This window comes from Physcomitrium patens, chromosome 13 (genome assembly GCF_059467195.1).
Source record: "Physcomitrium patens ecotype Gransden chromosome 13, ASM5946719v1, whole genome shotgun sequence".
Taxonomy (NCBI): domain Eukaryota; kingdom Viridiplantae; phylum Streptophyta; class Bryopsida; order Funariales; family Funariaceae; genus Physcomitrium; species Physcomitrium patens.
This window is the reverse complement of record NC_143422.1, coordinates 10,985,082-11,057,170: the sequence shown is the minus strand read 5'-3', so window position 1 is coordinate 11,057,170 and position 72,089 is coordinate 10,985,082. Positions and strand designations below refer to the sequence as shown.

Sequence of the window (72,089 nt, the reverse complement as noted above, 5' to 3'; positions counted from 1 at the left end):
CCTTCCAAATGCATGCAAAGAGTAGCAGGGAAATAGTCTCTGTGGTCACGGACACTAACCAGCCACCAACCTACATTGGCAAGGATGATGTTCCTACATTCATTCCCAGTGAAAACCGGGACAGAACGGTGGAGGAGAAGAATGGATATGTAGCAGATCCACAAAATTTTGTGCGGAGAGGCGTGAGCCCCATGTCGCGGAAGGGATTAAATGGGAGACAGCATGTGGAGCGTAGCAGTTGGAAGAGCCCACATGATCTGCCCCAAAGAACGTCAGAATTACATGTTCATGATTTCCAGCCGTTATCGCCGTCCCTATTCTTGGATTGCAATTCTTTCGACAGAACATTTGACGGAACATATGATAATCTCTTGGGTATGGGCTTTCAGTCTCTTTCTAGATTTCTCTGTTTGGAGACGACTGTTTTGCCAGACCATACGATAATTTTCTTACTAAATTCTTCTTTCTTCTTTATACATTTAGCAAGTCCATGGACATAGATTCAGCCGATTGAAAACATGAATTTGTATTGAACGTTTTTCTTACTGAAAAACACCGATTTTAATCTGTTGATGTTTTCATGCAGCACCTATGACTGATCTGGATTCGGCTTTTATGAGCATCGGTGATCGAAGAGAGACACGTGCAATATGATAAAAGCTTTGAACCAGCCACGGCTGCTCGAATCCAACTTGCTGCTATTTTCACTGCCACTGTAGTCCATTTATATCCCATTCGCGACTTTTGTCTGGGTTGATCAAAATTTCTGAAAATGGACGAGTGCAGAATGAAGACTGCGGTTCTGGAATGGCAAGGAACTAAAAATTTACTGCTAGTAGCTTTGCAACCTGGTAAGCATGTGTGAGCTTCATCGATCGATATATTGCCTCGAATGCGGTCATATCTTTAATTGGATTGCATTGTAGCAGACCGTTCTTATCACAGTCTTCGCAAGTAATGATAATCCAAGTTTCCTGGGTCGCATGGAAGCTTGTCACGCATGTAAGGATCCGCTTCATTGATGCCGAGGGACCATTGTGAAAACGAGGGATGGTGATTTCCTCTCATCACCAGTTAAAACCACTTCCATAATTATGGAGTGGTCAATATTAAGTGATCTCCACTTGTAAGCTATGCGATGCCCTTGTATTGTAAAATGACTACGTCCCAGACGCCACAGATGTTAGTATCTAAGATGTAGTGATCGAGATTTGATTACAGTTGCTGCCACCCAGCGCTTAGAATGAAAATGTAGTCCTTCACGACTTGAGAATGACTTGGTACATACAGAAATGAATATTCCACATGGTGCTTCGAAATAACATTACTCATGTGTACTTTACTGGAATATTTATCATATTAAGTTGTGTATGGGGTCATCAAATATGTAATTAAACTTGAGAGTTACTACTAATTTGGCTCTTTCATTGTATGAAAAGTTGCCCTTACAAGATTGAGAATAATTCAGTTGCCATGACGACGGTAGCTATCTCCAATTTCTGAAAAGATTAAATTCCTCTTAATTATTGCAAATGCTCTTATCCTGAATTAGGTAGGAAATTGAAGAATTAAGTATGAAACAAAAATAAATAAAAAGTGCTGGATAAATAAATTTAGTTATAGGTTGAAAATGTCTGAATATGATAATTGTACAGGTCGTAAGCTTGTTTGCATGTGCGGATTATTTCTTTTACTCATTGTGATTCAATTTTATGTAACTTTATTCAACACAATATTGGTTACAGAATATTGGAAATGGCGTTCTAATAAACATTATAAATAGACATATTATATATATTTCCGTAAATAACATCCTTTTACTAGAGAATTAATGTATTTTGAATTTAATGTTTTTACATGGGCTGTATACTATATGTTATTTGTAAATTCTTAAATGAAGTAATCCTCACATATTATGATTCAAAGTCTGATTGACATACAAGTTTATATCAAAATCAATGCTATTAGACTTTATTTTGTTACATATGTATAAAATTCAATACCTTTAAATGTAGACTTTTAAGATACTTCCTACACAAGTTTGATTTTTAAAACTCTATTGTATTATCTATAGGGCACAAATGTTTTGGTACTCTCTATGATTAAATCAATGATCTAATTAGAGTTCCTACAAGCACTCACATTAGGTTCTCTATACCAACACAATTCTTGCACTACACTTGCCCAACACCTATTGCAAACTCTTATTTTACTTGGTCAAACAAGCAAAAGAAGACACTCTTATGAAATGCAAATGAAGTGAGGATAAGTGAGAAATAAGCAAGGTTGAAATGTTGTGAGGTTATAATGTAACAAAGCAATGTACTTGTTGGTAAGGTGGTGAGGTTGTGGAAGTTCTAATAAAGTCATCAACTTGATTGAGAGGGGGGGTACCAAAATATCTGTGCCCCATTTATATTGTGTTTTTGTAGAATCTAAGAATTTAAAACATATTTTAAATTTTAATCTAACCATTAAATCATACTTTATTATGGTCCTTATTATGTAAAAAATAAATTATATAGATTTAAAATATTGTAAAATTGTACAAAACATATAAAATGAGCATCCATTTATTCATGTAAAGTATTGCCATGTTCCTCAATATAACAAATATTACAGTATATTACCTCAATAATATGCATGTACAATGTCAATTAGTAAATTTTTAATGTAATAAGATTTATGTTTTTACTTTTGATAACCATAACACTATTAGTAATTTATTGGCCTATCTGTAAAATAACAATTATATAGAAACTATAAAAAAAATAAAAATAAAATAATAGCATTATTACACATATGTTATAAAAATTTCTATTATAAAATATTGTAAGTTTTTAAAAAGTTGTATATATATATATATATATATATATATATATATGTAACAACATTTTTTAAAATAACAACATATTTAAAGTAACAACATTTTTAAAGTAACAACATTTTTTATTACAGATATTTGTATTTGAATAATTCCTAAAATAAACCTTTATTTAATAAAACACAAAAACTATTTATGTTACATGACTATTAATAATATGCTCTTGAAACATTAGTATAAAAAATACCATTTTTCTAGAAAAGTGCACTAATATGCCAATGTCATAGGTCTAATTAATGTATGTGCAAATGTCATAGATGATGTTATCTTAATATTTTAAATTTATATACATAATACATCCAGGCGAAAAAGAAAGAAAATGCATAATGTTTTATACATGATTAAATAACTTTTTGCATTAGGTGTTCTTACATTCAAGGCTCTCCTTCATCAATACAAACACACACCACTTCAGCAAATCACAATAGACAATACAAAATCTTTCACTAAACCACAATCTCACGCTCCATATATTTGCCATAATGAATCAAGCAACACAACTAAGTGAACATAACTTCAGAAACAAAGCGCAGGCACCTGAATTTAGGCTATGAAAAAATAAAAAAAATAAAATAAAAAAAATAAAAAACTCATTAGATGAACAATAATTGAAGTATACATCCCCGATATGAGCTCACCAAATATCCTGTGCAAGTAGAAATAACAAAGATTAAGAACAATGCCGCACAGAGTTTAAAATAAAAAAAAAAGAACAAACGTAGGACAAAGATGAGGGGTGGTCGACGAGGAGTTAACATTTATCCAGCTTTCGGGTATTTCGACTACGAAGGTCCGAAACTCTGTGGTGCGGGCCTCTTACACAAAATATAGATCGTCGTCATGGAGTTCTGGCTATGGCGTTTTATGGTTTCGAGCAATCACGAGATGATTCGGAATAAAAAGAGGGGGAGTAGAAAATTTCCAGGAGTTGCTCACGGTTGGTCGTGTGAGCGTGTTTGAGAATCGATGGGCTCGTTAGAGGAAAACGCGCCCGCGGGGCGGGGAAAGGGAGTGAAGACTGTAGGTGGAGCTTTTCGTGAGATCCCAATTGCGAACAATTTGCCGCAGGCTGCGGCTGCGATGGACAATTCGCAGCAGCAGCAAAATAACGCGGGCAATCATCACGAAGTGTATGTCGCGGCAGCAGCTATGAACGGTTTCAAGAAGCGCAGAACGATACAGCTGCCGCTGGAAGTGGGCACGAGGGTTCTATGTCGATGACGGGATGGGAAATTGCATTCGGTGAAGGTCATAGAGCGTCGCAAGCTTAGCAGCACGAGCTCAGATAATTATCAGTATTATGTGCACTACAACGAGTTCAACAGGCGTCTGGACGAGTGGGTTACGTTGAACCAGCTCGAGCTTGAGTCCGTGGTTGCGGATGCCGACGAAGTGGGAACTCCTGAACGTCCCCTTTCAGATCTTGGGCTGCTTAGTTATCGAGGCTATTGGACATGGATACTTTTGGACATTCTAACGAAACGTCGAGGCAATGTGTCCATTTAGGTAAACGAACTACATTCTACCTGCCTAAACCAGAGTTGGAACAAAATATGCCTGGCTGCACAGATACTCTTTATTCGAAATATGAGCAGTTTCATTGGTTGTTCCATGCTTGTGAATTTTTCCTTCAAATCATGCTTTTTCAAAACATTAGAGTAAAAGTCGCATTTTGAGTTTACAAGATTCAGTGGGTCAGCAGAGCTTGTATAACATATACTACTTCCGTCTTTCATCTTAAGCTGGGATCAGGGGCTGAATGAATACAGAATGGGTAATGAATCCTTGGTGTACTTGTAGGAGTTAAGTGACATGACGGCAATTAAGACTGAGGACATTATCACCACCCTTCAGTCTCTTGAGCTTATCCAGTACCGCAAAGGCCAGCATGTTATATGTGCCGATCCAAAGTTATTAGACTAGAATTTGAAAGCTGCAGGAAGTGGCGGCCTGAAACTAGATTCCTCCAAATTAATTTGGACCCCTTACAAGAAACAAGGAGGATAAGGAGCTTCAATGTTGGCATCTAACCTGCATGGAAGCGAACGATACTCACGCAAGCTTTTACAGTGCACATTTGTTGACATATATCAAGTGTTTGCCTCAGGATGCTAGGAATTTAATGGAGGGTACAAATCAGCAGCGAATTATTTGATCGTGTGTAAACGTCGAGGTGGATGAAGATATGCTTGATTAGCTGCCACTGTAAGAATTTGGTGGCATTAGTACCCTTCTCTGCATGTATATCTCTGTATCATTCGTCACACTTGAAAGTTATATTTGATAGAACCACGAGGTGCAATGCTTTATATAGAAATTTATCATTTGTGAAGGATGGAAAGTTCCTCATTGTAATGTATTCAAATAGTACAATCATTTTTTTAGTTATTTGGTTCTTTCCAGGTGATGGTATTATTCCCTTCTTTTTATTGCAGTGTGTCAAACCCGTTAATAATGGAAATGGATAGAATTTACTCAACGACCTTGTTGTCATAGCTGGAGGGTTTGTGTCGATAATTATGGTGAGATTGCCGAAGGCCATCAACTATTTTCAAAGCTTAAATAACTGGGTTCTATCACAGTGGTTGTTACAAGAACTGTCATGGATATAAAATTGGGTACAAACCAAAACACTTGAGGTGGGGAGAAGTTTAAAAAAAAACTATACTGCAGCTTAGTTCAGATTGAAAAAAAAAAAAAAAAAAAAAAAACCATTTACATAGTTAACTGGACATTTCGCATCCTGGACATTGAAATAATTCAGATTATTCGTTAATAAGAAGTGAGAAGTGCATGCCTAAATTAACTTGAATGATAGAACTTCCTCTTTATAAACATTAGTTACAAAAGACTGTAAAGTAGTCATTGTTTAAACTTACAGAAGCAATTGATGCTTGGAAATAGTTCAACATTACCTACAGACATACTTGCACGATACAAATAAATCAAAAAAAATCAGGAGTGGTTGTGTAACAACATGCACTTTTAAAAACATCTATTTGTATTTCCTTGAGGCAAATTAACCCTTCATTTTCATCAATTTTAATCTAATGGATCATGGCAATTCAAATTGTAAACATGTATTGCACCAATATAATTATTTTAAAATTTTCATTATTAATTTTTAAAAGAAGACAATGTTTAAATTGTTATATATATATATATATATAAACATACACACATATATAGGGAGTTATTAAAGCCAAGTTATTATACCCTAAACCCTAAATCCTAAACCTGGTACGGATTTAAAAGAGGTGATATAATAAGAATAGAAAGAGATTACTGCAATGAAGTTTACTACAAAATAGTAATATAAAAAAGTAAAAAATATTAATGTAGAAAGGTACTTTTTACACTGGTGTTATTTTTTTATACTTATCAAGAGACATGGATTCTTATATGATAAAAGAGGTAACCTTAGTCTGGCACATTAGCGATACAGATGGAAATACACTTTTTGATACTATATGTGTATCCGAAGATGTTCTTCTTGTCGAGAGACATGTTGGTGACTATCAATGGTACAAGCATTTCTATCCTGCAATGGAAGTCGACAACACATTCAAAGGTAAAGATACACTTCTTATTACGTTCATGATTCCAGCCCTTAAAGATGATAATAAGAGGACACCTATAAAAGCACACTTTGACTTTAGCTCAGGTGTAATGAAGATAAGACATGTATCATCATATGCTATATCTGTTGCTAAACTTGTTAGCATGATTGGTACTATGATCTGTATTGATATACAACAAGATGTCGAAGTGATAAACATAAAGTTATCTGCTAATATAACAGAAGAAAAGCCAGATCTGGAGCTACTATGTGATGTTGTAATGAACGAGCCTAGACTATGTGAGAACTTTTCATTAAGAGAAAAAACTCTTCCAATATCCATGAAAGTCAAGTATTCTTTGTATGCTAAACTTGGAATAATAACATTCAAAAGAGGAGAAAGCAAGACTATCACAATATCAAATATTAAGAACGAAGACATATAGATGACATTATAAACCAGATCCTCTTCTTACTTAGTATCTACAATGAGGTAAAAGATGAGTTTAACAAGTTATATAACTTCATAGTTGAAGAAGAGAAGGTATCTAAACATCGTACACAAACATTTGCTTTAAAAGAAGAAGTTCCAGAGTTGTTTGTATCTGGATATGCAAGAGAGTACTCTATTAAACCAATAATAATTACAGAACTAGAAGAGAAAAAATATAAGTCTGAAGGAAGATCAACTATGAGATATCCCAAGGATGGTCCATACTCAAGAGTATATGCTTGTGACATAGGACTATTCCTAGGACTTAGAAGAAATGGATTACCTAATAAAGATATGTTCGAGTTCCTTCCTTGCTGTTACACAACAGACCATCTTAAGAGACCACAATCTAACTATTACAAATACATGCATGATGTATTTGATGAAAAGAGAAGTCATAAGAAGATAATGCGATTTAAGCCACTATATTCTTTAGAGAACGGCATAGTTGGTAAGGCTTCAAAGGAGCTTCAGGAGATGATGTGTTCAAAGATTTAACAAGAGTAGATGTTAAGAAAGATAAGTCTTCTATACTGTATTGTATGCCATACTATATTCTAAGAGAGAGTCTAAGCTTTTCTCCTCATATATGTCTTCAGGAGCTATGGTACTTAACAGAGGAAGAAATACTTCTCAATGCTAGAGATAGAGATATATTTCTTGATCCAATACTCTACTGTAGAGCATTAGAATATATCTTTACAATAAACATATATGTTCTTGATGTCTTTGATGATACAAGCATAAGAATGTCTATACTATGTACTAAAGGATTATATATCTAGGAACATGAGTATAATCAATCTATTATTGTTTTGTGCTATAGAAACGTCTCTCTATACCCTCAATGCGAACTAGTAACAGGTCATTGGAAAGATACATTGAAGCAATTTAAGATGCAAATAACTATTTGTAAGAATGCACTAAAGCCCAAACGGTTTATAAAATAAAAGATAAATAGAAATGGAAAATATATATCTGTATTAACTAAGAGCGGATGGACTCGATGTCTTTGGAGACCATTGAGTATAGAAAAAGTAGAAGCAGATGAGGTATCACAATCTACTCTAGTATATGCTCAAAGACTTAGAGCCTACTTTGTACATGACTTATATCTTATGTGTAAGCAGTGGAATGTAATTAACATTACAATTGTTAGAGATGATGTCTTCTTTGTTCCCAAAATAATGAAAGAGACGTTTTCTATAGCTACTAAGTTTGTGGAGTATTACTCATCTAGGTATCCTTTGTTGTTTAGTGGTGGTATTCTTAGAGTTACTCGAGAGACATACAATAAGTTAAAGAGATGTTATGAACGTTCGAAAATACTTCCTTTAGTGGTATCTTCGAACAAATTTACTAGAAGAAGGAACAACATGATTAGTATCATACGTGCTATGAATGATGAACAAATAAAGATTGGTATCGGCGATTGAGTTGGAAGAAGGTGGAGCTAGTTAGGCATCATCATTGTATCAACATAGTACTGGACTCTATTTGTAAACAATGGAGGTATCATGTATGATGTACGATTAGAGAGTTGGAGCAGATGATGAGAAGATTGTACTATATGGATTTGGAAATCTTATAACTAGAGAATTTGTAACTATTAGGATACATTATTTCCTTTTGTACTGCTATGTACTTGTGTCTACTATAGGAATAGAAGTACGTAAGAAGATGAATAAGATATCTGAGCTAGTTGGTCATAACAACATTGCTAAGACTGTAATGTGCACTAGATAGCTACTAAGATCATACCTTGAAGGTGACAAGAAGTTTATTAAGTATTACTTCTATAAGAGAAGTACGCTTAATTACTTCTCTAATCTGATGAAAAAGATGGATATAAGAGTTTACGAAGATGATATGAAGACAGAAGAAATGTTCATCACTGCTACAAACAGAAGCTATTCCGGATGGATAAAGGCACTATGTGCAGGTGTAGACTACAACACACGATTATGTTCTACAGATCTAGAGTATACATGTAGCTGGAATGCAATATAAGTTATAGATCAAATAGATGTTCCAAGACCATTAATAATGTGTATGGATATAGAAGTGTACTCATCTAATGCAAGTGCTATGCCAGATCCTTGCATAAAAAAAGATAGATTGTTTATGATATCCGTAGTATCTCAAAGGTACCTTATGCCTAACACATCTAAAAATTATATATTATATACTGGACAGTGCAATATAGATGTTGATGAGACGGACACAAGAGCATTCTCAACAGAAAGGAATTTAATAGAAGCGTATTTCCTTCTTATCAAAGAAATAAATCTAGATGTTATAATAGGATATAATATATTCATGTTTGATTTTAAATATATCGATACTAGACTACGAAGAAAGCTTATTAACTTACCTTCAAGCTCCAAAGTGCAAGGTATTGGTATTGAAAGAATTGATATTAACTGGAGCAATTCAACCTACAGCTTTAATGACTATGTAGTCATCGACTTACCAAGGCATACTGTTATAGACGTCTACCAATACGTTATGAAGGAGTATAAGCTACAAAGCTATAGCTTGTCTTTTGTGTCAGAGAAATTCACTGGGAATAAGAAAGTAGATCTACCGTACAAAGAAGTATTCAACTTATACGAGAAAGGGGATAAAGAGTCTATTGAGACTATTGCAAGGTATTGTATAGTAGATTCATTGCTGACTATTACATTGTTTGATAATATGAACATATGGGTCAGCGTGACAAAGATGTCAACTGTTACAAGAACAAGGATTAGAGGTTTCTATACTAGAGGTCAACAAATAAGAGTAAAGTCCCAACTGTACAAAGAATGTTATGACAAAGGTGTTGTATTTGACAAAACAGATTCTCTACTTGAAGAGTTTGAGTAAGAAGGAGCTATAGTATCAAATCCTACTCTTGGACTCTATAAATGGTGTTCTTTACTTGACTTCTCAAGTTTATATCCCTCTGTTATAATAAGTCATAATATATGCTACTCAACGTTTATTAGAAGGAATTCTAATCAACCTTGCTTTATTGTGCAAGTATCTGACAAGAAGTCTTATATGTTTACTAAAGAGCCTTTGGAATTAGTACCATCTCTAATAAAGACATTAATACTAAAGAGAAAGAAAGTTAAGATACAATCTAGTACAACTATAGGAATAGAAAAGGTAGTTCTTCAAAAGAGACAACTTGCTCTAAAGATATCAGCTAATTATGTATATGGTTCATATGGGACTTGCAATTCTTCATACTTACAGTTTATACAAGGCGCAGAGTACACAACAGTAATAGGTAGATCCATGCTCATGCACGCATCAAGCACCATATCATCCAGATATCTAGTACAGCTGGTGTATGGCGATATCGACTCGTGTATGTTTACATCTGATGCTGCTCAGAGTTATGAATCTTGTAAAGTATTAGCTATATGTATATCCAACGAAGTATCAAAAGAATTTCCTGTACCTGTAAAGCTTGAGTTCGAAGCTGTGTTTGAAACGTTTCTTTTAATAACAAAGAAGAGATATGTAAGACTTATAGCTGGTGAATATAAGATGATATACAAGGGAGTTGTTGTTTCTAGAAGAGATAGTTGCATATTTCTGAAACATATGTATTCGTCAGTAGTAGAGATGATTATGAACTCATCATCGCATAAATACATAATGGAGTTTGTTAGAGCTGAGCTGTTGTCTCTAGTAAGAGGTCATATCCCTTTGGAAAGCTTAGTAATTACAAAGACATTAGGAAAGGATATTCTAGTGCTAGTACACCTTTGCTAGTGTATAGCAATAGATTGAAAGACCTAGGTATTGAAGCAAAGCCTGGTGATAAACTTGATTTCGTATTTGTTAAGACCAAAGAAGGATTTAAGCTGCAAGGGTACAAAATGTGTCCACCTCACTTAGTATTGCCTCACAATCTAGAAATAGATTACTTATACTATATTGAAACTCATATATCTAATCCTATTGATCAAATCCTACAGCTGTTAGGACAGAAGTCTTTAGTGAAGGAATTTGCTGGTGCTATTAGGAGCTTAGCTATGGCAGGAATTAATTCTTACTAAAAAAAATATATTTTTTTTTAATATAAGGATTATAATATCTTGATTGAACATTCTAACATATCAAACTCTTCATTAGCTTTAATCGAGAACCATCTTACTTTGTGCTTTAAGTATGTACAGTTATATATTTGCCTTAGTCTGTTGATGCTAAGTTCTTTTTTGTTGTAGTACTTAGTGTTCTCTAGCTTTCCATGGCTTTGTATCTTAGCAAGAGCTGTCTTGGACCCTACCCTGCTGATCTTCTTATTATAGTCCATATCCATTAGAATGAATATGTCTATTGCTTGGAAGTGGTCTATGTTGAAATGATTGTAAATACTTTGTAGTATCATAACATCTACATATCTTTCTACCATATCGATGTCCTTTATTAGATAATGACATCCAAATAGCAAGCTATCATAGTGACTACTTAGTACAACATCTACTTCTCCGCTTTGGCATATATGAGCACATGTAATGTCTTCTTCATATTTTCCTACTGCACATACATCAAGAGATGTAGGGACTTCTGATATACTTAGATCTGTACATTCAAAGAGTGCATCATAGTACTGCTTTGTATTTGCTTCGTTTGATGTATCATACTAGAATATTCTTCTCTTTGTTGCTAATGTTTCTTTCGCTCCCATATGTTTCCTTGATCGTCTTTGCATCTTTAATTGTTTCTCAGGAAATGTCTTTCAATCAAATACAAAGACACAATAGAATTCATCTCTTAGGATTTCCATTGCCTTCATTATTGTGTCAATACAGTATGAACTATACTCTGCCTTTTCAAACTCCTCATGATGTAGTACATCATAAGCTTTCCTTGAAGAGAATTTCTTTTTATACGATGATGTATAGCATACTTGGATATAATGAACATCAAGGCATTAACATCAACAGCAATCTTCATGCGTTCTATCTTGTATAAGGGCACACTTTGTATCAAAAGAGATAACAACATTGAAATACCAAGTGGAGACATGATAGTTTTAGTATTATAATATCTTACCAATGTAGTGGGCTGAAATGTCTTTATGCTTATTATAGACAATAATGATATTGTATCAATATAAACATAACAGTGAGATTATTACGTATGCCAAAATGGCAAAATTAATTGCAAGAAATGCTGTAAAAGAATATTTCGAGATCAACACTGGACTATCAAGTAAGGACCTTGAAAAGGGTGTTAATATCATTCTAGTTTATTTGAAACTAGATATGATCAAGACAAATGATGTGTAATTTGAAAATGACAAAATAAAGATTATACGAAAGATATGTGTCAAAGACATCAATGTGCTTCTTGCAGATAAGAAAGGATCATCTTCGCCCCCTTTCACTACAGCATCAACTACTATAAGAGTAGAAACTCCACTAGAGAAATTGAAAAGATTATTGGAGCTATGATGGTCTAGTCACATGTTCCTATGCTCATATGTCTATAGTTTATATAATATATAGAATATTATTGTTTCGTTGTTTTGTTTAACGTACATACTATTGCTTTAAAGTTCTTTAGCTCCTTCTAGGTCAAGGCCGATGCTTTGAATAAAGGTGCAACAAGATGGGCGGATGATGTAGGGGAGGATCACCATCCCCTATCACAGGCCTTTATGCATAGTGGTATCCAACTACATAAGCGTGAAGTATCTTCTAACGAGGACGATGTAGAACCACCAAGGATGAGGTTTGATACAATGCCATTCAAGCCAAGTAGCAAAGTGTACTCACAAAATTCATCATCTGTATTTGCTAATAGACCTATAGGTGCCCTCTTATGATCTAATAATCAGAAGGATGTGTAAGCTTTTGCGCTTAAGTTTAGCACTTTTAGTGTCAGACTTAAAGCACCAGAGCAGCAACCACCTTCTTAGGACATGTCAGCTATCCTTACAAATTTGTCTTCGATGGAGAACAAAATAATGTCTTTTGTAGAAAATAAGATATCTTTATTAGAAAAGAAAGTAGATGCCTCTGAGAGACATGCTCTAGCAACAGCAAAGGCCATAGATAGTATTGATACTATTGTCGAGAACCACATTGCTAATGGTCTTAAGGTAACTCGTGATGACCTAGAGTATGTTATGTTCTTATCAACGAATGTAGAAAAAAAAGTGGTAGTTTTGTGTTTACACTGATAGAAAAAATATGCGAGAAGATTGTCAACATCAATAACTACACTGTATCCGACAACATCATCGAAGATGTACAAATAAATAGCAATGAGGTTGTTGTGATTGCAGCTAATTACCCTCACGATACCATACATAGGACAAGTGCTGAGGAGCTAATGTCCATCATAGAAGGACATACTATATATGTATGCTCTTTACTTGATGAGCTTAAGCGTGACATGAGATTGGTACGTGAAGCAGATATTGTAGAGGAGCAAGACATCACGATTGACAATGCTTGAGTGCTTTAGTATCTTGGAGGAGGTAAAGCATATATAGTATAAAAAAATGTTTATTTTTTAATTTGAAACAAACAATGATTTATACGAGAGTCGTTGTGAACAAATCAAATGATATTTCATAACTGATATATTATGATATGTATATGTGATAATTACATGTTGTCGTAGGTGTTGTAGATATAGGTGTCTTAGGTCCTATAGCATAACAGAGTCATGTCGAACGTTCAAGCAATTAAAGATGCAGTAATGTAGGAGATCCAAGACGGTCTTATAGAAGTCTTGCTTCACATGAAGCAACAGATCTTTGATGAACTAGTCGAGTACTTTAGTGGGACTAGCAAGAGTCTTCAAAATATTGGAGCTCCAAAAGCACCTCCATCTGATTCTAAATGTGAAGCGACACTTGCTACTGGACCAAACAAAGGTAGAAAGTGTCCAAACAAAGCAAAGGACAACACTTCCTTTTGCGGTCGACACAAGAGAGCAATCGTGGTTGATAAAGATGGTGTTGTACAAAAGCCAAAATATTGTAAAGTAATAATTCACAACTACACACTACAAAAGAGATAATGTGAACATCTTGCAAAACCAAGCTCATCGTTTCGTGGTGTTCATAGAAACTATCGCCCTAATGGTTTAAATGCAGTTCCATAAGCATTTGATACCTTGCATGATAGAGATGAGTCTATAAGAAAGCTTCATGAAGCTCAACCTTATCTTGACAGATTAAAAGAGAAAGTAGTAAAGATACCTATACCTGATGATTGTGTAGCAGTGCCATCGACTCATCCAGATAGGTTCGAATAAGGTAGAGAGAACCTATCTAGAGGAATAAAACAGGATGTTGCAGAATTGAGAGTAGCTATAAAGATGAAAGAAGAAGAAGAGAAGGAGATAGAAGCAATTCTTGATCAACCTCCTACAAAAGAACAAATAAAAGAAGCTGAAGAGTCAGGAATGATTCCTTACCAATATCGAGATAAATGGAACCTATAGTGCAAGATGGTCAATGAGAGAATGTATCCCATACTACCAAGCGGCTGTGTTGAAGAAACATGGGATAATATATGAGCGATGACAATACAAGAAGAGTACGACTCAGTCAAGGAGCTCCAAGTTAAGCATCCTCATATTCATGAGTAGATAAGAATAATGAACGTTGGTGAGTATTGTGAAAGAAGAGAAGAATATAGAGCTACACTTGATCATAAGTACGATGAAAGATTTGAGTTGACTATAAATGGAAGAGTACCATTGACGGATAAACAAAAACTAGATCATATTGGACTCAGTATGAGAGTATACGAGGAAGAAATGAAGGAAAAAGGTATTCCATTTGTACCAACAGGCATTGCAGCTAAGTTGCCTAATGAGAGATTAGAAGAGAGTATGACAAGAAGTAGAAGAAAACCAGAGGAATTCTTTAATCCAGCTGATCATCCTTATTATGAAACAAATATGATAACTAAAACAATATACGTACATAAGAAATGGCACTCCCATGATGATAAGATACTTGAAAGACTTAAGAATGGACAAAGGATCAGAAAGTCTACATTTAGTAACAATCTAGTAATAAAGGACAAGGATAATCCTTATGAAGGTAATAATGAAGAATATGACTCTGATTGCTCTAAAGGATCTGTTGCTAGGGATTATTTTCCAAGATTCATTGAGTGTCTTATACCTAGGTCTAAGAAATTTGAGATGTGGACTAGTAGGCAAAGATTTTGATAGATGTTGTAAGAATAATACTGCTATTTGTATTGGCGCCAAAGTTGAAGCGTTCTAAGATTCAAACTTATGACGTACGAAGGAAGTGCCTCTTGCATCTTGAGCATATGGACTTTCAGATGTGCTGTTTCTTATTATATGTCCCAGCTTTATTAGATGCTTTTCTTCAAGAATGTAAGCTCAATGACTCTCTACATTAGAAGCAATATCATCGGGATGTAGGATGACAATTATAGATAAGGTATTTGCTAGGTACAATGTAGATGACATATGTATTAATGCCTTCGCTCAAGAGATAGCATGGCCTCTGCGTTGAACTTAGGAATTATCTTCGATGATATTTTTTCTTTGATGAAGAATTCAGAGTTTATTTCTCTGACTGTAACAGTATTACTACCTTTTACTGAATACAGTGTCTCCTCTGTGGTGATTATATTATTGACTTTTAGAAGTCCTGTAAATTCCTTCTCTATTACATCTTTCAGTCTGATCTCAATTTCATATTCGTACCCTTCAGGAGACTTAGCAATCAAGTCTTTTTTGGACTTTATAAACTTTGTTAAGAAATCCATGATGTATGTGCTTACAGAGTACAATTGAACGTCCCGACAAGCACCTATGTTAGCTAGTTCATTTATAACAACACCATGGAAGAGTTCATTCCATCATACCCTATTGTATCAGATAATAACTTTGTCGATAATTTATGGAAGAAAAAAGAATTTTATGAAACAAGAAAAATAAACAAATCAAGATTGTATCCTCATCAGGAGTTTGTGAGGAGATTTATGTCACCTCAGACACCATACAATAACCTATTGTTATTTCACAACGTTGGATCAGAAAAGACATTTACATCTATAGTAGTTGTTGTGTCTCATAATTCATGCAAAGGGAGAGCACTCGTACTCGTAAGAGGTAGAACATCTGCTGACAACTTTAAAGATCAGATTTGTAAGTGGCCAAGTAGAGAAATAAAAGACTATGAAATAAAAAAGTATATCTCTTTTGTAAATAAGCTAAGGAGATTAGACAACAATCAAGTAATGTCAAGCTTCAGTAATAGGATAATGATAATAGATGAAATTCATAATTTAAAGCATTCTATGTCAGACCTTGATGCGTAGACTGTATATGGTCAAATGTGGAGATTATCTCACCTTGCTAGGAACTGTAAGATACTTCTTTTAAGTGTAACTCCTATGATAGATAAAGCTGAAGAGATCCTATCTATTCTTAACTTAATACTTGATGTTAATCATCAATTTGATACATCATTCTTTCTTATCGAAGATGACTTTAGAAGAAGCATAATGGGTAGAATATCATATCTCAACAGTAACCAATACAGGGCAAAAGTAATAGAAGAAGGAGTAACTCTAGAAGGTTGTTCAGTCAAGGTTGTTCCATCTTATATGGATGGATATCAGCTTGAAGCATATAAGAAAATAGATATTAACAATCTCGATGACAGTGTGTACAGAAACTCCATATACTACTCTTTAATGACCTTTTGGGATGGAACATATGGTGTTGAAGCATTTACAAAGATTGTGAGAATCAAACAAGATAATAAGATAAAATATACACTCAATGAAGAAGTCGTATAGAGATTAAGAAGAGACAATTTATACTTGTACTTTTACAAGTACTCAAAAATGCTAGACATAATAGAAAGTAACAAAGACATGCTAGCATTTATATTTTGTGAGGAAGTTAAAGGGATTGGATTGATCATGATGAGTTGTATATTTGAATTCTTTGGATACAAATTATACGATGGTAAAAACATTGATGAGATCAAGAAAGATTTGTGATACGCGTTGTATACAGGAGATACGGTTGCTTGCTCCAACCCAAAAAAGAGACTAGATGGGTTTAGATTCCCAAAGAACAAGTATGGAAAGTATGTTAAGATATTACTTGGTAGCATAATCAGTGGAGAGAGTGTAAGCTTAATTAATATGAGACAAGTACATATTATTACTCCTCATTGGAATAAGTCAACAATAATACAAGCGATTGGAAGAGCAGTAAGGAGTCGATCACATGACCTTTTGAAGGCTGAAGAAATGTCAATACATGTTTATAGACATGTGTCTCTCGCAGGTAAGAGTAACAAGTGTGTACCATCTGTAAGCATAGACATGTACAAGTACTTGATCTCGGAAGAGAAATCAAGGCGTATAAAAGATGTAGAGAACGTTATAAGAAGCTACTGCGTTGATTATTATTTGAATGTTGATACTACAATGATAAGAAGTGGATTTGGTGATGATATATCAACATATCTCTTATGGTACTATAATGATATAGAAGCTTCTATACAAGAGATTATCACTAGATCAACGGATGTTCTTTCAATAGGCACTATAAGTGCATTGTTAAACACCAAGAAAAGTGTAGTGAAAGCTTTAATTGGAAAAGGTATTAGTCTCGACAATGGAACAAGAATTAAAGAGATAAAAGATATGATATACTTGGACTCTATTACTACTTCGAATAGAAATATACACCTATCAAGTTTCAAACAACGTATCAGTGTAAATATTAATTACTTTACAAAGGTAATATATGAAGACAAGAGAGATCTTATATATGTTGTATCATCAATGACGATGTCGCAGAAGGTACATCTACTTGAATCAGCAATACTAAGTGGTAACAGGAATGTTAGTTTGTTCTTTGAGAATTCCTTCAATTGTATCAATGACAAGTACTATCACATATTGTCATATAGAACAGTGGAAGATAATTACTCATCCTCTTTATCTTTGGAGTCTTTCAAAATATGTATAAAAACAAGGGTGTTAGATGGTATTTGGACAACAGTAAGTGCGGAAGATGAGCTTGACATAATACAAAAGATAATATCAAAGTCAAAGCACTCTAGAGAGATAATAGAAACAAAGCATAAGATATATGCTATATTTTCTAATGGAGATAATAGGTTTAGAATATGTAACTCTTTATCTGAGAATAAAAAAAGGTTGCTTAAGGATCTAAAAAGCATCAATAGAGGTAGATGCATAGATTCACATAGCGGAGCTATGATGATGGACATATTTTTGTACTTGCTTATATATGAAACTAAGCAAGAAAGCATTATGGATATTGTAGGACCTACATTCTATAATTTTTCAGATCAAGAAAATCTCATAAGTATGAAGAAGACACATGCTATAAAAGCATTTACAGATTCAAAGTATGATAGTCTGCTACTACTTCTTCACAATGTAAAGCAGAAATTATATGGATGGATAATTACAAGAACCAAAAAAGAACTTGCAAATATCATGATCAAGATCTTAACAGAGAATGATATGTATATAGTCAACTGATAAATAGTACGACCTTATAGTATATATTATCAACATCAATCAATCATGGCCTCTAAAAGGAGAGTTATATATAATTTGAACCCCTTGAATATAATATTCATACCTGTAACAGATACATTCCAATCTTCTGGGTCAAAAGGAAAGACTACAATTCCATCTGCCAAAAAGAGAGTTGGTATATCATACAAAGCAGAGAATGGAATAGAATATCCTTTGATACTAGTACCAAAAGGATGTATATTCTACTCGTTTGGAATACAAGATGATTCCTTTTCAGGATCTAATAGCAAAGGAGGCAAGAGTATGTGCATTAGTATAAGTGTAGAAGATAATAAAGATACTAATGAGAATATATTTTGTGCCAATGTCCATGCAATATACGATCGCTATAAAGAATATATCATAAAGCATTCCAAGGATGTTGGTATCAAAGTGTCAAAGGATACAATAGATGATATGTTCAAGCATTCGTTGAAAGAGTTTATAAAGGATGGTATCACAATAATGCGAATGTATGTAAAACTTATTGTAAGTAACAAAGATTCAAAGGTATGGACTACCTTCTATGATACAAAATAGAACAAGGTGGACTCTAAGTCTCTAGAAGGAACTCATTGTCGAATATATCTTGCTTTACTCTTTGACTCTTTGTACTTCTGGTCTGGTAGTAGGGCTTACCTACAGTGTAAGCTTTCAGAAGCTGTAGTAGAGTTAGTAGACAGAGCTACTCCATCACTGGATATGAGCTTATTAAAGATAAAAGATGAGAAAGATAATATGTAAAAAATTATATTTTTATTTTCATTAAGTATGTTTAGCATACTAGTATTTTTTACTATATAGAGAAAAAGAATATACAAAAAGTACGCACAATTGTTATGTTTACAGATGACTAATACAGAACAAAGAAAATTGCTTGATTATGCCAAGATAATAATTGAAAGTTTATAAATAGTATTCTTTTCATTCTGAATAAATTTTCAAATAATATAGTACCTTTGTTGTACAGAATAAGCTATTACAAATATGGAAAAAATCATATTGTTTGGTCTAACCGGGTCTGAAAAATCAACACTGGGTAACATGTTGCTATTCGGTCAACCTGATCATTCAAGCGGGTTTCCAGTAGGAGACGGGTTCAGAGAAGTGACATGCAATGTAAGTATAAAGGTACATGACGGATGGGTGGTGACTGATACCATTGGCTTCGGAGAACCAGTGACAGGTAACGTGCCCACTAAAAAAGCCAATGAAAAACTTTACTCGTTTCTAACTAATCTAAAGTCTAGTTACATGTACATTGTCTATGTAGCCAAATAAGAGAGGATGCAGCATCATCATAAGTTAACGTGGCAGCTCTTCAAGAAGGTGTTTGAGGGTGGTGAAAGAAACTTCATCGTGGTATTCACAAACTCGATTGAGCATTGGATTAACACCCACACAACAGAGATCAAGAGTGAGTACGATGGATGCGAGAGGTTCATAGCTATGGACTTTCCTTCTGTATTTGAAGAAAATAAGGAAAGAAAAGAATCTAATAAAGCACTTAGAGCAAAGTCGCTTGAACATCTTAAGAATAAACTGAGAGGATATGGACTCACAGAGGTGCATCCAACAATCTCGCGCATGAGTGCAGAGCAGTTGTGGACTCATGTAGCAATAACTCTTAAATATCTTATCAAGTATGCGACACAAATACTTCCACACAATATGGACAATCCGCTCCAGTGGGTGCTGAAGAAACTGATAAGACTATTTTCTGAGTAAAAAAAAGATTATTACGTAGTCATAATGTAGTAATAATCTTTTTTTAGTTAAGAAAGCGTACTCGTATGTTTGTGCTATCTTTACTCCTGTAGCAACTATAGGATACACTAGGCTTAGTAAGAACATGATATAATATAGAGCAAGAACAACTACTAACGTTGCTTGTAACACCATTGAGAAATCTCTCTGATATGTCACATGTACCAACCAAGTATTTAAATCTATCAAACCTTTGCTTAGTACTACCTTCAAGTCTAAAGCATTGTAAACTTTTATAAACTCTCATATCTATAAAGTCACCAAAGTGTGTAGCACTACGTACAATGCAAGCAACTGCTAAGTATTGTTGCGATGAAACAAAGTACAAATTCGAAACAACAACATAAAAAGATACTTTCGTATTACTATTTTGAACACTTTGATATACAAGAACATCTATTCTTTCTCTTAATATTTTTTCTAGGATAGAAATTATATGTTTTATAAAAATATTTGTTTCCATATTCCACTTATCAGCAAGACAATCTATGTCAAGTTTGAACTTTTGAGGACCTCCTCTTATGACCTCTAAGAACTTCCTCTTACTAGGGAGTAGTCTTTTGTACCATAGTAAGAAGTATTCCTAGCTCTCAAAGAAAGCAAAGTATCCTCTATCATCATCATCTACTCGTTGAACTATACATCTATCCTTGACTGTTAAGATATTACTTAACGGACTCAATTTTATTGTACTATAGAACATCTTTCTTTTATACATCTTACTCATCTTCATAGGTGTTCAACGTCGCAATGTATAGGCAATAATACTTGACGATTGCGGAAGTGATATCCTTTCAGTCACAGTCGTAAATGATATTGCAGTACCAGCACGATGGCATCAATCTTTGTAAAGCTTTCTGGGCTTCCCCAAGGTCAACTTAAAGATCCAATGTTATAGTTTCTTGATGCCTATAATGGAAAGTATATTGTAGAAGATGTGCACAGGATGTGTGTAGCCTTTAAAATATCAGAAGAAAATACCTATGTCTACTTCTTTCCAACAGTACCTACGGACTACAAGCTGATATCATCAATAGCAACTATTACTTTCAACAGCTCTAGTGCCGTATTCTCAACCAATGAATCTTATATTGTTGAGGAAGCAGTGTTCTGCTTCTCTTGTGATGATGCTGATAATACTGTACAATATCTTGGTCTAAGCTGTAACAAGAGCAAGCACTATAGCACGATGGTAGAAGCTTGTTCCACATGGATTATAGAACTTGAAGAGAGATGCAAGAAAGATATGTATGCAAATATATCACCTACATGGCCTTGTGACATCTATAGTATATAATGCTCAGAGGGTAGAAAGAAGGAGGTTGTAAGGGACTTAATATGCATATGTCCTAAGAATCCTGAGCTTATCACTTCAAAGATATTTTGTGTGATATACGATGACAAGTTTGTATGCTCCAACTTTGACAAGATAATCCTATATTTTTTTGACACTAAGAAGTGGGCTCTAAAGAGCTCCAAAGCATCAATGATGAAGGAGATCCTCACGGGAATGTATAAGTTCATAGCCGATATATGTGAGTCTTACATGGAGACTATCGAGCTTGCTACCAAGATAATAGATTTTATACAATCATCTGACAATAGAAGGAAGATGATGTATATCTGTGCACGAATGTTATACAAAGAGGGCTTTGAAGAACTCTTGGACTCTAGACGAGATGTCATAGGTATGAAAGGTGGTGTGTACAACTTTACAGAAGACAGATTTAGAAGGATGGAACTAGATGACTATATTACTTTGTCAACTAAGATTCCATTTGTACCACTCGATTATAACTCAGAAGCAACTAACGAGGTTCTTGATCTCCTAGCAAAGGTGTTCCTTAACAAGAACATAAGAAGATACTTTATGAGGTTCATCTCATCATGTTTAGAAGGACGAAATGCAAATAAGATATTTTCTATATGGTCAGGATCTGGAGACAATAGAAAGACTGTTATGGTCTCTCTAGTTGAACGAGCATTTGGAGACTATGCAATAAAGATGCCAACTTCATTACTTATGGGAAAGAGAGTACAATCGTCAACAGCCACTCCCCAGCTAGCAATGCTTAAAGGAAGACTTATAACTCTCGTTCAAGAACCTGATGAAGGTGACAAGCTCAACCTTGGTGTTATGAAGGAGCTTACAGGGAACAATAGTCTCTATGTTAGAGGGTTATATGAAGAAGGAACTATCATACCCCAGAAAGCAAAGTTTATACTTATTGCCAACAGGATCCTACAAATGAGTATATTTGATAAAGTAGTATAGAGTAGAGTTAGAGTAATGCCATTTGTATCAATGTTTTTTGATAAGATAGAATCATCTCATGATCCTCTTACAACGCACTTAAAGGATATTAACTTTTCTAACAAGATTCTTTTGCTTGCTCCCGTATTCATGAGATTGGTAATAGAAGAGTACAAGCAATATCTAACTTATGGTCTTGAAGAACCCAATGAAGTCAAGGATTGCACTGAGATAATTCGTGTGTCTAACGATATCTTTGGGTAATTCTTAAGTGCTAATATTGAAAAGAATGGTAAGAGTATAGTTGCTATAAAGGAGCTATACGATACCTACAAGTACTGGTCAAAGGATATGTTTCCAATAATGAAAGTAAAAGATATATCATCTCTACGATAGTATCTAGTCAAGAACTCGTACATCATAGATGCTATAGATCAGATTCAAGGATTATCTTTAATGTAGATAATAAAAAAAAAGTTTTTTTTATTGCATACAAACAGGGTTGTAGTTTGTACACTTATACATTAGGTATCACAATGCATAGTATCTAAATCTCAAGAAAGAAGAGAGTACAGTCTTCCTCGCTTCCACCCATAAGATAATAAGTAGCACACGCAGCACGAACGTAGGTGCGGCGTGTGCTCTAGTCATAAATAGGATCGCTAGCTAAGGAGATGTAAGCATAAGGTGTTGTATCAGGATTAATAGATGACAAACACAAACCACAATCATCAGCAGAAAGATCAGAACGTCATTGTGTCGCATTGTATGCATATGCCACATTATCCTTTGTATACGTACTTGGCAGTACATCTAGAGTCTGCAAAAGCCTTCTCGTACATGCAGGGCAAATCCTTCTAACTACAAACTTCATCGGAAAAGTTGGTGGAAATAATTTCGTATCTGTTTGAGTTCTTTGACTAGGAACAAAGTCAATGGCTCCAAGTTGTGAATAGCAATAAGAAAAATGCTGCAAAAGCAGCACTAGCAGTATCAGCACTCGGAAACCCATCTATTCTTTGTAGTATCCGAGAATAGTGTACACTGTCTGTAGCACAGTAGATATTGTTACTATGGTAGCTGCAACAAGAGACAAGAATATCCACAAAGAGGAACATGATCTCTGTTTCAACTCAGTAAAATTCTTTCGAGTTCTGTTTTGGGATTTGTCGTACATCTCTATAATGATATTCTTATAACGCCTTAGTACCCTCGAGTCAGTGGTACCTGTAATGCTACTTAGCATATCACACATATAGCCACCACCTCCGGTATTACAAACAAGTACCTTGTATTTCCTCATGACATTCACATCTTCTATTGTGTTTATCAAATAGTTCATAAATATAACGTACGACGCAAAAGCAAGAGGTTTCCAAGTCATTACCTTGTACGCAACAAGATTTCTGAAGTATCCTTCTGTACCTCCATTTATCGACAACACCAAAAGATAAATAGTATCAGAGAGACTATCAAACAAGATCTTTGATATCCTTCCTTTGCGTCCTCTCACTCTTATTCCTACATCTCTCAATTGGCTAATGCTTGATCCACTCTAATGATTAATGTTTCCAAGTTCAAACTCCTCATTGTGAGTTATAATCTTGTGCATAGAGTCAAGAATATGCTTACAATTACATATCTGTATGTCTTTGATGTCATGTGTACCTGTAGTGAATGGGACTAGAAGTGCTTATATGACTAGAGCACATAAGTATGGAACCTTTTGTAGCTTGATGCAGTACATTGGACTCTAAACTCTGTATGACATCCATCTTTATAATACTAGACATAAGGCAATACAACATGTTACGTTTCAATGGAGGCTTTATAGAATAAATTTGGATATTGCAAACTCAGTTAGAGCAACTATACACCTAGTAAGATAACTAAAGAAGGTCCACATTCTCTAATTTACATATTATATAAAAGAACAAAAATCAAAAGACCATATAGTATACAGCTAGTATTTGTAACAATATGTGCACCGATATAAAATACAAGTTTTTCTCTACCACACTTGTTTCTCAGTGCAATAGCACTAACGAGTAAAAAGCGTCTACATTGTACCTACCAAACACCTTATCTACAATTGTCATCCTATGTCCCGATGATATTGCTTCTAATGCAGAGAGTCATCAAGCTTACATTCTCGAAGGAAAGCATCTAATATAAGAGGGACATATAATAAGAAACAGCACATCTGAAAGTCCATATGCTCAAGATGCAAGAGGCACTTCCTTCGTACGTCATAAGTTTGAATCTTAGAATACTTCAATTTTGCCACCACTACAAATAGCAGTATTATTCTTACTACAACATCTATTAAAATCTTTGCTTACTAGTCCACATCTCAAATTTCTTGGACCTAGGTATAAGACACTCAATGAATCTTAGAAAATAATCCCTAGCAATAGATCCTTTACAGCAATCAAAGTCATATTCTTCATTATTACCTTCATAAGGATTATCCTTGTCCTTTATTACTAGATTGTTACTAAATGTAGACTTTCTGATCCTTTGTCCATCCTTAAGTCTTTCAAGTATCTTATCATCACGGGAGTGCCATTTCTTGTGTACGTATATTGTTTTAGTTATCGTATTTGTTTCATAATAAGGATGATCAGCTGGATTAAAGAATTCCTCAGGTTTTCTTCTACTTCTTGTCATACTCTCTTCTAATCTCTCATTAGGCAACTTAGCTGCAATGCCTGTTGGTACAAATGGAATACCTTTTTCCTTCATTTCTTCCTCGTATACTCTCATACTGAGTCCAATATGATCTAGTTTTTGTTTATCCGTCAATGGTACTCTTCTATTTATAGTCAACTCAAATCTTTCATCGTACTTATGATCAGGTGTAGCTCTATATTCTTCTCTTCTTTCACAATACTCACCAACGTTCATTATTCTTATCTACTCATGAATATGAGGATGCTTAACTTGGAGCTCCTTGAGTGAGTCGTACTCTTCTTGTGTTGTCATCGCTCATATATTATCCCATGTTTCTTCAACACAGCCGCTTGGTAGTATGGGATACATTCTCTCATTGACCATCTTGCACTATAGGTTCCATTTATCTCGATATTGGTAAGGAATCATTCCTGACTCTTCAGCTTCTTTTATTTGTTCTTTTGTAGGAGGTTGATCAAGAATTGCTTCTATCTCCTTCTCTTCTTCTTCTTTCATCTTTATAGCTACTCTCAATTCTGCAACATCCTGTTTTATTCCTCTAGATAGGTTCTCTCTACCTTATTCGAACCTATCTGGATGAGTCGATGGCACTGCTACACAATCATCAGGTATAGGTATCTTTACTACTTTCTCTTTTAATCTGTCAAGATAAGGTTGAGCTTCATGAAGCTTTCTTATAGATTCATCTCTATCATGCAAGGTATCAAATGCTTATGGAACTGCATTTAAACCATTAGGACGATAGTTTCTATGAACACCACAAAACGATGAGCTTGGTTTTGCAAGATGTTCACATTGTCTCTTTTGTAGTGTGTAGTTGTGAATTATTGCTTTACAATATTTTGGCTTTTGTACAACACCATCTTTGTCAACCTTGATTGCTCTCTTGTGTCGACCACAAAAGGAAGTGTTGTCCTTTGCTTTGTTTGGACACTTTGAACCTTTGTTTGGTCCAGTAACAAGTGTCGCTTCACATTTAGAATCAGATGGAGGTGCTTTTAGAGCTCCAATATTTTGAAGACTCTTGCTAGTCCCACTAAAGTACTCGACTAGTTCATCAAAGATCTGTTGCTTCATGTGAAGCAAGACTTCTATAAGACCGTCTTGGATCTCCTACATTACTGCATCTTTAATTGCTTGAACGTTCGACATGACTCTGTTATGCTATAGGACCTAAGACACCTATATCTACAATACCTACGACAACATGTAATTATCACATATACATATCATAATATATCAGTTACGAAATATCATTTAATTTGTTCACAACGACTCTCGTATAAATCATTGTTTGTTTCAAATTAAAAAATAAACATTTTTTTATACTATATATACTCTAGCTCCTCCAAGATACTAAAGCACTCAAGCATTGTCAATCGTGATGTCTTGCTCCTCTACAATATCTGCTTCACGTACCAATCTCATGTCACGCTTAAGCTCATCAAGTAAAGAGCATACATATATAGTATGTCCTTCTATGATGGACATTAGCTCCTCAGCACTTGTCCTATGTATGGTATCGTGAGGGTAATTAGCTGCAATCACAACAACCTCATTGCTATTTATTTGTACATCTTCGATGATGTTGTCGGATACAGTGTAGTTATTGATGTTAGCAATCTTCTCGCGTATTTCTTCTATCAATGTAAACAAGAAACCACCACTTTTTTTTCTACATTCGTTGATTAGATCCATAATATACTCTAACTCATCACGAGTTACCTTAAGACCATTAGCAATGTGGTTCTCGACAATAGTACCAATACCATCTATGGCCTTTGCTGTTGCTAGAGCACGTCTCTCAGAGGCATCCACTTTCTTTTCTAATGAGGATATCTTATTCTCCATGAAAGACGTTATTCTGTTCTCCATCGAAGACAACTTTGTAAGAACTGACATGTCCGAAGAAGGTGGTTGCTGCTCTGGTGCTTTAAGTCTGACACTAAAAGTGCTAGACTTAAGCGCAGGAGTTTGCACATCCTTCTGATTATTAGATCATAAGAGGGCACCTATAGGTCTAGTAGCAAATACAGATGATGAACTTTGTGAGTACACTTTGCTACTTGGCTTGAATGGCATTGCATCAAACCTCATCCTTGGTGGTTCTACATCGTCCTCGTCAGAAGATACTTCACGCTTATGTAGTTGGATACCACTATGCATAAAGGCTTGTGATAGGGGATGGTGATCCTCTCCTACATCATCCGCCCATCTTGTTGCACCTTTATTCAAAGCATCGGCCTTGACCTAGAAGGAGCTAAAGAACTTTAAAGCAATAGTATGTACGTTAAACAAAACAACGAAACAATAATATTCTATATGTTATATAAACTATAGACATATGAGCATAGGAACATGTGACTAGACCATCACAGCTCCAATAATCTTTTCAATTTCTCTAGTGGAGTTTCTACTCTTATAGTAGTTGATGCTGTAGTGAAAGGGGGCGAAGATGATCCTTTCTTATCTGCAAGAAGCACATTGTTGTCTTTGATACATATCTTTCGTATAATCTTTATTTTGTCATTTTCAAATTACACATCATTTGTCTTGATCATATCCAGTTTCAAATAAACTAGAATGATATTAACACCCTTTTCAAGGTCCTTACTTGATAGTCAAGTGTTGATCTTGAGATATTCTTTTACAGCATTTTTTGTAATTAGCTTTGCCATTTTGGCATACATAATAATCTCGATGTTATAGTTATATTGATACAATATCATTATTGTCTGCAATAAGCATAAAGACATTTCAGCCCACTACATTGGTAAGATATTATAATACTAAAACTATCATGTCTCCACTTGGTATTTCAATGTTGTTATCTCTTTTGATACAAAGTGTGCCCTTATACAAGATAGAACGCATGAAGATTGCTGTTGATGTTAATGCCTTGATGTTCATTATGTCCAAGTGTGCTATACGTCATCGTATAAAAAAGTAATTCTCTTTAAGGGAAGCTAATGATGTACTACATAATGAGGAGTTTGAAAAGGCAGAGTATAGTTCATACTGTATTGACACAATAAAGAAGGCAATAGAAATCCTAAGAGATGAATTCTATTGTGTCTTTGTATTTGATGGAAAGACATTTCCTGAGAAACAATTAGAGATGGAAAGACGATCAAGGAAACATATGAGAGTGAAAGAAACATTAGCAACAATGAGAAGAATATTCTAGTATGATACATCAAACGAAGCAAATACAATGCAGTACTATGATGCACTCTTTGAATGTATAGATCTAAGTATATCAAAAGCCCCTACATCTCTTGATGTATGTGCAGTAGGAGAATATGAAGAAGACATTACATGTGCTCATATGTGCCAAAGCGGAGAAGTAGATGTTATACTAAGTAGTCACTATGATAGCTTGCTATTTGGTTGTCCTTATCTAATAAAGGACATCGATATGGTAGAAGGATACGCAGATGTTATGATACTACAAAGTATTTACAATCATTTCAACATAGACCACTTCCAAGCAATAGACATATTCATTCTAATGGATACGGACTATAATAAGAAGATCAGCAGGGTAGGGTTCAAGACAGCTCTTGTTAAGATACAAAGCCATGGAAAGCTAGAGAACACTAAGTACTACAACAAAAAAGAACTTAGCATCAACAGACTAAGGTAAATATATAACTGTACATACTTAAAGCACAAAGTAAGATGGTTCTCGATTAAAGCTAATGAAGATTTTGATATGTTAGAATGTTCAATCAAGATATTATAATCCTTATATTAAAAAAAAATATATTTTTTTTAGTAAGAATTAATTCCTGCCATAGCTAAGCTCCTAATAGCACCAGCAAATTCCTTCACTAAAGACTTCTGTCCTAACAGCTGTAGGATTTGATCAATAGGATTAGATATATGAGTTTCAATATAGTATAAGTAATCTATTTCTAGATTGTGAGGCAATACTAAGTGAGGTGGACACATTTTGTACCCTTGCAGCTTAAATCCTTCTTTGGTCTTAACAAATACGAAATCAAGTTTATCACCAGGCTTTGCTTCAATACCTAGGTCTTTCAATCTATTGCTATACACTAGCAAAGGTGTACTAGCACTAGAATATCCTTTCCTAATGTCTTTGTAATTACTAAGCTTTCCAAAGGGATATGACCTCTTACTAGAGACAACAGCTCAGCTCTAACAAACTCCATTATGTATTTATGCGATGATGAGTTCATAATCATCTCTACTACTGACGAATACATATGTTTCAGAAATATGCAACTATCTCTTCTAGAAACAACAACTCCCTTGTATATCATCTTATATTCACCAGCTATAAGTCTTACATATCTCTTCTTTGTTATTAAAAGAAACGTTTCAAACACAGCTTCGAACTCAAGCTTTACAGGTACAGGAAATTCTTTTGATACTTCGTTGGATATACATATAGCTAATACTTTACAAGATTCATAACTCTGAGCAGCATCAGATGTAAACATACACGAGTCGATATCGCCATACACCAGCTGTACTAGATATCTGGATGATATGGTGCTTGATGCGTGCATGAGCATGGATCTACCTATTGCTGTTGTGGACTCTGCGCCTTCTATAAACTATAAGTATGAAGAATTGCAAGTCCCATATGAACCATATACATAATTAGTTGATATCTTTAGAGCAAGTTGTCTCTTTTGAAGAACTACCTTTTCTATTCCTATAGTTGTACTAGATTGTATCTTAACTTTCTTTCTCTTTAGTATTAATGTCTTTAATAGAGATGGTACTAATTCTAAAGGCTCTTTAGCAAACATGTAAGACTTCTTGTCAGATACTTGCACAATAAAGTAAGGTTGATTAGAATTCCTTCTAATAAATGTTGAGTAGCATATATTATGACTTATTATAACAGAGGGATATAAACTTGAGAAGTCAAGTAAAGAACACCATTTATAGAGTCCAAGAGTAGGATTTGATACTATAGCTCCTTCATACTCAAACTCTTCGAGTAGAGAATCTGTTTTGTCAAATACAATACCTTTGTCATAACATTCTTTGTACAGTTGGGACTTTACTCTTATTTGTTGACCTCTAGTATAGAGATCTCTAATCCTTGTTCTTGCAACAGTTGCCATCTTTGTCACGCTGACACATATGTTCATATTATCAAACAATGCAATAGTCAGTAATGAATCTACTATACAATATCTTGCAATAGTCTCAATAGACTCTTTATCCCCTTTCACGTATAAGTTGAATACTTCTTTGTACGGTAGATCTATTTTTTTATTCCGTGTGAATTTCTCTGACACTGAAGACAAGCTATAGCTTTGTAGTTTATACTCCTTTGTAACGTATTGGTAGACGTCTATAACAGTATGCCTTGGTAAGTCGATGATTACATAGTTATTAAAGCGATAGGCTGAACTGTTCCAGTTAATATCGATTCTTTCAGTACCAATACCTTGCACTCTAGAGCTTGAAGGTAAGTTAATAAGCTTTCTTTGTAGTCTAATATCGATATATTCAAAATCAAACATGAATATATTATATCCTATTATAACATCTAGATTTATTTCTTTGATAAGAAGGAAATACGCTTCTATTAAATTCCTTTCTGTTGAGAATGTTCTTGTGTCCATCTCATCAACATCTATATTGCACTGTCCAGTATATAATATATACTTTTTAGATGTGTTAGGCATAAGGTACCTTTGAGATGCTACGGATATCATAAACAATCTATCTTTTTTTATGCAAGGATCTGGCATAGCACTTGCATTAGATGAGTACACTTCTATATCCATACACATTATTAATGGTCTTGGAACATCTATTTGATCTATAACTTGTATTGCATTCCAGCTACACGTATACTCTAGATCTGTAGAACATAATCATGTGTTGTAGTCTACACCTGCACATAGTACCTTTATCCATCTAGAATATCTTATGTTTATATTATTATATTATAATATTATATTATTTAATATATTATGTGCTATATCTTGTTTGATATATAAGCCACATCTCATTTTTGTTAAAGCCACATCTCATTGTCACGTCATGATTCATACTATATTCATTCCATATGTATGACTCCATTCTCCATTTCCAACTCCACCCCATCCCATCTCCACCTTATCTCTATTGAAGAACAAGCACTTTGAAGTCATAACACTTAGTATTAGCAAGGTTGTACATAAAAGGGAGTATAGAGTAAGATAACTCTTACTTCATACACTTGTTACTTATAGGTGGTAGTTGCCAATCAACGAGGCAACTTCTATCAATGTTACATCCATTTCTACTTCTTCCAACTAAATCCTAGGTTCTTTCTTAACCTAGCCACTACCTACAAACCCTAGCCTCCATTTACAAATCCTAGAAGCCATAATAGTAACTTCCTTATACTCTTTGTTACCTTTTGACTACTAACAATTTACTAAAGATAATATCTTGTATCAAGTGACTTACTTTTATACTTCCACTTTGCTATTGGTCAAAGGGCTTTTAATCCTTATGCTTTTGTCAATATGTGGTGTCTATCCTTTACTAATGCCTTTGTCAACAAATCAGCAAGCATGCCTTCCGTTGCACAATACTTCATATCAATCACTCTCATTTCAATCTTCTCTCTTATGAAGTGATGTTGAATGTCAATATGTTTTGTCCTTGAATAATGCTTGGGATTCTTTGCAAATATAAGACATCCTTGATTTTCATACTCCATTGGAGTTGCTTCCATTTGTACATCTCCAATGTCTTCTAAAAGTTATCTTAGTCATATTGCCTCCATTGTACCATGGCTTGCTGCCATGTATTCTGCCTCCATTGTTGACCTTACAATTGTTGGTTCTCTCTTGTAATTGTTGGTTGTCTCTTGTAATTCCATGATATAGCTCCCACTCCAACAAAGAACACATATCCCATTGTTGATCTTCTTTCATTTGCATCTCCAGCCAAATCTGCATTGCAATAACCATACAAAGTAATGTTATCACCTCCAAGGTACAATTTGAAGTTCAAAGTACCTTTTAAGTACCTCATGATCTTATTGATGGTTATCCAATGGATTGATCTAGCCTTTGACATGTGTTGGCTCATAACACTCACTACATATGCAAGATCCATCCTTGTGCCAACCATTGCATACATTAATAAATCCACTACTTTTTTGTATAGAATTCCTTGCATTTGACCTCAACTTCAGCAAATTTTTCATCCATGAGCTCCATCAACTTCAAATTGGCCTCCAAAGGTATTCTAATAGGCTTACACTCCTCCATTTTGAATCGTTTCAACATCTCTTCAATGTACTTGTTTTGGCTCATTGTAATGGTCTTCTTAGCACAATCTCTTACAAACTCTACTCCTAAATAATAGTGAAGCTCTCCCAAATTACTCATCTCATAATCTCTTTCTAATTTTACCTTCAACCAATCCATCATCTTCATAGTATTGGTTAAGATAATTAGATCATCAACATATAAGATGACAATCAATATGAACTCATTTGATTGCATCACATACAAGGAATAATCAGCCTCACTCCTTATAAATCCTTCAATTACAAAGAATATATCAATGCATTGGTACCATGCCCTTGGAGATTGCTTTAGTCTATACAAAGATTTCCTCAACTTAAAAATAAGATGTTCATTGCATTCTTGTACAAATCCTTGAGGTTGATCCATGTAGATATCTTCTTTCAAGCTTCCATTCAAGAATGTCATCTTCACATCCATTTAATGTATCTCCAAGTCCATTGCTGCTCCAATTGCCACAATGATTCTAATGGTGGTGAATTTGGCCACACGAGAAAATGTCTCGTTGAAATCAACTCTAGCAACTTGTGAATATCCTTTGGCAACCAATTTAGCATTGTATCTCATAATATTATCCATTGCATCCCTTTTGGTTCTAAACACCCACTTACAATCAATTGAAGATTGATTTGGTAGAAGTTGAGTCAATTCCCATGTTCCATTATCCATGAGTGATTTTTATTCTTCTTCCATAGCATTCTCCCACTTCAAAGCATCCAAGGACTTCATTGCATTATACAAACTCAATGGATCAGCAAAAAGAGCAACATTGGCATGTTCTTCACTTACTTGAGGAAAAATATGGTCCTTCTATGTGGTTTTTTTTCTCTCAAAGGTTATCTTCTTTCATTTCGAGAGGCTTCATCTTCTTGTATTTCATGCTCTCTTCTAAGCTTCTTCTTCCTTAAAGCTTGTTTTTTTTCACTTAAAGGTTGATACTCTTCATCATCATCATTATCATTGATATCTTCATTGTATTCATTGCTGGTTTTAACAATTGAAAGCATACTATGGTCTACCTTCTTTGGCACTTCACATTGATTTGTATTTCTTCCATATTCATTGTCACCATCATCTTCTTCTTCTTTCTTTACTAAAATTGATGATGTGTCCACAAACACACCATTACTCCTACTTGGACACATCTTCAAGTGCTCAAAAGCACTCTTATGTTCCAAAAATTCAACATCACGACTTTTAATGATCTTCTTGGTTTCTAAATATATTAGCATGAATACCTTTGTACCTTCACAATATCCAAAAAATATACATTTTGTATTCTTTGCATTAAATTTGGATCTCATGCAATCTAGTACTTTTGCATAAGCAATGCATTCAAAGATCTTCATGTGTGAAACACAAGGTTTTTTGCGACTCCAAGCTTCTTGTGGAGTCATTGATGTGAGTGCACTTGTAAGGCACCTATTCTTTGTATACACTGAAGTAATCACAGCTTCAGCTCAATACTCATGCCTAAGGTGTTGTGCATGAAGCATACTTCTTACCATCTCCACAATGGTGCAATTTATTCTTTCAGCAATTCTATTTTGTTGTGGAGTGTAAGGCGTAGAGGTTTGTATTGCAACACCTTAAATCTTTAAAAATTCATCAAAATGCTTTGACATGTATTCACCTCTATTATCTGTGCATAATAATTTTATCTTGCACTCATATTGTTTCTCTATAAGAGCTTTAAACTCCTTAAACCTTGAAAAGTACTCATTCTTAGCTTTAATGATGTAAATCTATACTTTTCTTGAAAAATCGTAATGAATGTGACAAAGTACCTTGCTCCTCCAATTGATGGTATCTTCATTGGTCCACAAACATCAAAATGCAAAAAATCTCTAATAATTTGGTTCCATGTGTTGCAACTCTATTTAAAAATAAAGTCTTTTATTGTTTGCCTTGTATACAACCTTCACAAGCAAGTGTCATGGCATTGTGGCTGAAATGACTAAGATCCAAGCTGCTTACCATGGATTGAAGCTCCTTCATGCATTCGGCATTTAAATGACCAAGTCGTTGATGCCACATTCCAAACTTGTCTTGGTCTTGTGAAAAATCGGTAAATGCAGCCACTTCAACTCCATTCACCTTTTTACAATTGATGAAGTAGAGATTTCCATTTCTAAGGCCTTTGGTAATATGTTGTCTACCCATTGTCTTCACAAAGCATTCATTCATGTCAAATTAAACCTTACAACCATGTGATACAAGTTTGCTCACTGAAAAGAGGTTTTTTTTCATCTTTGGTACATGTAGGACTTCCTTCAATCTGATCCTCTTGATTTGGTCGTTTACAACGATTTCCACAACAATTGAGTCAATTCCAAAGACTTGTACTATGCTATTATCTCTCAACCAAACTTTGGTTGCTGGTGTACTTAGTAGCACCTGAATCACCAACAAGGAATTTCTTCATAAGTGTCAAATGAATACTTATATGGTGTCATGTACTTAGTAGCATCTGAATCTATAATCTACTTAGACATTGCAGCCATAGAGGCTCTTTTACTTGCCATGAAAGCATAGTCATCTTCACCAAAGTTATTATAAGCATTATTTGCATTCTCTCTATCTTCTTTCTTGACTTTGTAGCAATTCCTAGCAAAGTAACCTGATTTTTTATAAATATAGTAATTTTTCATCTTGTCCTTTAAACTATCACATTGGTGAGAATAGCTACCTTTTCCTTGTCTTGAAAATAGAGTTGAATCTTCACTTTGATGTTCTTTTTCTTTTCTCTTGGTTACTTCATGGGCAAGTCTTAACGTGACATATTTCATAGTAAGTTCCTTCATGTTGATAGACTCTAATGCCACAATGAGGTATTTGTAGGACTCGGGAAGGCTCATGAGTAATTTCAACACAATTTCTCTATCATCAACTGGTGTGTCAACAACTGTTAGTTGGTTTGGAAGTGCTTTTATCTTGTTCACATGAGCCATGAGGTCATCTCCATCTTCCATCTTTACTGTTAAGAACTTCCTTCTTGTTCATAGAATGTTGGTAAGGTTTCTACTCTCATAGATGTTGCAAAGAATCTTCTATGCTTCCGTTGCTCTAGTGCAAGCAGTTACATGTGAAAAGTTGGCATCATCAAGATTTGTTGCAATCATGCCAAAAGCCTTCCTTTTACGTCGTTTGTACTCCTTCTTCACCTTCACATCAGCATCATCACTTGGAGGGTCTTCACTTTCATCAACAATGTCTCAAAGATCTAATGAAGCCAACAAGAGCTCCATTTTCTCTTTCCAATAGTAGAAGTTGTTACCCCTAAACTTCTCAATTATTCTCAAACCTTCACTTTCACTTGCAGCCATGTCTAAAGAAGGGATGTATCAAAGAAAATCAAGAAAAGAAAAGAATGAACTCTCAAAATCAACAAGAAGATGTTGCTGCCTTAGAAACCCAGAATGCCCTCTTAATGAGTAAACTATTGTTTACACTCTTCAATCACTCTCAACTTTACTTAAAAGACTTCTCATAAGTGTGATAACCTCTTGAATAAGCTTTGCATCTCTTAAATCACCTCTCTTATTTCATTAAACACTTCTAACCTCACAAAGCACTTCTTATCACAATAAGTGGATTTCTTAAGAAGATTAATACATAAAAGTACAAAGTTAGAGCACCAATGATGAAACTCAGCAAAGAAACACAACAAAAGTATCATTAAACATCAATTTAAGGTATCTAACAACCTCCAAGATTATGAATGCACTTAACAACAAATAAGAGCATAACTACATCAACAACTAGATACAAAAGGAGATTTAGAAGATACCAAATCCTAACATCAGCAACAACCATAAGATCTACACTTAACACCAACAAAGACTTCAAAGAACTTCAAAACTCACAACTAAAGGTGTGTGGGCCCATAACCTGTTGAAGAACAAGCACTTTGAAGTCACAATACTTAGCATCAATAAGGTTGCACACAAAAGGGAGTATGGAGTAAGATAACTCTTATTTCATACACTTGTTACTTACAGGTTGTGGTTGCTAATCAACAAGGCAACTTCTATTGATGTTTCATCCATTTCTACTTCTTCCAACTAAACCCTAGATTCTTTCTTAACCTAGCCACCACCTACAAACTCTAGCCTCCACTTACAAATCCTAGAAGCCACCATAGTAACTTCTTTATACTCTTTGTTGCCTTTTGACCACTATCAACTTACCTAAGATAGTACCTTTTACTAAGTGACTTACTTTAATAGTCCCTACTCCAACCATGTCTCTTATCTTGATGCTTATTACTACAAATTTTTATTCCAACTAAAAATAAACATTTAATAAGTAAATATCTCAAATTTAAAAATTTGAATAAAGTCATTATCATGAATAACTAAAAACTGAAAACTTAAGACAAAGTGGAGATGGAACTAGGTGGGATGAGGACGAGGTAGGATTGAGTTGGACATGGTGGCTTGGAATGAGGTCAAAGACATAAAACAAATACAAAATAGACCATGAGATAGCAAGGGAGATGTGGCTTAAACAAAATTGGAATATGGCTTTAACAACTCCTTATATATATATATAAAATAGATTATAGTTTTATTAAATTTATCCATCCATCCTAACCATCATAAAAAAATAATGATTTTAGGATTCATTTTTCCATTATTAGATCTACAACTAGTAAAAATCTATCACATTCATCATGGTTATCATATTCTTCATCAAAGGTGGATCTATTTAGTAAAAGCATAGGTCTATTTAATATATATATATATAATTCATTGAACTTTATATATTTGAATAGTATATATATGATTGAAACCATATTTTTGGCTAATAATTTAGAGCTATTATAAGTAAAAAATATTATTAAATATTTGTAACTTATCAAAGCTAACATGTGGCTAATATAAGAAGTATTCCTAAGTGAAATGATCTTTGGTAATAAACTACTTGTTTACATAAGTTTGTTCAACTAAATTATAGACTTGTGTTGAAAGAGTCTACATTGAAAATCTCTTTTACAATCTCAATTAACATATATTTTCATTTGTTAGATAATAAAAGCACGTATACTTGCACAATTATGCTTTTGTTTAAACAATAAAATTTTATAACATTTTCCTTGCATGATATAAAAAATAGTGCTTTAGTTTATCAAATAAATTGAATTCATTGTATAAAATAGTTTGTAATTGTATGATTTTTTTAATCACCTTGAAAGAAGCATTATTTGTAAATTGAATTTCCTTTGCTATTTTCTCAAGGTTTTTAAATTTTTAAATTTTTAAATTTTTAACATCTTTCTAAAAGTAAAAAGTAAATACCTTGAGAAAATAGCAACAACCTTGAGAAGTAAAAACTTGTTTGAAAGACTTGATTTAACTTGTTTGAAAAACTTGTTTAACTTGATTTAAGTATCAAAATGTTTCGGTTTGAATGTTTTGAAAGCTCTCGACCTACAACAAGTTATTTTAACCACAAGGAAGAAAGATTTACATATATATATATATATATATATATATATCCATATAAAGCTTTTCACTAGCGAAGGATTCGAACCGTTGACCAAACTAAATGAGCAATAGTCGCCCTCTATGGGGTACATCCAAGACCATCAGACGAAGAGTTGTAATCGAAGGGTTTCGCGTCGCGAGATGCGCCGTGACTTCGCGGAACGCAATCCAGAATCTCATTTGAAGCGCTGGAATGATTGATTCCAGAGGGGCTGCAATTTGGTTTGCAGTCTGCTTTACAGTCCGAAATCATCAGGGCTCATGCTCCATTCCCCATCTCCCTCCGCCATAGCCAAGGCTCCCCTGCTTACGCCCCTTTTTGGGGGTGATTGGAGCTCTGTGGTGTTGGTGGTGATAGTAGTGGGTCGTTGCCATTCGGGATTCGGGGAGAGTGTGAAGAAGCGGTCTTGTGTGTGTGTGTGTGTGTTTGTTTGTTTATTTGTTTGTGCTCGTCGTGATTCCAGGGGAGCTCGGCGTCGAGGTGTGTGTTTTTTAGGGTTTGAGGGTGGTGGGTTTTGGTGGGTTCCGGCACCCAGGGTTAATTCCGGAGTGTAGGGTTCATGCGTATTTGCCAATTGCTACGTAGCGGCAGGAGTGCTGGGAAATTTTTGGTGGGTTGGGGGGTTTGGGAATTAGGGTAAGCGTGAACGGAAGGGGATGAAGCGGAAGGTTCCATGTTTGTTGATGGTGGAGGGTTGTGCGCTTGGGAATGTTGCTGGATGTGGCTGTTTGGAGAGCTAACGCGAGGATTGTCGACGACGTGTGTGTCATTGGGAATTTGACACTCTGTGACGGGTCTTGGGTTCTTTCTCAATGGTACATGGTGTCGGGGACAGGCGCGGTTTGTAACAGGACACGTTGAGGCGAGGGGCGGGTAATTGAGAGGGAGCGAACTGCGAGGCGCTTTTTCTGAGATGGGAGAAGATGACGAAATGACGCAGGCGGCGAAACGGCAGAGGCTTGATGATGGGCAGAATGGCGCTAGCACTGCCGGGAGTTCCAAGTCTGGAGGTGGGGGAGGACGGACTAGGGAGAGTTCTCCGAGGGATGGTGATCGTCGGTCATTAGAGCGTCGCAAGAGTGGATTGGCAGCAAAACCTCCTGCTCGGAAGTTTGTCATGGACGACGATGATTCGGATGATGATATGCCCCTGGCTAGTCGATTGCCCGTCGCTGCCAAAGGTAAAGTCGTGAAGGGGTCTCATATTGTGAAGGGTGAGAAAGATATTGCTGCCTCCATCAAGGATGAAAGAATGGCAGACAAGGCTAAGGCTCTGCAGCCGCTAGTGCATGATGAATTTGATGATGATGACGACAAGCCTCTTGCTCACCGCGTCCAGAAAGAAGTAGCTCTAAGCACCGCAGACGACGATTCGGATGACGACAAGCCCTTGGCAGCGCGCTTACCTCTAGGTTTAAGGACTTCTGAGCGGAAGGATTCGCTGCCGAGGACGGAACCAGCAGTCGTTAAGGCAGCATCATTACAGAGCAAACCTTCTACTCCTTCACTATCTATGAAAACCCCCAAAATTGTTGTTATTCCGCAATCTCTTGGAAAGCCTGATAGTAAAATGGAAGTTGACGGAGACGATGATGAAGATGATATCCCTCTTGCTCAACGATTGGCGTCCTCAACCAGTCTCATTAAGAAGGTCGTGCAGCAGAAGGCTAAAGCGTCGTCCAGTACAGGGACCACTGCAATAGCGGCTAGAAAGCTTTTGGAGAAGAAAAAAGTGAAGAGATTGCAGGCTCAGAGGATGGTTATTAAGAAGAAGATCATCACGAGGACGACCACTAAGAGTAAAAAGATCGAGCCTGCAAGTGGTGATGGTGTTAAGTGGACAACTTTAGAACATAACGGTGTCATCTTCCCCCCTCCTTATGAACCTCATGGCGTGAAGATGTTGTACGACCGAAAGCCGGTGGATCTCACGCCTGCGCAAGAGGAGATTGCAACCATGTTTGCTGTGATGATCGAGACCGATTACGCGAAAAAGGAAAGGTTTGTCAAAAACTTCTGGGATGATTGGAAACCTTACCTAGGGAAAAATCACGTGATTAAAAAGTTCGAGCTTTGTGATTTTACTCCCATCTTTCAGTGGCATGCGAGAGAGAAGGAGAGAAAGAAGAACATGTCGGCAGAGGAGAAGAAAAGGTTGAAAGAAGAGAAGCTCGCTGCGGAGGAGAAGTACATGTGGGCGGTTGTTGACGGCGTGAAGGAGAAGGTCGGAAACTTTAGGGTGGAGCCTCCTGGCTTGTTCCGTGGCCGTGGGGATCATCCCAAGATGGGGAAGTTGAAGACGAGGATTCTGCCGCATGATATTGTGATCAATATTGGGAAAGACGCACCTGTGCCAGAGTGTCCAATTCCTGGGCAAAAGTGGAAGGAGGTTCGACATGACAATACAGTGACATGGCTCGCTTACTGGAAGGACCCAATCAATGACAAAGAATTCAAGTACGTATTTTTAGCTGCCAGCAGTAGCTTGAAAGGCCAAAGTGATATGCTAAAGTACGAGAAGGCGCGTACGCTCAAAGACTATATTGATAACATCCGAAGGACTTACACCAAGGACTTCTCATCTTCAGACCCTACCAAGCAGCAGATTGCTGTAGCAACGTATCTTATTGATCGCCTTGCCCTTCGTGCTGGTAACGAGAAGGACGAAGATGAGGCTGACACAGTGGGTTGCTGCTCCCTCAAAGTAGAACACGTTAGCCTAATTGCACCCAAATCTCTTCAATTTGATTTTCTGGGAAAGGATTCAATCCGGTATTTCAACACAGTGGAGGTTGATGAGCGGGTGTACAAAGCTATAGGTCAGTTTAAGAAGGGAAAGAAAGGGGGGGATGACCTGTTCGAGAGATTAGATACGACGAAGCTGAACTTGCATTTGAAGGGGATAATGCCGGGTCTCACTGCTAAGGTGTTTCGTACATACAATGCTTCCATCACGCTTGACACCTTGCTGCAGGATACCCGTGGAGAAACCACAATTGAAATTATTGCAGATTATCAGCGTGCCAACAAAGAGGTGGCTATTCTGTGTAATCATCAACGGTCTGTGTCAAAGGGCCATAGCGCTCAGATGGAGAGATTGGAACTAAAGATGCAGGAGTTGGAAGAGCAGCTGGAAGAATTGGAGACGGATTTGGATAGGGCAAAGAGAGGTAAGCCTCCTTTGAAAGATTCTGAGGGAAAGGTCAAGAGAAATCAGACTCCCGAGGCTCTTGAAAAGAAGATTGCATCTACAACACAAAAGATAGACAAGATGAGGTTAGACATGAGGGTTAAAGATGATCTCAAGACTGTGGCTTTGGGCACCTCAAAGATCAACTATATGGATCCTCGTATTACTGTGGCTTGGTGTAAGCGTCATGAGGTACCCATTGAGAAAATATTTAACAAGTCTTTGCTTTCCAAGTTTGCCTGGGCTATGGAGGTTGAGCCAGACTTCCGATTTTAAACAACTTCATGTAATTTTGTGAGATGTAAGCAGGACATAAAAAGGCCGTGTGGATAGCGTTGGTATTCAAGAATGGGAGCACTAGTTGTGCAGAGGCAGTGCCTTGTCCAGCTAGTGTTCTATTAGTAGCCTAGTGAAGAATAGGAAGACGACGGGTGGTTGTATTTGTTGGGCTCAAGTTACATTTTGAGACTACAGAGAGGGCCTTGAACAGAAAAAGATGAGTGTATGATTTGCCAGAGATCCCAAAGAAGGGAGCAGAGGACGGGGTAGGTATGATTGTGGCCCACATTCATACCTCATAGAAAAACAACCATGTCATGAAGGGCTGTTCATTGAAATTCTAGATTTTTTTTCTTTTTTTTCTTTTTTTTTTTCCCCTTCTTTCTTCTCCCTTTCGATTCGTCCTGCCACAGCATGGGGATTCATCGAAGCGTTTGAATCTCCGGGAGTTTCTCCAACTTGGTTACCTTGGAATCCATGCGATCCGAGATGCATGTTAATGCAGCTGTCCAGTTCCCAGTGAGAGATGCCAACTAATCGCTCTCCTCCGAGAAGCTTGTGACTACTTCATCCGTTACTCACGTCACAGTCCTCCACGACTGCGGGTTTCCTGTTCTGACAAATCTCACTTTACTTTTATCGATTCAGAACTTTAGCAGAAAAGTGAGTATGTAAACATTGCGGTTCTGGCGTAATTTTTTTTCCCTTAAGAAGCTACTTTAATTCTCTTGCGAGCCGTGCTTGCACGAATTGGATGTGCCTTGGTTTCATAACCAGAATTTGTCTGATTCCTCGCAAATTAATCTTGTCCACATTAGTCAACTTATGGTGTCCATTGAACCTCACTGTTTATTGAAAGGTGTAAAGGGTCTGTACAGGACCTCTGCAGATCAACTTTGAAATATTGACTTGGAATCTAGTGGAATAACTTCTGTCATTTGGTTTGATGAAATGTGGGCCCATACCATTTTTAGTGTTTGATAAAAGGTGCATTAACAGCTGTATGAAGCAATGGAAGATGTGGTTTAATAAACAACATACTTTTACAGCATGAACTGTTATCAAACAAAATTATGCCAATTCTTTTGGAAAACAAAAGCAACTTGACATTAAAGTGAATTAAATGAAATAAACGCCCATAAACAAAATGTTCACGTTTTCTTAGACAATTTTTTTTGAGAAATGAACTAGCAATCTCCAACATTTTAGAGGAAATAGTAGTAAGTAATTCATCTCAAAACACACTCTTCTATCTTTCAGTTGAGATCAACCTGAATGGAAATATGGCGTGTTTATGAGCTTAGTGGCTGGTTGTTTGGAAACTACCAGCCACTAAGCTCATAAACACGTCATATTTCCATTCAAGATAGCAGCGTCGAATGATCTATAACCATCTATGACAGATTTTTGGATCTTTCATCGTTGCAGGATCAGTTCAGATTGTTGCAAGCATGATCGATGAGCTCATGAACTCTTTGACCTTGCATTCAGTTCAAATCCAATGTTTGTCGGCGTCTGAATCCCACTGAACTCTCAGCAGGTTTTGTAGGTTCTGATTTGTGAGCAACTCATGGCAAAAAGCACCCGAGATTTGAAGGTATGGGATGCGGACTCACCCCTGGTTTCACACCCAGGTTTTGCGAAGAATGCTGAACTCTAGCATCGCACTCATTCTTTTAAGTCATTCGTGCTGAAGGAGTTCGGTTCATGTCCTAAATGGTGTGCCGGAGTGGAAATTCTTCAATTCTAAACAGAGTCTTTGGTAACTTAAAAACTCTTGTTTAGAGTCTTCGAGATGGTTGTCACTATTACAAACAGGAAGGATATCTGTTTCTCTGCCGACGAAAACTGGGTAACGCAGAAGGCAGAAGAGAGGGCGCGAAGTAATATGGTATCAGTGAGACGCGATGAAACTCCTGCTGAAACATCGAAGTGCGAAGCTGGGCTGTTGTGTTGATTACGTAGCATGGCTTGAATCGAACAGCGCGGTTGCCAGCTCCACTTGAAGCTGCAAAAATCACGTGCCCATGTGATTTATTGTTCTTCTGAACAAAATTCTCCGAGACATACATCTCGAATTGACTGTCGTTGAGGGACAGAGCTCGGGAGTGTTACCTGGATTCCGTTGCCGAAGGAGAGGAATGTCTGGGTTCCACACATTGGACCACTCCACAGTTGGTTGATACCTTCGATACATGATATCTTCAGTGCTTCCCGTTGGATATGCTCGTCTTCCGACTGTTGTCGCCCACCTGGTTCTTTGACTGGTATGGACATCGAGCTATATACCAATATTCCAGGCAGGAACAATCTCAACCGATTCTAGATCGGCACTTGAAGATGCGCTCAACACCAGCAGAGCACTGCAGGTGAAGGATGGAACTGAATGTAAGGAGGTGCCACAGAAACACTTACAGTGAGTACTGTTTCGACTATATTCTTGATATGTCTGTGAAATGTCTTTTGAGCTCTGCATTGCAATTAATCTTTACCAGAGCCTTGAGAGATAGGATCCACAGCGCTGAAGCAGCAGAGGCTCAGGCCGTGATGCTGGCAGCATAGAATGATAAACGTGGCAGTGCGATGATTGAGCGCAATGCAAACTAAACTCCGGGTTGCGCTAACTTGTGAGATTAATCATTTTATGGGGACCAAATGAGGGTAGGCAGGCACGCAGGCAGCTGACTTGCAGACTGCCACTCACGGGTATGATACGGCATGCGGTACTTGCTTCGTTGAGGCATTGCTGCAGGTCTGACAGGGTCGCCCATGGCAGTGGGGTTGGTTTCCATAGCGAGCGCCGACCATCCCCCTTTTCTTTGACTGAGTCATTCAGACCTCACCTGACCTGAAGCATTTCCCATTCTCACCGCGCGGCCCAGCATTCCCTAAGCGTCAAGTCTGAAGTGAAATCTGCAGGTAGGGTATTAAATTTTGTTGTACTGGGCAGAGCCTTGGCATATTTCTGGAGTCATCATATCTGATATAACATAGTAGTGCACTTAGCTTCGACATTACACTAGGCGGTCAAACAAGCTTCAGCGAGCAAGATGTTAAAATAAAAATAAAAACAAACAAACAAAACAAAACAAAACAAAACCCTTCGCTACAGATCTCCAAACATAAAGAAGCAATAATAATTCTTGCATTCACTGCTCCAGACGAGATTCTGTTATCGCTGCAGCCAACACCACCCAATGCAAATCACCCTAGCTGGGTTGCTTTAAACGCTAACTACCACAGGACAGAATTTGCCTGCCAACACACGACAGATCTAAGAATTTACCCCCCTGTCAAGAGGCGGTGAAATCACCACCTCGCTCTATGTCTCCACTTGGACATCATCCACGGAGAGCATATTATCTAGACGCCTGGTTTACACATGTGGGCTCCCCCTCCACACTTCACCCCTCCACAGTTCAAATCAACAAACGTAGACTCGCAGACGGGCTGCAAGTTTTACTCACACACATCTCACTAAACGACCATCACAACAATGTAGCTCCGGCTGGAAGCCACGCAGGGACAGGGGTGAGGCAAGAGCAACACGAGTGGGTCTGGGATTTGTTGTTACTACAAAGGGGGGAAAGAGCTAGGTACAAGAGGGGCAGTGCGAGTCAAGTGGGTACAAAGGAGAATGGGGCTCTGTCTGCATCCATCGCTGTGTACCTGATACAAGACCAGGAATCAGAAAAAGGGGCCTTGGTGCATGTGATCCATCCCTCCTCCTCCTCCTCCTCCTCCTCCTCCTGCGGCTGCTTCTGCAGCTGCAAGACGCAGCGAGCGATCCACCGAGCGAGGTAGCGATGGAGGGAGGGCCACCAGGTGGGGTTCTCCTGGATCACCGCCGCCCAGCTCTCGCCATCGCCTGCGTTGGCGTCAGCTACTAGACTGCGCCTCACACACACTCTTGACATTGCACGAAGAAGAAGAAGAAGAAGAAGAAGAAGACGTTAAAGTAAAAGTAAACGTAAACAGGTAAAAGTCAAAAGGAAGGAAGGAAACGGGATGGGGAAAGAAAAGGAAAAAAGGATCTGAGAGACTACTCTGAGCCTGACACGCACTCTTGACGTTGACGAAGGCACAGGAAGAAATCGAAAAAGCAAAAGGGAGACGCGGAAAGAAATCGCCACTGACGCTGTGTGGTGACAAGAATTTATGGATTGTCCCCCTCGGTTGTGAGTTCTTTTAACATTTCTTTATTGTTGATTGCGTCTTCGTTTAGATTTTCGGTATTTTTTTTCAATATTTTTATCTTGTTTAATATATATATAGATATGTTAGAAATAATAGAGGATTAAATCTAAGCAAAGTAAAAATGTTTTTAGGTTGGTGACAATGCCAAAAATGGGGACACATGAAGAAATCAAAGTTTGCAATATTGTGTATGTATATTGAAATGATTTTTTTTATTATTTTCTTCAAGAAATTAAATGTGGTTTTAAAATCATCAAATGTTGTCCAAAATAATGTTGGAAACCTCTTTGAAAGAGTTTATGTGCAATAGTGGTTTGAGGGAAAAACCCAATTAGGTAAAATCTTTCATCTCTAGTGTAACATAGAAAATTGGCCACATAAAAGCATGTTGCAAATGAACCATTTAAAGCCATGAAATATTAACAGATATAAATAACGAATTTGGCAAATCAGGGCAATCAACACATGAAGAATAATGTCAACGAAAAATAAAACAATTACTAAATTTGCGAAAAGCACAAATAGTAACAATGTAAATTCTAAGATCGAAAATATATCGAAATAATTTATGTCATGACAAAGTCATTCTGAATTTTTTTAATTTTTTTAATTTTTTTACTTAACAAAGTTGAAAAATAGGCACTTATCTAAGATAGAAAAGTCTGCAAAACACCCTCTTTAGTATCAGACCCCAAGTAATCAAAAGAACCTTTCTTATGAATTAATCCTCTTCTTCTCTTTCTTTCTTCTATTGTGTTTTTAGAATTATTTTTGTAATTTTAATTCTTAAATTTTCCACAACATTGTGGGTAGGTAAAAATACTTGGAGCAAAGAAAAAATACAATAAATAATAATAATAATAATAATAATCATAACTACATGACTATTTATCTTTCAGTTAAATCAGCTTTCCCTAACAATTACTATACAAAACTTTTAAATTAAGGGCAGGTATACCTCTTTCTTCTTGTACATCTCAATTAACAAGACCAATGTTTACATAAATATTCTTATATATAAAAGTGATTTAATTTTCTTAATTTTTGTAAAAACAATAAATTGTTGCATAGGATTTTTTTATAGTAATTTCACAGCCACAAACTTCAAATAAAATCAAGAATCTTTTTCTCTCCATATATATAGAGAGAGAGAAAGAGAGAGATATTTCAGGAAACAAGCGAGTATAATACATAAATAAATAAATAAATAAATAAATAAATAAAATGAAAGTTGAAATTTCATGAGTTCATGGGGAACAAAGTGAAGTATATATGAACAACAAAAGACTTTAAAAATGTTTAAAGAATAATATAAAAGTTTTACTTGACCTATCATTCGGCTTATACTATCACTGTAATAATTGAATGATCATATACTTTTTGGAAAACTATGATACTTTCTTTCTGAGTGTCAAAACAAAACTTCCATATGTTTATGCTCAAACAACATATTTCATTTGAATGTAACATTTAATGCATTTGCATTGTTGAGGATGTATGTCCATATCTGTATACACACACACACACACACACCTACGTATACATACACACCCAATAAATATCACGGACATTTCTCACAATAAATACCAAAAAATGAAAATATAGAAACTGCTTTTTATTTAAACTAAGTATTTCACAAAGATCTCGGTGAGGTTCAGGAGTTAATATTTCAATATTGATTTATTTTATTTTTTAAAATCAGTAATTTTACCAAAAATGTTATTGCAACCAAACCAAAAGAATGAACCTCACCGCGATCATTTTGTTTTTCCTATTTATTATCTTTTATCATCAACACGCCTCAATTATTTTTATTTTTATTTTTCCTTTTCTTTTCTTTAAAATTCTGGGTCCCTCAAATATTGACTGACCAGCTGTAAGCAAGCTTGATGTAACCTGTGGAAAGAGTGGCAGTCAATTGTCCCTTTCTACCCTGCCTCTTAAAGCAACATGAGTGACCTTGCAGCAAATTGAAAGCTAAAGCAAACATAATCACAAAACGAAAACAATGCAGAATGATGACTTGGATTTGAAGTATTATGGCAAACTGTGTTCCAGCTCCAAACGGGGGCAAGCGTGCTGACTAGGATCCGAAACCTTCCACGTGTCTTTCACCCATTGGATACGTGTTGCCAGCTAATCTGGCTGACTTTTGTGAGTGGATAACACTGTCCCGCCCGAGAAAAGCTGCTGCCACTGCATACTTTTGCGGCCATTGGTCCATGCTCTCGTCCACGTAGTCCTATTAATTGGGTGAATAGGTCTACGTGGACGACTCAACGTGAGTGCCACCGAAATCCGAGCTGGTCGAGCCATGCCTTGAAGCGAGTCCAGGTTACAGCCCCTCTCAATGACGTTCATAGCCTCTTCACATTCTCAATTTTCCCAACCCAGTGTTGTGGGGCAAGGCAGTCGCAGGGAAAAGGATGGAGATTTTATTTATTTTTTTGTGCATTTATTTACTACAAACAGAAATTAAAAAGCACTGAAAATTTTGAGATATGGACAAAAGAAAAAACCAACTTTGGTGTAAGATAGGAAAGGTCGCCGCACCTCGGGGCCGAATAAGTGCACGGCTAATTTATTCCCAGAGCACCAAATAAAAATAGCGAAAGCATTACTTGGAACAAATCTGAACAGAAGCGGGTCGTGATCGCAACCGCCTAATTCCATCTCGAAGAAGCACGGTGTGGTTCGAAGGTGACGGTGACAGGCGCCGGCGCATTCACATCGTTCCAGGGTAGTCCTATGACCGCAGGCAGGCGGGGGAGCGGGGGTGGGGGGGCTGGTGGCAGATTGGAACAGGAGTAAAGTACACGTCACGGGTTAAGGTGATGACGTGGCGTAGAATGCGGACATGGGTGTCCAACTGTACCGCCTAGGCCCTGACGTAAAGCCCGGTCAGAGCCCCCCCCCATGAGGATTGTTCTGTTCGTTCCTTCATTTGCCAACATTGGGGCTTGATTTGTAGTTCCCCCTAGTGATAGGGTACCCCATTCTAGAGTACCACTGCTCTTGTTGTGCATTTTGGAGAATCTTGATTCCCTACATATATTACATCCTACACATTTTATATTACATTTCTCGTTATATACAAATTAAAGCACGTTCTTTTTGTACATGTCTACATTTGGTACCCAATAACCTCCTTTTTTTTTCCCTTTTTTTTTCCTTTTTTTTCCCCTACACTGGATGTATTTTATGCAACATGTTACAAGGTTCTAAATATTTTCAGCATTTGTGATTAAGATCTTCATGGTTACATCTAAGGTTTTAAACATGTCCAAACTTCTGGAGTGGGAATATTTCAACCATGAAATGTAAGCTACAATAGGTATTGTTATTGCCCCCATCTTTTAATACCTAAGGTAGCTCAAGTTCTACTTCTTGTAAACAAGATGCTTTCATGCTAACCTATGTGCTTAATTTTATCACAAGCATGTACAAGTTAATTGCTAATCACACCACCAATGACTTCTCATGTGTGTCAACATTGATTCATAGAAGGAAGGCATAAGGCACCCTTTATTTGAATGTACATGTGTATATATATATATATATATATATATGATTAAATTTGATGTACTATCTCTGCCATTTATTCTCTCTCTTATTCTCCCTTGATTTTGTCCTTTCATAGAACTACATGGCAAGCAGCACAAAGCACATTCCAAAATATTAGAATAACTGATGTATACATATTCTTAACACAACACATGTTTTCATCTAATTGTTTGCTAAATGTTAATAGAATTTTTATCTGTTCATATTTTTTAAATTTAAACTTCCAAAAAGTCAAAATATCATATCATTCCTAGTCATTGTCACCCTTGGATATAGTTTTTTTTTGTTGTTGTTGTGTAAAGATTAAAGTTATGATTTATATGTTATTTCAAGATATTTCATATGTTTTCTTTTTCTTTTTCTTTTTCTTATGTATTTTATACAAAGGTTTTATGCCAGTGTCATAGGCAATGCTTGATAAGAAAAGAAAAGTTATTGCAAATGATTTGTGTGTAGTTAATTTTGAACTAAATATAATATAGTTTTAAATTTAATGGGGAAGAATACAGTAATTGTAAAGTTAATAATATTTTAAAATACAACTTTCAAGAGTGTTTGTGTGATTGTTTCAAACACAAGCTACTACAAGTAATTTGAACAGAGTTTTGTTAGTTGTAGAATTTAATATTACTACATTATGTTATCTGTTACATAGAACACTTTAAAAAATAATTTGCATGTGTTATATAGAATTATATGGTAGTCTAATGGCAGATTATTCTTAAATCAAAGTACAAACTACACTTCATTTATAAACTTTAGCAAAGAGATATCTATATCACATATTGGAACTTTCCTTACAGAAGAAAGGCATGGATGGAGACTAGTTACAATATGTTAGGTTCATGAGCATTTCAGATATGTAATTTAGGCATTTGAAAGAAAATAAATATGAGTTGGGATAATCTCTCAACTCTTTAACTATCTGAGAGTTGTGAATATTATAAAATTTTGAAGCATCAAAGAAAATCAGTACATGAAACCACTTTTTTTTTTTTGATTTTTTAATTGAGTTTTATTTTTTGGAGTAAAAGCAGAGTTCCTTAACACTGTGTATGTGGAAGTCAATGTGAGATCAGATCTTTAAAGTGAGGTTGAGATAGGTCATGATTTTTTAGGGTTCAGTAGGTGTGATCTCCCAGTCTGCTTTTATGACCTAATTAGTGTAGAAGTAACAGTAAAGGATGGTACCAGGTCTAAAGGAGCTCTGCTCTAGGGTGGAGCTCTGCCACCTCCTCTCAAACCTCCCCACAATACACTCACTTATTGATATTTTATAGATGGAGAGTCAACTACACACACCTAACTCTCCTAAAGTAGTGACTTCCCACACACAATCCTACATAATTTTATCTCACATTCTCCCTCTCTATGTGTGTATGTGTAAATAAATAATATATATATATATATATATATATATATATTACATATTACTTATTTTGTCCCACACACACATCTATTCAATATACAATACTAGATAGAGACCAAGTACTTGAATCATTTTCAAAAGGATTGGATACTCAATTTGTTCTCAACATGTAAGCCACCATATGTATTTTTAGATATAAAATAGTGTTTCTAAATAATAACTTTAGAATATCATAACTTGCATAATATGTGGTAAAAAAAAATATTTATATATATGTGTATATATATATATATATATATGAATGTTAAATAGACATAGATTTTTACTAAATCAACTCAGCTATCAAAACCATCATTAATAGCTTTCATCGCCCTTCTCAATGCTAATTGTCCATTCCTTTCTTAGTGCCAATCCCTTGCCATGACCTCCCCATATTTGTTCCTAGTCTCCATTCTTTGCCCCATTCTCAACCTTTGTCTCTTATTCATGTTTGTTGCACAAATTGTGATCTACTATTATGGTCATAGAGTAGATTATGCAATGTTGACCATATTGTAAGTGATATAGCATTAGTTGATAGTTTATTATGCACTATCCTTTAAATTCAAACATTCTTGTATTAAAAACATACTCATGAAGTACTATTTGACCATCTTAGGTGGTAAATAAATGTAAAATTGATAAAGATACGAAAATACAAATCCTTCATTCATTTTTCTTATTTTGAATCATCTTGCCTATCTCCAAATGGATTATTGTTGTGAGCTAAGACTTTAAGCCTAATAATAATTTGAAGAGACATTGCACCATATTATATTATTAACTATTTTTGGAGCACTTATCAAATACCTCTTATAACTCTTTGAACACTTGAAGTAAAGTAACTTTAGAAGAAGTAATTGAATAATTGAGATCAAGACATATTACAATAGATTGGACATGACCTTTAGATTTAATTTAAGCTTTCATGTGCAATTCTTGTTTGCATCAATCTTTTGCTCTATATTCTACCACTATTGCTAAGAGTCTTAAACTTGAACAAAAAGATATTAACCATAAGTTAAGAATCCAAAGCCAAAATAGTACTATATAAAAACAATAAAAGTATATAATGTATGAGACAATCATCTTTCATTCCATTATTTGAAGTAAGCTCTCCACCTCTTGGATGTTGGCATTATATAATCCAACATTTATACTTAGGGTTGAACATCATTTGTAATAAAATATGTAAAGATCATGATGTTTGGAGGTCCACTTGCTTAAAAAGATGAGTCGGGACAAGGAATAAGGAATGAGAACAAGGACGAGGAGGATTTCAAGATGGGGGATGAGAGTTGGAAATGAGGGGAATGAGGATGGGGAGGAGTAATGGTGGTTTTGATAGGTGGATTAATTTAGTAAAAGCTTAGGTCTATTTAATATTCACCTATACATACAATACATGTGCACATACAAAAAAATACACTATAAGGTAGTTAGCTTAATTTGATAGATAGTTTTATTTTGTTATTTCATGTTTATAAAAAATCACATTGCAAATAAATTAGGAAATGCCAAACCACCTAATGGAATCATAGCTTTGTTAGACCTCAAAATTCTTTGAAACATTCTCACATTACATGAACATCTCTATTTATTACCATAAATCAAATGAAGTAAAGAACACATATGTGAGATCCACCAGTAAACTGACATCATGGTTCCAATCAACACAGTTTGAAACAAAACAAACAAAACACTTATTCCTATTGAATCAAAAAAAAAAAAAAAAAAGAAGAAGAAGAAGAAGAAGAAGAAGAAGAAAAAGATATATATGGGTAAATGCAAACATTTTAGGTGCAATCATGTGCAACAATAATAAATTTGAATGTACACCACTAATAATTTATAAATTCAAAAACCTAAAAAGTGATAGTGAAAAACAATTTAATATAATGTATATCTTAATTTCCCTCACTTCAATTAGTGCATGTCTTGATCTGCCAATCAATAACAATAATGTTATATAAAATCATCAAAGTCATGACTTGCACAGTGTTGATGAGACATGGGTGTAAATATAGAAATTGCCACAAAACCTCCTTACTTTTCCACCCATTGCACAAACATCTAGTTCTGACACACAATAAGTCATGACTGGGCTACAAGCTCAAGACATTGAGACTTCCAACACTACTCAGACTCAATTCACACATGTTAAATTTAGACTAAAAACACCCCCCCCCCACACACACACACATAATTAGTATCTTTTTGCTTCCCTTCCCATTTTTTTTTTTCTTCTGTCATTCAAATGCTGATTTAGTGGCTTGAATTGAAAGGACTTGGGATTTCTTAGTACTACATGGCCTTGTGACAAGTGCATTATTTTGTTGTCGCAGCAAGAGCCTGGTTTAGTACCCCCAAAAACACTCTGTAGCTTCTGGCACAACACAACACAACACAAGAAAAAGGCTATAGGGAGGGGGAGCAAAAAGTGTGTATTGTTTCCCTGAAACTGGAAAAAGTCTGACTCGTCCCAGGCAATACTTTATTCATCCACTTTTTACTGACCACCAGTTGCTTTGACACAAAACTCTGCTTAGAAGCAGTCTAACCAGGCTAATCCCAAGGTTTGGGATGACAATGAGAATTCTCACATCCATCTATCTTCCTGACTACTTTACTTTCTACTTTTTGGGAGCAAAAAGTAGAGTGGTCCTTAAGTATTTCTACACAGCTAATATTGAAGCACCAGAATTCCAGAAGTTATCTCTCACTGGCACCAGCATTGCTTATTCACATATCTAGGAAATATTTGGCCCGGGCAGTTTTGAAACGGGCAGCTCAGTTATATTTCATTCTTTCTTTCTTTCTTTCTTTATAATATATTATTTTATACTATTTTATTTGGGTACCCAATATTCTCTTCTCGTATCCATGATATTACTACACAGTACTTGCCGCAGTGTGCCTGGGGCTGAAGCTGCCCTTTTTCCTCCTTTGAAGCTTTCAATCCGTTCAGGACACAGCTATGCTGCCCAGCCCAGCCAGCTCAGCGCGGGCAGCGGGGGTGAATTATTGGGGGGCTCTGTCAGAGCATTCACATGCAATGGTGATTGATGTGGGCATGGCAGTTGCTTCTTGGCAACGAGGGATTTTTTTATTTATTTATTTTTAATATGTATATATATGTATATACATATATATATATATATATATATTCGTTTGTGTTCCCAAGTGGCTTGATATTGGTCAGGGTGCATTAATTCTTTTGGATGGGAAAGCATGGATGTGGGCTTGGGTAGTGGCTCTGCAGCATATATCATGAACAGCAAAAAAAACCTTTGCAGGAGTGTTCACATCAGACTTTGCCACAACTGCTCCAATTAGTTTTGCTTCCCAAAATGTAATCAGAATAAAATAAAAATGGAAAAGGTAAAAAGAGAGAAGGAAAGCAAGAGACCAAGAAGAAGGTTGCAAGGTAGGTTGGGTTGTTGCATTATTTGTGGCTGCATGTTCTTCTCACACCAAGGAAGACTTAGAGTTTCATGAAATTGTATTTTTTTAAGTAGAGGGGTGATAACTATGCAAACTTAATGTTTTTAAGTATGAACTTTCATATTCTGCCCAAACATCACATTTTGATGAGGTTTTTATTGACAGAGATATAAATATCAGAAACCAGCTACCAAATGTGTGCTTACATTTGAAAACCTTGTCGTAGAGTTTTGATAATATATGTAATCTGAGCTCACCCCAGTCATGGCATAGTGAATCTCAACCACCACCAAGACTAATCTGATAAGCCAACCATGAAGATACAGATAAATCAGGACATGCTTTTCCCAACCTCCATAGTAATCAAGAGATGCTGAACCGTGTATCAAAAACAGTGAATTGGAATGCAGGACATGGATTACATATATATATATATATATATATATATATGAGGGCAACCTTGAATCTGGGCAAAGGGGGATGCAATAATTTGGGCACTTGGACCAGAGGCAAGGATTGTTGAAGAATGGGATGGTTGAATTTCATATACAAGCATAAAAAACATAGAAACCAAAAAACAAGCAAAAAAAACACAGAAAACACCAAAAATAAATAAAGAGAGAGAGAGAGAGAGAGAGAAAGAAAAGAAGCAAAACCAAACCAAACCAAACTATTTCTACATGGAGTACAAAGCACCGAACAGCCACAGAAACTGACGAGTTACAGTAGCAGCGGCGTTGCCTGCATGTGAGACTGGAGCTGGTCGAAGTGTCTAATCGCAGATAAAGGGCAAGTAAATCCCCGCCCGGGTCGGGCGATAACGGGTGGGGGGGCATATTCCCCCGACCCGGGCGACTGACGTCCTACGTGGCAGGGGCAAAGAGGAGGGATGATCCCTGCCACGTAGCGGAATCATCGTTCAGGTTCTGCAGGAATGCGCGCTGCCGCATGGTGCCCATGATGGAAGGGCGAGGCTGGTGATTGCAGTCGCAGTAGTATCAGATGCATGAGTAGCAGCAGCTCAGCCGAGCCCTGACAATCGCCGAGCGAGCGAGCGAGAGAGAGAGAGATTGGGTCTGTGCTACAGTCTCGAGAGAGCTGAATCCTCAGTGGTCCGTGAGGTCGCAATCGAGTTTGCTGCAGCACGTCGTGTTGGTCTTACATAGCTGCAACCCGCACTGGTAGCACAGTCTGCCACTTACCTGCGATGCGCACCCTCCATAGCCAGCCTGCTTCCTGCCTTCCTCCCTCGCTGGTGAAGTTAAGAGAGTGTGTTCACGCTTTTTCTGCGTGTCTCATGCACGCCCGCCTCCATCATTGCCCCCACTGCCTGCCCGCTTTTATCCCCACCACCTCTCTGGATTCGGATTTTCATTCTCGTATCTTGCCAGTTTGTCGTTTGCAACGGAAGGCGCGAGAGCCCGCTTACAGCCTTGCTTGAGGGGCGGGGGAGCAGTTGGGCTTCTGTTGTTGTTGTTTTGCACTCGAGTGCGCGTCCTCGAGTTATTGCAGTTTGTGCCGTGTGGGGAGTGGGGTGGGGTGGGGTGGGGGAGCCTCGAAGGTCGTAGAGAGAGGGACTTTGGTGTATGCAGGTCGTGCAATTATGCTGCAATACCCTGCCACGGTTTCGCGTGCGGGAGGGGGCCCGGGTGAGGATGACATGGGTCTGATGGGATCACAATTTGGGTTCGTGCTTGGAGCGAGGAGCCGCTCTAGCAGCTCCGTATTGTTATCCTCTTACTTCTAACTGCTGCTGAGCTTTCTTGGTGAGAAGTTCGAGCGGATCTTGAAATTCCGAAGCCTGTGACACTTGAAATCGTCGAGCTAGAGTGGGGATTTAGATAGTGTGTATACAGTGGTTCTCTTTCGACGGCTCATTTGAGGCGTTTGTTTTCTTTTTTCGTGTTCTTTTAGTCTTGAAGGATTTTATGAAATTGATTAGTATTTTTTATTTTATTTTATTTTATTTTGTCTAGTTTTCGTGATTTTGGTTCTCTTCATGTTGCACTGAGACCAGAAATCGCAATTTTTAGAAAGTGAGGGTACAATTGTGAGTGGGTTGCAATGAGGGGAGAAGCGCGAGTGAGGGAGGCTTTGGGATTTGTGACATTGCTATGGAACCATCCGTTTCTGACAGGCATGCTAATCCTCATTTTCACTCCGCCCTTTTTCCCCCTCGTGGTATATTTCTCCCCGCTTCTCATGTCCACCGCGCTCTGCGTGGTGGCGCTTGTGAGTGTGGGCTCCCAAATGGAGAAGATTAAGGCGGAGGGCGGGCCTGGGCAGTTCGAGAATCATCTCAGGCGAGATCAAGGAATCAGCACATGGATGCCCAGGGACGGACTAAGAATTGAATCCTTGGGTCACCACTACGGTCATCGCGACAATCGTCACCGTAACCATTATGCGAACATCAACGTTGTTCCTGTAACGCCGTCATGGACTGAAGGAAGTGTTGGTGGAGCCACGACGACACGTGTGTCAGTGCCATTACGTCCAGAACCAGTGGAGAACAATCCACCGACGCCAGCGGCTGTGGAAAGCGACGAAGATTGGTTGGATAAGTGGGTCATGGAGTATGAGTCAAGACCAGGATGGGGAGAGCAAGAGGACCAGACCTTACCTACACCAGTAATTCAGACGTCGACAAGATCACTGGCACCAGCTACATCAGTAATCCCTACGTCCATTTCCGGAAGAGATGAAAGCAATGAATACGTGTCATCGGTGTCTCCCGTTAAACGAACTAGATCAGAAATCCATGAAGAAAAATGTCCTATAGCTTCTGTTCCAGCTCCTGCTGTGGCTCGCGATGCAGGGGCTGCTTCAGCTCTAGTGGCACACAGGGAGAATTTAACACGTTCCTTCCCACCAATGCCACCAACGCCTACATCTGGAAATCAGGAAGAGGTAGTGGTGGTTTTGAAGGAGTCCGTTCTGCAGCCTTACATTTCTTTTGCACCAATCTGCACGGGCAGAGAAAAGCAAGTGAACAGAATTTGCCAGCCCACACAAGAGATGCATACAGTTCCGACGAACAGTGTGGTTGTGGAGCGCGTGTCAGATGTTCAAGCTTTGCAGTCTATCGACAAGCTGCTGTACGCGGAAATGGGTGGATCCACACCTCCCATTTCACTCCCAAGAAATGCTGGGAGCTCTGCGGACGTGAAGAGCTCTAGATTGGAGAATTCGAGCGGCACAAAGCCGCAAGTTATTCTTTATGAGGAAGCAATGAGTCCTCAGTTGAATGCGAAGGCAAGTGTCTCAGCTAGCAAAGGACACGCAGTGGAGGCCTCAGAGAAGAATAGAAACAAGATAGCCATTGGTGCTTCACCTGACATTGCTGGAGAAACTCCGCTCCTTCGCCACCTGAAGACATCGCGGACGGAGAAACAGAGCAGGACATCTAGTGGCTACTCTCCTCTTGTGCTTCGTACTTCAAGAGGCCTTATGTCAGAGAAGGTATTGCCTCCTCCCCAATTTTCTCCTCGCCTCTTGCAAAGCTTGCAACCTTTGCCCCCAAAAGGATTCTCACCCCGCCTGCCGAATTCAAGTATGGTTCCCCTTAGTAACCCGGTGGAGAAGATTCCTCAATGGGTGTACGATGGGATTCCGAAGGAAACAACCGAAACCCAGGTGAAGCAAGCAGAAACCGCGAAGGAAAAGCATGTCACGGCCTCCGAACAGGCAGTGAAGGTACTATCCTACCCGAGGAGGAGGACGCATGCTCGTCGACCATCGCCAATTCAAGTAAATTACGATGATTTACAACCTCGGTCATTCAATGTGAGCACAGCCAACAAATCGAATATTAATCTAGCCAAGTCCGTGGCCCCCGATACAATTCTGAAGGAGACAACATCCGAACAGGCACCTGAGGTTAGTCCTCACATGCCGGTTGCAAGGGCAGACTTAGCCTGTGGAGCCGCGACGATCAGAAAGCCAGTCGACGCCGACCCGCCCCCCAACCGCATTTTGGAGAATTTTGCAACAGAGCGTATGCATGGGAATGATGTTCCCCATGGAAGTACAAAAGTAGCTTCGATCGAAAAGGCCGCATTGCCAATCTCCACAACTCCTGCAGCATTTTCACCACGCACAACCCCACTAGCAGTAGCAGCTTCTTCTGATGTAGATGGTGCAGCAGTATCACCCCGACAAGCTTCGGTAGCAGCGTCTCCTCGGACATGTTCACCTACTGCGTCATCTTCTCGTGAAACCACGATGGCAGCGTCACCTCGACAAGCCTCAATTGCAGCATCTCCTACACCAGCTTCGGTAGCGTCATCACCTCGAAGACCTTCAGTGCCATCCTCACCTTCGATTCCATATTCTAGAAGACGCAGACATGGCTTCATGTACGCTTCTGACAAACTTGCGTTAACAAGTCCAAGCCTCCTGGACGAAGTATCATACTACTATGATGCTCCTCCAGCAGCAGCAGCTGATAAGGAGGAGAAAGTTGTAGCTGAATTGGCAGCTGAATCGTCTGAGGAGTACGTTCCCATCGAGAAAGAGGTGAGCTCTCTACCAAAGGTAGAGGTCAACGATTTGCCAGACTTGAAAATTGAAGAATACTCCATCTCTGCTCCATATCCTGTGGATGGAGCGCTTCACTGGGGCAGGAGTCTCAGCGCACGAAGGTCGTCACCATCAAGGAAATCCAGGAGGCGACTCGAACCAAGGAGAGTTGTGATGAGCCAAGATACTGACAGATTCTCTTTGAAAAAGAGCTTGTCATTGAAAATTTTAGACTCCACATCTGATGACGAGCGCGAGTCTGTCACCCCTAGAGCTTCACGGCGGTTGGGCAGGACCATCAAGCCACTTGTGTGGCGTTCACGCTCCATGACGAACCGAGAGGATAGTGATTGAGCTCTTTCAGCAGAACTCAAACACATCCTGTTCCTAGTTGGTAGCTCGAGGTTTAGTGATCAGAGAAGTTTCACTATATTTGGCCGCTGATCTGCAGACTCTTCGTTCGTAGGAATTGTCTCCAATTGCTTCAAGTGTGAAAACTATCTCAATGATTAGCTCGCAACAATTACGGGTCGATTGAATACATTTGGTGACTAGGAGTCTGCTCTGCAGACAGCAGAGGCTCTACGCTATATGCGCATGTGAATGTGCAAAGTAGGAATAGGTCATTGGAGCATTAGAATTGTCCATATTACAGAGATCGCATGATGTGTACAGTATTAGGTCCCCGCCATAATCCCATCTCGGGAGCGCAAGAAATGGTGAAGTTATAAGAGCAGACAGGTGGTGTTCAGCCTGTTGGTAGTTTGGATTGAGAGATGAATGTCAAGCCATCTCAGGAATCGCCTCATAGGATTAAGAATTGGTCTTCTTAATAGTCGATCAAGCACTTGTGAAAGATGATGCCATTCGGAAATGAAACATGCCAATCCATGATAGGAATCCTATTATCTGTAACTGTTGAGTGATGCCTCCTCTGTTGGCAGCTTTCCACATCCTCAGCTACTTCCATATTGCTCTGTACATGCCTGCATTATTCCGGTGGACGTTGTATTGGCAAATTCGATGCAGTGAGGATAAGTGATAAGTCTAGTTTTCTTAGTTACATTTACTCTTTCAAGTACCTGCTGAGCCATTGTCGGAAATACCCAGTCCTGGGGATGAATATATGAGTTGACGAAAATCTCTGAGGTGCCTCCAGAGTCGCGACGAAAACTGAAGTGTGTGATTTAGTCTGTGAATCATTAACGTACTCGCCGTCGTGAACACCTGATGGTGCGTCCGCAGGTGCAGCAGCGAGTGATGCTCAAGATGTATGCAGCTGTGTCCTCACCACTCCTCTGCTAGCCTGCTCGCACAATTTGGGTTGTCATTTTGTTCCCTAAGCCATCACATCATCAGTTGGTCATTTACTTATTCTGAGTTTACAAATACAAGGAATTTAGGCACAAGATCATGATTCAATGACTAGGTGACAATGGACCACCGCACGTAAACATGAATGGCTGCAATCGAACATTGGTGGAGGCCATGCGTCAGCCCCATAATGACTCTTGTAACATTTTTCTACTGCCCAACAAGCGTAAATCCTAGGTCGCGCAAGCCATTGTACATGATATAAGCATACATCACCGACTTTCGTTACCTCCAAACTTCTTGTATCAGGTTTCCAATTGTCCCGAATTTAAATAAGTTGCTAAAAGCAGCACAATTCCTACCATATTTAACTGATTGTTGCAACACAATTTCAGATTTCATCATGAGTTTCCCATCGTCATCCCCACCTTCCTCAAGTATATCACTGGCAGTTTCTTGTTAGTGCAGTACATGGCATAGGTTGTCAATTATGTTTACAAAGACCCCAAGACGCATGCTATAATACCTCTAATTTCTTACATTCCTATGTATTGAAGAGCAAAACGTTTTTCCATTGACCCATGGAACTCTGGACAATCTAATGAACCTCTCCACAGCACAGATCAGGCATCCTACTGAATTTCCAGTCCAAGAGCTAGCAACAGACGCGCATACAAAAGAATGTGAGATGCTCGATCAATCTGAACACGCCCACTTGCAGCAACAGTTAGACTCCAGGATCGACAAAATTGTACCAGTTACCTCTTGATTCGCAACGAGCACAAAAGAATGCGTGATAATACAAATGTGGGAGAAAATTACATGCGATCCAAGTTACAATCACAAACACTTCGAGGGACACAGCTTTCTCTCCGTCCCACTACAAAACCCTATTAGAAATACGTCGACTGACTGTGGAGGATGTTCAAATGCGCCAGGATCTTGGCTGCCAGAGGACGCGTTACGATGGAGCCGTTCTGCGTCAAGTCAATCAGCGGCATCTGCGCTGCGCTCCCAAACTCAACCTTGTACTCCTCAATGCGAAAAATCTTTTCGAGCATCCACACTGCCTTCTCCTTGACATCCACACTCCCTACCGTCAATAACCGAACGATGGGACGGATGCCTTGCGCTTGCGCTATCACCTTAACTCCATTCTCCAGGGTTGCATCGTTGAGAAGAAGCGTTCTGAGGGCAGTGAGCGCTGCGTCATCAGCTCCGTCCTCTTGCTCTTCCAGCGCTTGCACTAGAGGTAGCACTGCTTGTGCCATCACCAAACAAAACGTACTCTTTACGGTGCAAGGGCCACCATGGATGCAGCAACCCGCGGGCGTGGCGGGTCTGCACCAGAGCAAGCACGACTGGGGGACGTTGTCTATTGAAGCGAGACTATCGCTGCTGAGAGAAAAGTGACCGAGAGCAATAGCAGCCCTGCACTTCGCCAATGGTGTCCCAGTTTGCAAAATCGTGACAAGACGAGGGATTGCGTCGAGGTCAGCTGCTTTTTGACGGTGTGCTGTAACGTTGGGGTTTTCAGGAGACGTGAAACGTAAGAGAGCTCCAGTAGCGCTCTCTGAGAGTGCATTCCGCACAGCCCGAGGGCTACTCTTCAATCCCCTCGAGGGGATAAGGAGGTTCACAATGGCAGCTAATGCGTCGGCTTGCAAGAGGATATCCGTCATCTGAGCGCTGGTGGTGGGGAGATTACTAATAATCCCCACAGCCGCGAGTTTCTCTTCATCTCCACTCGAGTCCCCAAGCAACTTCACCAATGCTCTTATGTAGCTCGGCCCTAAGTGGTCAGCAATATCCTTCCCTGCTCCCTCGCTTGACAAGCACTTCAAAAGCTTGAGCGCGTGAATACGAACATCTTCAACGGTATCCTCACAAAAAGGAAGGAGAAGCTGGATGGCGCCAACTTTTCGCATTTTGGTTCGCACTTCCCGAGCATTTGGGATGCTGGACATGCCCAGAAGTGCACGGAGTAGATGTCCCCGAATGACTGCCCCTTCAATGTTGAGTAACGACAGTAAATGGACCATGGTTTTATCTGATTCGAGAATGTTATAATGGTGGTCAATCTTGTCTTCTGCTGTCGTGCTCGCCATGGCGAGATTTGCAAGAGTAGCAGCTGCATTCTCTTTCAAGCTCGTCATGCCAGAAGTCACGGAAAATAAGAGCTGTAGAAGTGGAGGAATTACCCCAGCTTCAATCATTGTGTCTCGATTGTCAGGCAGCGTTGAGAGATTCTTCAATGCTCCCAAAGCTGCCGTTTTTGCTTCCAATTTTCCTATAGAGATCATGCTCACCAAAGGTGGAATGGCTCCTTGCGCTGCAAGAGCTGCTTTGCTTTGGTCCGTCAGCCCCATCCGTGACAAAGCGTTAGCCATAAGGATTTTCGCCATATCCGGACCTGAGAGAAGAGAAAAAGTTAAGTCAAGTAGAAACCTGACAAGAAGAAAGTCAAGTAGAAACCCATAAGTGCCGCTTGACCATCAGGTAGGTAATGGATCATTACGGAAGTGAAGTTCGGCAATGTGTTTAAACAAAAAGTGGTTTGAAGCCGTGATAAGTCAACAGACTACTCTCTAGAGGGAATCAATACACATCACAATATGGTTATGGGAATTTCTGAGATTACTCGTTCTTAGAAAGCTAAATTTTGGGTGAACAGTGATCCTGCAGTGATGTAGGTTACCGAAATACAAAGAGAACAAGAATCAGCAAAAGCGCAACATGTCATCTACAGATGCACCTGGAATGGTAATTTCTACCTCTTTTTAAAATGGTACGAGTATCTCAAGGGAATTGAGGAACTCATGAGATTGGACATTGTTTAGATTTCAAGTGTACTGAGTCCCTCCAGAGAATAGCATGATGATTTTTCATGGCATTAAATCACTTGGCAATCTTTAAGACATTGTCATCGAGCACATTAAACAAGCAAACTTGACCCACTGGAAAGAAATGTAACACAACTAGCAAATGGGACGCCTTACATTTTGACACACGTTGCTTACTTCTCTCCCTAATTCAAAATAGCTGGTGTCTCAATGGAAATAGGTGAGTATCAAGAATAATGGACTTAAATGAGAGAAAACGTGCGAAATTTCTCACACCGCAACCTCACCTTCGTTCAGACGTTGGGTGAGAGGTCCAAAATAATTTGCTTCGCCCATTTGAACAACGTTCTGGTCATTGTTTGCAAGATCATTGAGAAGCTCCTTGGCATCAGTTACAGCGTGAGGGTTCTCGGCATTCAACATAGTGACGAGCAGTAAAATGCATCCCTGTACCTTACCAATCTTCTCGCAGATTTCAGGATCTTTGGAGAGCTCTCGTAACAGTGCCACTGCTTGTCTACCTTCTCCTAAGTCCCTAGCCAGCGATTTCACTACTAACTTGATTGCCCCCGCTGCTGCAATGTGCTCCTGATTGCATTCACCGAAACCAGCATCACGGAATTACTTTCACATTATTTACCCTCGTGAAAAGAAAGGAAAAAGAAAAAGAAAGTCTTCCTCAAAGAAATCACAAGGTCTCAAGCTTCAAATTGTTAGAGAAATACAAGCAAAGACGTGATGAGCACCAAAAAAAACGAAATTGGGATTGAAGGATTTGACCGAAATACCTTGTTTTCTTTGTTGTCGATAGACAGACTACGAAGCACTTCAAGAGTCTCCTTACGAACGGTTCTCTGACTAGATGATAGGAGCTGAACTAAACACGGAATGAGACCCTCAAGAGCAATCCAGTACCGATGGATACCCTTCTCTTCACTCAAATCCAGCAACATCCTCAACGCAGAACAAATCTCACTCTCACTGGTACTTTGTAGCTTTGGCTTTGTGGCGGCGATACTGATAGCTATATTCCTCTCTTTCCATTCTTGTATGGACTTTTTCAATGCAAGGTTCAGCTTGATCTGAAGGTTCTCAAGCTCAACTTTTGTGATGGGACAATTAGAATTTCCAGCGGAAAACCACTTCTCGATCGCATACCTTTCATATGTTTGACCTGACGCTATATCAACTGGCTCCTCCATAATTTCATGGGTAATTGGGCAGTAGAAGGATTGCAGAGGCGGAAGGGGATGTCCACCCCAACCACCCAAACCTCTCTTCTTTTGATAATTTAAACCCTTTTCACTTGCAGAAGTGGCTGCATCCGCACAACTAAGTATCGCAATTATCTGCTCAAGGTACCGATATTCTTCCTGGTTCTCCCGTGAGCGTGCATCTTCCTTTTCTTTCTTGAGACTATCCAGCTCCAACTTAAGAGACGATGGATTCGTTGAGACCCCAACTGCTCTTGCAATTTGCAACAGCAGATAATTCGCATACTTAGAGTTCGACTGCTGGTCATGGATACCAACTTTGATTTCATTAATAATGGCCTCCTCAACCGTGGCAGGTTTAAACTGAGCCTTACGCATATCACTAGACAACTTGGACATCATTTCCTGAATCTCCACGGCTAGGTCTGAATTGGCCACGGGAACGGAATTCAAACAATAACCAAGCTCATGAGTAACGTCCTCAATTTCCTTGAGAAAATCCTGACATTTTAAAATGAGGTAGAACTTGCTCTTTGAGGAGAACTTGTCGATGATGTTTTTCAACTTTACTATTTCTTGTTCTAAGGATATCAGAGTAACCTGCATAGCCGCAGGGTCGCTCACCTTCTTGCCAGTGAGCTCCTGCAGAACTGAGCGAATACTCTCAAGATATCTGGACAACACTCTGAAACTCTCCTTTCCTATCAACACTCCTTTGGCAGATTCCTCAACGAGCTCAACTTCCTTCGGTATCCTCGCCAGCACCTCCGAGTATAGTGCCACTGTAGCATTGTCCATGCCCGTGTCATCCTTCATCCTTCCCAATCCGATGGGTCATGTTCAGATTCCCCTTTCCCCCCTTCTAGCTACAAGTGTGCGCAACCCTCACATTCCCACACCATATCGGCACTTCGGTTGTTAATTGCCATATGCTACTCTCTTCACGTACACTGAACTTGCCCCTTTCCCTGGCTTCAAAAGCACCGACTTAAAAATTTGCTTCGATTAGCAAGTACCCACAGAAGCCAAAAACCAAATCTGTTTTGGCTCGCAATTAGGGGCATAACAATCCCTACTCCTACTGGGCCTACCTTGTACTTAGTCACGTAGAACCTAATTATATTTCAGTCCTTCAGATGATTCTGTTAATCAACAACAAATCTTCACACCAGCATGTCCAAATATATATTGTCATTAACAGAACACGGCTTCCGCTTCTTCACGGCAATTCATCGTTTCCAGGTGAAGAAACGGGGGAGTCTGCATTTTCGAGTTTCAATAGGTTCTCGAAATTGTCTAGCAACGTCGCGGTTAAAATGCTACAGGACTGGTATTTACAAGATTTTCACCAAATCTATCCTGTCCTGAAATACAAATTCCTAAGAAAAACCAATGATGCATCTACGGCTTAATACAAAAGGCAGTGCCATAGAGATACTCTTCTAATAAGACCAGCCTCGATAACCTCAGAATCGGAACTCTAATTGGCTCTCGACATGGAAGGCAACTAGCTAACGCCGACAATCGTCACATCAACCCTACCGACTAAATTCGGTCTGGGCTACTAAATACTTCCATACAAATCCAAGAAAGAGTACTCGACTATCACAAAACATAAAGCTCCGCTACCACGTTCTCCCAGATTCAGAGCTAAGCGCAGATAATCCCCAACAGAGATGACCTTCCCTTCATCATTCCAACCCTTAACGGGCACTCGCCAGCTTCGGAAAATCATGACGTCGCCTCCCCAAACAACGCCTCTATCCTTTCAACAAAACCAAATCTCAACACTCACCATCCCTCTCTCTCTCCCACGCTGTGCTTACGCAATCAGAAAAGCTAAGCTCTCAAGAGCACATTTCGATATCACCAGGAGGTAAAAACAATTTCAAAAAAAATGAACTCACAAGCTGGCATGACCACCGAGAGAGACAGAAACAGCTCCTAACAGACAAAGCAAAATGTGCGGCAGCAGCGAAACGCTACGCGGACAGCTACGAAAGCGTCGCCTCCATCCTCGGTGCAAAATTTGTCTTCGAGCTCCGATTCTTGAGCCAGAAGGACTTAAGCTCCCGGGACCCTAAAAAGTCACAATCCCGCGGAATACGTCCCAGCAATGACAATTAAACTTGGGCACACGAGAAAGCATTGCCGAAGCGAAGCACAAGATGAAGTTCAGTGTACGTGAAGAGAGGAGCTTGTTTTTCACAATGGAGTGTTTAAGTTTTTATGTTGTTTTTATGTTGTTTTCATATTGTTTTTTTTATTTCAAATGGAGTGTAAAGTCTCCATTGGGTGTTAATTCAACACGAGGGATTTGAGGAAAAGAGTCATTGGTCTAAGTGTGTATGTACAAGAGTCGTTTGGTTTTTGAAAGCATGTGATATGTATGTCAAAATGTAGTTTGCATTAGCGTTGTTGCTTAATCAAGTACGAATTTCTATTTTTTTAACACATTCCATTTATCAGAAACTATCTATTTGCATCTTGAGCGTTGTCTAACTGATTACAATAGTGACTTCTTTATTTTTTGACGAGATTAAATTTCAGAAGACAATCAAAATGATTTCTTTACAATGATTTAAAAAACTTTTAGCAACATATGTACCAATTGTTTGATGAGGCCAAATTTGATTATAATATTATTGTATCTTTGAAACTTACACAGAATTTGAAGAACATTCAATAAGATACCATATTATAAACTCAAAATTGTCAACAAAGGTTCAAGCAACCAAACATTGCTTGTGGTGGTAAATGCATTTGATTTTACAATTTAAAACAATAGTTATTTTAAATGTATATAAATAGAAAATACAAATATATAGCCTAAATTATAGCCTACATTTGGCTACGACATCAAAAAATCCCATTGATTGGAACAATAGGGTGGTTAAATCCAGTTATCGCCAAGTTATTGGGATTAGAAGGATGGAACATGTTGGTCTAGCAATAGTAGCAATGGCAAATGAAACCTGACTTACACTTGGCTCATGTGGCCCCATTTTTTATTTTATTTTTTAATTGTAGTAAGAGGTATTGATTGGTATATTGTGTGTGTGTGTGTTTTTTTTTTTTTTTTTTTTTTTTTTTTTTTGATTGGTTGCCAAAAACATACTCAACATTAGCAAAGCCAATGATTAAACTATGTAAATATATATATATATATATATATATTACAATAGGTGTATAGCATTCTTTTTTATAATGAAAGAAACATATTTCAAAATAATAATAAAATACACTTTTTTGTGTCAACATTGGAGTAATTCATTATCCAAACTTGAACTCTCAATCCCTTTTTTACCATTACATTGTTTTGATTTACCTATAAGATCTTTAGATTGCTTATTTTTGTACATATATTTTTTTTATTGCACAACCAAAAACTTATCTTAACTATTTGGAACCACTTTTAGGTTTAAAAAATAAAAACTTCTTATGATTATTATTATCATATAGTACCTTTACATATATCAGTTATTAATTATAATTAAAAATAGAACTAATAATTCTTTAAGATAGATGAATTGAATATTTATTTATTTATTTATTGCATATAAGAATAATTTTTTATAGGTCTTTCAATGTTTTGAAATCTTAATTTTTTTGTTTTATAAACGATACGTATATATATATATATATATATATATATATATATAACAAGGTTTTTATCTCTTATTTTTGCAGAATTGTGTTACATATTCTGGAAAAAAAGAAAAAAATAATGAATTATTTTTAGATTATTTCAGAGCTTATAAAAAAAAAAGCAAAGTTTATCTCTACAGTAAGTACATACCCTAAAGGAAATCACATTCATGTAGAAGTTTGCCACAAGGTTTATAATAAGCTATTTTAGACGTTACAAAGTCTCAAATATCATCAGACTCAATTAAAATTTCATGGTAGAACTTCTTGACTTCTATGAAGGTTTTGAAATCTTAATGTTAACTAAGTATTCTCATGGCACACTTAAAACTCTCTCTAAAATAGCATTATTATATCGATAGGGGTCATTTCATCTCAAAAAACAACATTATTATAAAAAGTCTCTAAAAATGAAATAAAATAACATCTGTAATCCCATTTATAAGATATAAATTCCTATTCCTTTTTTCTTTTTTAAAATAATGAAAAATATATAATAGTGTTTATTTCTTAAAAAGTACAAAATTCATTTTTTTATAGGTTATTTAATTATTTTTCTTATATCATTTGTGATATATTCACAACACAGATAATTGATATATTGGTAAGTATTTGTGTTGAGTAGAACACCAATAAGAATGTATCTTGTTTTGCTCCTTTAAGATATAAAAAATGTATCTGTACAAATTAAGATTGATATGGTAATGTATCCATTCCTTGCCCACAAAAACCTTGAAATCTAATAATTTTCCAAAATATATCTAAAAACAAAAACAAGTGCTTAAAAATCAATATATGTATATGAAAATATTTATATATGTTACTATTAATTATTTAACTTTTTTGGTCCCACCTTTTCTCATATATATTCTTATTGTGATTTAAAATAAAAGAAAACATATAAAGAATATACACATGAAGAATCTCTAAATGAACTATGTCAACTTCCTAAACCTGGAAATTTGAAATAATATGCCAAAGAGGATTTGTAAAGCTATTTTAAAAATTGATTAATTCATTTAATATAGTTGAAATAATTAACTATAGATAAGATTTTATTATCTTAAAAGAATTTATTTAAATTTGTGTAGATATTCTAAATTATAAGATAAATAAATTGAAATAGAAAATAGGGGAATCACTAGATAGACAACCTTTTTTTATAGCAAGGTCTACATATACATAATAAAACTTTTATTTACACTTAAATCTTTTGAAACAAGTTTACAATAAATGATTTGTATGGAATGACTTATGGTATTTACTTTAATTTTAATTTTAAATTTTATTAAATATATATATATAATACGTAATATTCAATGCTTTTATTTACTTCAAAAGGATTTATAATTTTATTTAGGTTATCTTTTAGTGTAAATTAATCTTAAATTTTTTTAGTATATGTAAGGATCCTATTGTGTTTATGTGGGGGTGCATGGCATGGAGAGAGGTGTGTCCATGTAGCAAAAGGGATTTGTGCACCTTCAAGACCTCTAAATTATTTTTGTAGGGTATTATAATAAATACATTACTTTAGTCATACAATTAAAAAAAAAAAAAAAAAAAAAAAAAAAAAAACCAAATTAAAAACAAAATTCTTAATGGCTTCAAAAATATATTTGTGTATTTAATTTTTTTTAAATACATAACTAAATATGCACTTTAAAGTTTGATTATATATATATATATATATATATATATATATATATATACATATTACATTTAATAACTTTAAAAATAATATAAAGAGAAACAAAATTTGCATCATTTTATTTTAAATCTATTCTTTTTTAAGTGTTGTGTACCTTACAAGGTCTTTATACATAGAAACTACTTCAAAAAGGCATAGTGCAAAAGGCTTATAAATATCTTGCTCTTAATGAAGAAGATTTGTTCTTAAGAAGCTTCAACTTGTAAAGATAGTTTGAAGTGAAAAGAATCTACAACATGGACCAAATAATACTTTTTTATAGTTCTAAAAAAAAGCACATGTCTTTATTTTGAAGAATATTACAAATATATATTAAAAAAAAAAAAAAAAAAAAAAAAAACTCATTTTAAAAGTTTACTATAAAATTTCAACAACTTTTGACAAGACTCCTCATTTTATATATAAATATAGATTTATTTATTCTCAAAAATTTCTTATTAAAATGACTTATTAATTAATACATTTTTATGCATATGTTTGTGCAATCATTTTTTAATTGGCTATGTATTTTCATAAATTTATTGTATTATTTGGAATAACTATAAATATATATTTTATTTTTTATTTTTTAAAATTAAAAAATTAGTACTATGAAAATATTATATCTTTAAATTATCAAATATTTCAAATATATATATATACATCAGTTAATTACAAACCATTAGAATTTTTTTATGTATTAAAAATAAATAAATTTTATATTCAATTTCACTTTTTTGGTGTATTTTATAAAAAATATATTTATATTTTATTATTATAATAATTTAGAATATTTTTTAACATTTGATGCATAATATATATATATATATATATATATATATATATAATTGAACATATACAATCCTTAATCACAACATGCTTTGCTTATTGAATCCAATGTTAAAAAAATCTCAATGAGCAAGTTATGGAATAATAATATCAACAATAATAAGGAAAATAATAACCAAAATTAAATTATGCCATGAAAATAATTTGAATATTTTATCATAAAAACTCAAAATTAAAACGACATAAAAGAAGTAAAATACAAGATTGCATGCTCTATGATTCTCGAAAAGCATGATGAATAAGTTCAAAACAGTTGAAATAGTGACACTTTTGGAAGAAGAATTAATATAGCAAAACATGAGGAATGGAACCACTTTCCAACAAGGAACACAATGAGACATTAATCCAATCCGCCAAGTTTGGGGTTCGCAGGTGGGAAAAGGGTTCCCCCCCCACCCCAGCTCTGGAAGAGGGTCAGAGTTGTCCGAGCTTCAGCACCGGGCGCATATGGGCAGTACTCAGCCCTTCATTTACTCCGCACCGGCATCCAACTCTCCGTTCTGGAAACTCCTGGAACCGCCTCGCCATATCTGGTACTCAACGAGGAGTCGGCCGACCAGGCCCCTGGACCCAGATCAGAACACGTGATCCACCGACCAGCAGTCGGTCGGATTAGGTCAGTGCTCTGTACAAAAGGGTCCGACGGCCTCGTCGGATGCTTAACTTTCTCCCCTAATCTCGATCTGCTTTGACTGCCAATTTCTGTTGTGTTGAGCAGATTCCGAGCACAATCGATCGCGAATCAGATTGACCCACCATGGCCGGAGACGAGGAGAAGGAGGTGAAGACCGTGAGTGAGACCACGACGACGTCGGAAGCTACTGAGGAGGAAACAGAGGACTCTTCGAAGGTCACGGGAGAAGAGGAAGACACTGGCGCCCAGATCGCTCCAATCGTGAAGTTGGAGGAGGTCGCTGTTAGTACTGGAGAGGAAAATGAGAACGTGCTGATTGATATGTGAGTTGTGGGATATCGGAGTTTTTTTTTGGATCTGATTGGGAGTATTGAATTAGGGTTTCGTGAATTGATCGGAGGAGTGATGAGATGAGTGCGATCACGGATCTCGCGGGAAGTGTTTTACTTCGGTGTTCTTCTTGTTTTTTTTCGTTTTGGATACGTTGGTTTGTGTGGAATGATTTTGTACTTTCATTCATGAGAGTGAATTGGTTTGTTTTGTATTTGCAGGAGAGCTAAGTTGTATCGTTTTGACAAGGAAGGAACGCAATGGAAGGAGAGGGGCGTTGGGCAAGTGAAGCTTCTAGAGCACAAATCAACTAAAAAGGTTCGCCTCCTCATGCGACAAAATAGGACCCTCAAGATCTGCGCTAACCATATGGGTAAGCTTGATAGTTCGACGTACGACCTTATTGTCTTGTTTGTAAAACGTGAGCTGTGTCTATCCTATGTTTTCTATCTGTTCTGTTGGTTTTTCAATGGTGTAGGTCTTTATCGAGGCATATTTGTGTTTTCAGTTATTGTGGATTCAGAAGCCAGCTATGATCGTAATTTCCGTTAGAAGCGATGGTCATTTATTGGGGAACTGCAGGGTAGGAGAACTCGGAGACACAAATATCATCCTCGTACTACTCGATATTGCGTGCCCTCTGCATTTTAGGTTATGGAGACTTTTGGAATTAGGAGTTTTTGGCAGGTGTTATGCATGGTGGTTAGGTGCATCAAAAGTTCTATTTGACTCAACACACCCAATTCTCATTAGTCCTGCGGCTTTGCTTTCTGCGCTCAGGCCAGAAAACTGTTTTGTTTAGAGGGTAGTGCTGCGTAGTGTCCATGTCCACATCTGTTTTCAAAAATATCGCCCAACTCCATCAAGTACCTGTCCTGTGCAGTCACTGCATCCACTCAATTGCAAGAGCATGCGGGTAGCGATAAATCTTGGGTCTGGCATGCCC

At 37.2% G+C, this 72,089-nt stretch overlaps 5 protein-coding genes and 1 long non-coding RNA gene across 16 annotated transcripts in view; 4 read left to right on the top strand and 2 right to left on the bottom strand.

Annotated features, from left to right (window-relative positions):
- Window positions 1–1,322, top strand: part of LOC112290737 (AUGMIN subunit 6) — an 8,050-nt gene extending 6,728 nt beyond the window's left edge. For all 10 annotated transcript variants that reach the window (XM_024537369.2, XM_024537366.2, XM_024537365.2 and 7 more), the window contains 2 exons: window positions 1–375; window positions 587–1,322. The exon at window positions 1–375 is cut by the window's left edge and continues 117 nt beyond it. In XM_024537369.2, coding sequence (XP_024393137.1) covers window positions 1–375; window positions 587–654 — 443 coding nt within the window. In that variant the 3' untranslated portion in view covers window positions 655–1,322. The remainder of the gene's footprint in view (window positions 376–586) is intronic.
- A 2,345-nt stretch (window positions 1,323–3,667) lies between these two features.
- On the top strand, window positions 3,668–5,272 carry LOC149987947 (uncharacterized). 2 transcript variants are annotated; one of them, XR_016506075.1, is made up of 2 exons: window positions 3,668–4,390; window positions 4,992–5,272. It is a non-coding gene; the product is annotated as an uncharacterized LOC149987947 (long non-coding RNA). The 2 variants fall into 2 exon arrangements; XR_016506074.1 differs by having other exon boundaries at window positions 3,704–4,390; window positions 4,685–5,272.
- Window positions 5,273–38,134: 32,862 nt separating this feature from the next.
- On the top strand, window positions 38,135–41,851 carry LOC112290563 (DNA topoisomerase 1 beta). The gene is made up of 2 exons (XM_073538274.2): window positions 38,135–41,400; window positions 41,518–41,851. The coding sequence occupies exons 1-2, from the start codon at window positions 38,932–38,934 to the stop codon at window positions 41,539–41,541; spliced, it is 2,493 nt and encodes an 830-aa protein (XP_073394375.1). The 5' UTR covers window positions 38,135–38,931; the 3' UTR covers window positions 41,542–41,851.
- A 716-nt stretch (window positions 41,852–42,567) lies between these two features.
- Window positions 42,568–45,443, bottom strand: LOC149987946 (uncharacterized). Its single transcript, XM_090255328.1, has 3 exons — window positions 45,157–45,443; window positions 43,603–44,467; window positions 42,568–43,495 (listed from the first exon to the last, which is right to left on the bottom strand). The coding sequence occupies exons 1-2, from the start codon at window positions 45,402–45,404 to the stop codon at window positions 44,383–44,385; spliced, it is 333 nt and encodes a 110-aa protein (XP_090111454.1). The 5' UTR covers window positions 45,405–45,443; the 3' UTR covers window positions 42,568–43,495; window positions 43,603–44,382.
- A 15,232-nt stretch (window positions 45,444–60,675) lies between these two features.
- LOC112290686 (U-box domain-containing protein 43) lies at window positions 60,676–66,091 on the bottom strand. Its single transcript, XM_024537250.3, has 3 exons — window positions 63,567–66,091; window positions 63,066–63,366; window positions 60,676–62,348 (listed from the first exon to the last, which is right to left on the bottom strand). The coding sequence occupies exons 1-3, from the start codon at window positions 64,806–64,808 to the stop codon at window positions 60,829–60,831; spliced, it is 3,063 nt and encodes a 1,020-aa protein (XP_024393018.1). The 5' UTR covers window positions 64,809–66,091; the 3' UTR covers window positions 60,676–60,828.
- A 4,761-nt stretch (window positions 66,092–70,852) lies between these two features.
- The window catches only part of LOC112290134 (ran-binding protein 1 homolog b), a 1,856-nt gene continuing 619 nt past the window's right edge, over window positions 70,853–72,089 (top strand). The window contains exons 1-3 of the mRNA XM_024536126.3: window positions 70,853–71,136; window positions 71,365–71,516; window positions 72,027–72,089. The exon at window positions 72,027–72,089 is cut by the window's right edge and continues 63 nt beyond it. Coding sequence (XP_024391894.1) covers window positions 70,937–71,136; window positions 71,365–71,516; window positions 72,027–72,089 — 415 coding nt within the window. The 5' untranslated portion in view covers window positions 70,853–70,936. The remainder of the gene's footprint in view (window positions 71,137–71,364; window positions 71,517–72,026) is intronic.

Bases quoted from the DNA above. Each gene is read 5' to 3' on its own strand.
- LOC112290563 (XM_073538274.2), top strand. From the start codon at position 38,932: ATGGGAGAAGATGACGAAATGACGCAGGCGGCGAAACGGCAGAGGCTT. The intron at 41,401-41,517 runs GTACCCATTGAG...AGATGTAAGCAG, and splicing joins CTTGGTGTAAGCGTCATGAG to GACATAAAAAGGCCGTGTGG.
- LOC149987946 (XM_090255328.1), bottom strand. From the start codon at position 45,404: ATGTCAAGAGTGTGTGTGAGGCGCAGTCTAGTAGCTGACGCCAACGCA. The intron at 44,468-45,156 runs GTACACAGCGAT...ATGTTATATCAG, and splicing joins GATTCCTGGTCTTGTATCAG to ATATGATGACTCCAGAAATA.
- LOC112290686 (XM_024537250.3), bottom strand. From the start codon at position 64,808: ATGAAGGATGACACGGGCATGGACAATGCTACAGTGGCACTATACTCG. The intron at 63,367-63,566 runs GTATTTCGGTCA...GAATGCAATCAG, and splicing joins TCGACAACAAAGAAAACAAG to GAGCACATTGCAGCAGCGGG. The intron at 62,349-63,065 runs GTGAGGTTGCGG...CTCTTCTCTCAG, and splicing joins CACCCAACGTCTGAACGAAG to GTCCGGATATGGCGAAAATC.